Raw genomic sequence first — 72,089 nt, forward strand, 5'->3', positions numbered from 1 at the left:
TCAAGGAGCCCTGGCAAAACTGGAATCAATATATTGGGGCAAACTCTCCAATGGTGAGAGTCATACTTGAAACATAGGAAGATGGTTGTGGTTATTTTACATCAGTCATCGCAGCTCCAGGACATCTCCATAGGAGTTCCTCAGGGTAGTATCTTAGGCCCAACCATCTTCAGCTGCTTCATCAATGACCTGTCCTCCACGATAAAGTCAGAAGTGGGAATGTTTGCCAAGGATTGCACAATGTTCACCACTATTCATGACTCCTCAGGTACTGAAGCTGTCCATGTCCAAATATAACAAGATCTGGAAGAAATTCAGGCTTGGGTTAACAAATGGCAAGTAACATTCATGCCACACAAATTCCAGGCTATAACCATTACCAAAAAGAGACAATCTTACCCCTGCCCCTTGACATTAAATGATGTTGTTAAATGATGATGTTATTATCACTGAATCCCCCACTGTCAATACCATGGGGGTTATCATTGACCAGAAACCAAAATTGACTGACCAGTGGTTATAAGAACAGGTTAGAGGCTAGGAATACTGCGGTGAGTAACACATCTTCTAACCCCCCCCCCCCCCCCCCCCCCCCCTCCCCCTCCAAGCTTGTCCACCATCGTCAGGAGTGTGACAGAATACTCTCCCCTTGCCTGAATGAGTGCAGCCCCAAAAGCACTCAAGAATCTTCACACCATCCAGGGCAAAGCAGCCCGCTGGATTGGTGCCACATCCACAATTACCCACTCTATCCACTACTGATGCTCGGTAGCAGAAATGTGTGCTAACTACAAAATGCCCTGCAGAAATTCAGCAAAGAAAGCACCTGAAAAACCTACAATCACTTCCATCTAGATGGACCAGGACAGCAGATATATGGGAACACCACCAACTTCAAGTTCCACTTCAAGCCACTCACAATCCTGACTTGGAAATATATCGCCATCGGAATTCAAAAATCTGGAATTCCCTCCCTAATGGCATTGTGGGTCAACCCATAGCAGGTGGACTGCAGCGGTTCAAGAAGGCAGCTTCTCAAGGGCAACTAGGGATGGGCAATAAATGCTGGCCTGTCTGTGATGCCAACATCCCACAAATTAATGCATTAAAAAAAAAGTACTATGCTAATCATTATGTCAATATTGGACATGGTAAAATTACCTCGACCTGCCAGAAATGGATCACTTTTACAGGCTCAGATGCCCTCAGATCGGGCTGACAGTGTGCTGTGTGATTCTTGAGGGTCTCCAGCTGAATTCTGGGGAAGTCAAAATGCTGGTGGATTCATCAACAGTTCCAGCAGCAGTGAACTTTGTTTGTCTTCACCTCTGTCTGGGTTGCCAAGTGACAATGTCAATAATATGATGATGACAACAATGTTACAAGATTAATGACGAACAAGCAAGTGGTCCATAGGATGTTTTCAAAATCAGACAATCACATTGCAAATTATATTTTCTCAAATTCTCTACAACAGCAACCGTCTCTGATGCTGAGGCTATTTTTCACCAGAGCCAAGTTCCTGCTATTTCTCCTTACTTATCTTTGTGGTTTTTCATGGCAATGATTTGTGATGCATTGGTATAGTGCTTCCTTTGCAACTTCCCAGCTCAGTATTGATGCAAGGTTTGCAAATTATAATGTTGTTTAAAATACCATTGAATCACTAAATCTCAATGGGTTCCACTCTTTGATTGTAGATAAATATCTAACACTTGCATTTCAAGTAAATTAAAGCAATTGAAATCCATATTAATTCACCTTCCCTACCTAAACAGATACAAGTTCCATTAAATATAAATGTCATGGACAAATTACTATAGCACATTACAGTTTAAAAATTGTAACAGAAATTAGCTTAATTTTCCATTGCTAACCCTTTATTTGGAATGTTCAAAAGTGTGTTTTTACTATTTTATTAAAATTCAACAGGGAGAATTCATTTCTGTGCCACTTCATGTATTCTGTTTCCAACAAAATGACTGACAGATCAACATATCGCGCCCATAGTTGAAAAACACTGCCTGAGCACACACATACTTTTTGGCAGGTGCCTACAGCATTCCTGGGCAGTGAAGGATTGAAAGCATACGGAGCTCTATCTACTCCCATTTCACAGTTAGAATCTCCCCACGCCTAAAGTCCATCTGTTCCTTTGAGAGTTTTGCAGAGAATACTGGCAATTCTTTGCGTCTCATTCAATGCCAATTCCGAGAGTCCTCATTGATGTCAGTGTTTTGAACAAGTCCGGGCATGGATATTTTCAATGGAGAATATCTTGTTTTCTTTGTCAAGTAGTGGTTGTACCAGACGAATAAATGTTTATTGGTGTTCTCTTTATCTGGGTTTCCCAGCATCCATTTCAGAGCTCCAAACAAAGCCAGTTATGGATCTTGTTGCCTCCATTTCTCCTGGCTGTCATTTGTAAATTTTCTGCCAAATGCATTCAGCAATTAAATCCTTTTCATCATTCACACTCTTCCTTTCTGACTCCCACTTTCTTTTCAAGTATTTTAACATCTTTACCCTGTTTATCAGATGGTCACAAAAGAAAAAAAAAATTGGTATTTTGGAGAAAGGGAAGGCAAGTCCTGGAGAAATTGTTTCATTGCACCAGTCCCCAGGATTCGATAGACTTTTCTTTTTGTTTCCTCAGTTCTTCAGTTCTCTGATCTTTCCTGTTGTTTCACACACTTCTTCACAGGACACACAGAGTGACTGGTTCACATACTATAAAGTCTCTGACTTATTTATTAAACAAATGTAAAAAAGATTTTTAAAAAAAGATAGTACATGCGCTCCCCGATTCCCTGGTTATCTTAAGACTAGAAGTCACACGGCATCAGATGATGAAGGAGCAGTGCTCCAAAAGCTTGTGATTGCAAATAAACCTGTTGGACTATAACCTGATGTCATGTGACCTCTGACCTTGTCCACCCCAGTCCAACACCAGCATCTCCATATCATATCCTAAGACTGTCAGCTGAGCAACGTGATGATCTCAAGGATGATCAAGGTCTAATTATGGGAAATATTTTTGAAAAGTTATGTTGCTCGTGCAAATGATCCACCAGATGACCTTTCAAAATGAAGGAGTTTGGAGAGAACTGCAGCACTTTTAGAAAGCAAACTACTGAAATTCGTTGTAACTCATAGTTATACTGCTACTTTTTTTCAAACAGTGGGGGAAGCAGTTTGGGAATGAGTGTCTGCACAATGTGAAATTCAGCTAGCAACAGGTTGCTGACTGATATCATTCTTCTGTTCCATTTCACCTGATGGACACCCAGTTTTGTTTTGCGAGATATATTCGAAGAGAACGTGAGGACTGCAGATGTTGGAGATCAGAGTCAAAGAGTGTGGTGCTGGAAAAGCACAGCCAGTCAGGCAGCATCCGAGGAGCAGGAGAATCGGTGTCTCAGGCATAAGCCCTTCAACAGGAATGTTGGCGGGGGAGGGGCGGAAGGGGACTGAGAGATAAATGGGAGGGTCGGGTTAGGGCTGGGGGAAAGGTAGCTGGGAAGGTGATAGGTTGATGCAAATGGAGGTTGATGGTGATAGGTCGGAGGGGAGGGTGGAGCAGATAGGTGGGAAGGAAGATGGACAGGTAGGTCAGATCAAGAAGGCGGTGCCATGTTGCAAGGTTGAATCAGGGAGGAGGTGGGGGAGGGGAAATGAGGAAACTGGTGAAATTGACATTGATGCCAGGTTGGTGGGTCCCAAGGTTGAAGATGAGGTGTTCTTCTCCAGATGTCGGGTGGCTTGGAATTGGCAGTAGAGGAGGCCGAGGATTTACATATCCTTGGCAGAGTGAGAGGGGAAGTTGAAGTGGTCGTCCACAGGGCGATGGAGTTGTTTGGTGCGTGTGTCCCAGAGATGTTCCCTGAAACGTTCCACAAGTTAGCATTCTGTCTCCCCGATGTAGAGGAGGCTATATTGAGAGCAACGGACACAGTGGATAAGATGTTAGGAAGTGCAGGAAAATTTCTGTTGGATCATAGACTCCCTACAGTGTGGAAACAGGCCATTTGGCCCAACAAGTCCTCACTGACCCTCCAAAGAGTATCCCACTCAGACCCACTCCCCTAACTAATGCATCTAACCCATACATCCCTGAACACTATAGGCACTTTAGCATGGCCAATTCACCCAACCTGCACATTTTTGGACTGTGGGAAGAAATCACAGCACTCAGAGGAAGCCCACACAGACTCAGGAAGAATGTGCAAACTCCACAGTTGCCTGAGGCTGGAATTGATCCCAGATCCCTGGTGCTGTGAGGCACCAGTGCTAACCACTGAGCTACCATGCCATAGAAGGATCCTTTGGGGCCTTGGATAGAGGTCAGGGGGTTGGTGTGGGCACAGGTTTTACACCTCTCGTAGCAGCAAGGGAAGGTGCTGGGAGTGGAGGGTGGATTAGTGGGGAGATCGTGGACCAAACGAGGCAGTCATGGAGGGAATGGTCTCTGCAGAATGCTGATAGAGGCGGGGAGGGAAATATATCTCTGGTGGTGGGGTCTGTTTGTAGGTGATGGAAATGGTGGAGGATAATGCGCAGTATCTGGAGATTAATGGGATGGAAGGTGAGGACCAGGGTGATCTATCCTTGTTGTGGTTGGAGGGATGGGGTTCAAAGGCAGAGGTGCAGGCAGTGGAGGAGATGTGCTGGAGGGCATTGTTGACCACGAGGGAAGGGAAATTACAGTCCTTGAAATAGGAGGCCATCTGGGATGTCCTGGAGCCGAATTGCTCTTCCTGGGTGCAGATACAGTGGAGGCAGAAGAATTGGGAGTAAGGAATAGCGTTTTTACAGGAGGGTGTGGGAGGAGGTATAGTTCAGGTAGCTGTGGGAGTCAGTGGGTTTGAAGTAGATGTCTGTGTTGAGTCAGTTGCTGGAGATGAAGATGAAGAAGTCCAGGAAGAAGAGGGAGGTGTCCAAGATGGTCCAGGTGAACTTGAGGTCTAGATGGAAGGTGTTTGTGAAGTTGATGAACTGTTTAACATCCTCATGGGTTCACAAGGTGGCGCCGATACAGTCATTAATGTAACAGAGGGAAAGGTGGGGATTGGTGCCAGTGTAACTGCAGAAGATGGACTGTTCCACGTATTGGATGTATTAGATATATTCTAAGTCTGTCTCATTTAGCATAGTGGCAGAGCCTCACATAATGATAAAGGGTATTCAGAAATGTGAAGATGGGACTTCAATTCCATAATGACTGTGCAGTAGTCACTCCTAGTAATACTAACACAGATAGCTGTATAGGTAACAGTAGGTTGGTGAAGATAAAGGCAGTTAGGTTTTTCCCACTTGCTGGTTTTCTCAGCACCTGCTGCAGACTCAGTCTGGCAGTTTTGTTCTTTAGGACTAGACTGGCTGGTCTGCAGTGGCGCTGCCAAATCACTCTTGGCAATTAACATTGAAGTCTCTCACCCAGAGTACAATCTCTACCCTTGACACACTCAGCACATACTCCAACTGCTATTCAATATGGTCGAATATAGATTCATCATCCGGTAGGGGAGGAGATGTAGGCGATGGTAATCAGCATGAGCTTACCTTTGCTATGTCTTACCTGATGCCATGAGACGTTTTAGGGTCCAGAGGAAATGTTGAGAACTCCCAGGAGAACTTTCCCCTAAAGGCCTATGTCAGTAGTGCCATCTATGGTGATGTAACTTTCCAATGGGCCAGGATATACTGCAAACCAGTGATAGAACATAGAACATAGAAGAATACAGCGCAGTACAGGCCCTTCAGCCCTCGATGTTGCGCCGATCAAAGCCCACCTAACCTACACTAACCCACTATCCTCCATATACCTATCCAATGCCCGCTTAAATACCCATAAAGAGGGAGAGTCCACTACTGCTACTGGGATGAAAGTGTCTGGGAAGTTTACTGTAAAGTATAATCTTGTGAGATTTAATTGCTTGATTAGTCTGTCGGACAACTCTCACTTGAACTCAGAACGCACTGCTTTTGTTATTAAAGGTTTTGAAATTCAGACAAACATTCATAATGAATATTCCTTGAGGACATATCAACCAAGATATCCATTGACCTTGCTTGAGCAGTTGATACACTAATTTGCTTCACATGCAAAGCACTTCAGAAATTAGTTTTCTTTTTAAAATCACAGACAGCTGAAAATAATTTTGTTTATGATTTAAAAAGTTAAGTATTATTTTTAAAAAGTCATGGATTTAAAAAAGCTTCAGATTGTGACAATTAAAGCAGTATCAACATTTCATCCATAAGTTTGTTCTTTTCATACTATGGGGTAAGGTCCTTGAAAGATCAAACATAGAGTTTACTTGAACACAGCATTAATAAGTTTGTGTCTGTGAACCATGCCCGTTCCCCTTCTTATACTGTCAAAATGAGATCTGTTAGAAATGGAAGTGGCACTTTCATATTCGGGTACTGTCTGCTATAATTGGGGCAGCATGGTGTCTCAGTGGTTAGCAATGCTACCTCACAGTGCCAGGGACCCAGGTTCAATTCCAGCCTTGGGCGCCTGTCTGTGTGGAGTTGCACGTTCTCCCCGTGTCTGCGTGGGTTTCCTCTGGGTGCTCTGGTTTCCTCCCACAGCCCAAAGACGTGCAGATTAGGTGGATTGGCTACACTAAAATGCCCATAGTGTTAGGTGCATTCGTCAGAGGGAAATTGTTCTGGGTGGGTTACTCTTCAGAGGGTTGGTGTGGACTTGTTGGGCTGAAGGGCTGTTTCCACACCGTAGAAAATTTAATTTAATTATGATTCCCACAGAGCCTTCCTGACTGAAAATCCAGCCCAAAGTGTTTGCTTGGGATGGTACAAAGCAGTGACTGTGGCCTCAAATTTGAAAGAGCATCTGTGAAAGTGTTATATAGCAACGTGAATGAGGCACAGCATACTGATAATAATATTCCAAATTATATCAATGAAATAATATTTGAAGTGTAACTCTTGAACAAGAGGGAAACATGGTAACCAACCCGCACACAAGTTCTTACTAATAGTAATGAGGTAATGATCAGATCTCCACTTCTGGTACTAATTCAGAGATAGATAAGATGCATGGCTAACTGTTTTTCCTTCAAATAATTTAATAGAATTAGAATTAGAGGTAGGCTTTATTGTCACATATACCCAAGTACTGGGATACACTGATACAGTGAGCAATCTACTAAGTTGGCAAAAGTGAGGACTGCAGATGCTCACTCTCTCCCCTGCACTGGGTTTGCTCTCCCCTGCAGTGGGCTCACTCTCCCCCGCACTGGGCTCACTCTCCCCTGCACTGGGCTCACTCTCCCCTGTGCTGGGCTTGCTCTCTCCCCCGCACTGGGCTCGATCTCTCTTCTGCGCTGGGCTTGATCTCTCCCTTGTGCTGGACTCATTCTCTCCCCTGCCCTGGGCTCGATCTCTCCCCTGCCCTGGGCTCGACCTCTCCCCTGTGCTGGGCTCAATCTCTCTTCTGCACTGGGCTTGATCTCTCCCCTGTGCTGGGCTCGATCCCTCCCCTGTGTTGGGCTCGATCTCTCTTCTGCACTGGACCCGATCTCTCCCCTGTGCTGAGCTTGATCTCTCCCCTGCCCAGGACTCGATCTCTCCCCTGTGCTGAGCTCGATCTCTCCCCTGCCCAGGACTCGATCTCTCCCCTGTGCTGGGCTCACTCTCCCCCGCACTGGGCTCACTCTCCCCTGCACTGGGCTCACTCTCTCCCGCACTGGGCTCACTCTCCCCCGCACTGGGCTCACTCTCACCCGCACTGGGCTCACATTCCCTTGTGCTGGGCTCGATCTCTCTCCTGTGCTGGGATCAATATCTCCCCGTACTGAGCTTAATCTCTCCCGCACTGGGCTCACTCTCACCCGCACTGGGCCCACATTCCCTTGTGCTGGGCTCGATCTCTCTCCTGTGCTGGGATCAATCAGCCCTGCTCTGGGCTCACTCTCCCTGTGCTGGGCTCAATATCTCCCCGTACTGAGCTTAATCTCTCCCGCACTGGGCTCACTCTCCCCCACACTGGGCTCACTCTCCCCCGCACTGGGCTCACTCTCCACAGCACTGGGCTCGCTTTCCCCTGTGCTGGGCTCAATCTCTCTCCTTCTGCTGAGCTCACTCTCTCCTGTGTTGTACTCACTCTCTCCTGTGTTGTACTCACTCTCCCCCGTGCTGCGCTCACCCTCGCCTGTGCTGGGCTCACTCTCCTTTGTGCTGAATTTGATCTCTCCCCTGCCCTGGGCTCAATCTCTCCCCTGCCCTGGGCTCGGTCTCTCTCCTGTGCTGCGCTCGATCTCTCCCTTGTGCTGGCTCGATCTCCCCACTACCCTGGGCTCGATTTCTCCCCTGTGCTGTGCTCAATCTATCCCCTGCCCTGGGCTCGATCTCTCCCCTATGCTGGGCTCAATCCCTCCCCTGCACTGGGCCCGATCTCTCCCCTGCCCTGGGCTCGATCCCTCCCCTGTGCTGGGCTCGATCTCTCTTCTGCACTGGGCCCAATCTCTCCACTGCCCTGGGCTCGATCTTTCCCCTCCCTGGGCTCGATCTCTCCCCTACCCAGGGCTTGATTTCTCCCCTTTGCTGGGATCAATCCCTCCTCTGTGCTGGGCTCAATCTCTCCCCTGCCCAGGGCTCGATCTCTCCCCTGTGCTGGGCTCGATCCCTCCCCTGTACTGGGCTCAATCTCTCTTCTGCATTGGGCCCGATCTCTCCCTGTGCTGGGCTCGATCCCTCCCCTGCCCAGGGCTCGATCTCTCCCCTGTGCTGGGCTTGATCTCTCTTCTGCACTGAGCTCGATCTCTCCCCTGCCCTGGACCTGATCTCTCCCCTGCCCTGGGCTCGATCCCTCCCCTGCCCTGGGCTCGATCCCTCCCCTGCCCTGGGCTCGATCTCTCCCCTGCCCTGGGCTCGATCTCTCCCCTTCCCTGGGCTCGATCTCTCCCCTGCCCAGGGCTCAATCTCTCCCCTGTGCTGGGCTCAATCCCTCCCCTGTGCTGGGCTTGATCTCTCTTCTGCACTGGGCTCAATCTCTCCCCTGCCCAGGGCTCAATCTCTCCCCTGTGCTGGGCTCGATCCCTCCCCTGTGCTGGGCTCGATCTCTCCCCTGCCCTAGGCTCAATCTCTCCCCTGCCCTGGGCTCGATCTCTCCCCTGTGCTGGGCTTGATCTCTCTTCTGCACTGGGCCCGATTTCTCCCCTGCCCTGGGCTTGATCTCTCCCCTGCCCTGGGCTTGATCTCTCCCCTGCCCTGGGCTCAATCTCTCCCCTGCCCTAGGCTCAATCTCTCCCCTACCCTAGGCTCGATATCTCCCTTGTGTTGGCTCGATCTCTTCTCTGTGCTGGGCTCAATCCCTCCCCTGTGCTGGGCTCAATCCGTCCCCTGTGCTGTGCTTGATCTCTCTTCTGCACTGGGCCCGATCTCTCCCCTGCCCAGGGCTTGATCTCCCCCCTGTGCTGGGCTCGATTTTTCCCCTGCCCTGGGCTCGATCTCCCCCCTGTGCTGGGCTCAATCTCTCCTCTGTGCTGGGCTCGATCTGTCCCCTGTGCTGAGCTCGATCTGTCCCCTGTGCTCGGCTCGATCTGTCCCCTGTGTTGGGCTCGATCTCTCCCCTGCCCTGGGCCCGATCTCTCTCCCTGTGCTGGGCTCGATCTTTCCCCTGCCCAGGGCTCGATCTCTCCCCTGTGCTGGGCTTGATCTCTCCCCTGCCCTGGGCTCGATCTCTCCCCTGCCCTAGGCTCAATCTCTCCCCTATCCTGGGTTCGATCTCTCCCTTGTGCTGGCTCGATCTCTTCTCTGTGATGGGCTCAATCCCTCCCTTGTGCTGGGCTCGATCGCTCCCCTGCCCTGGGCTCAATCTCTCCCCTGTGCTGGGCTTGATCTCTCCCCTGACCTGGGCTCGATCTCTCCCCTACCCTGGGCTCGATCTCTCCCCCGTGCTGGGCTTGATCTCTCCCCTGACCTGGGCTCGATCTCTCCCCTACCCTGGGCTCGATCTCTCCCCCGTGCTGGGCTTGATCTGTCACCTGCCCTGGGCTGGATCTGTCCCCTGCCCTGGGCTCGATCTCTCCCCTGTGCTGGGCTCGATCTCTCTTCTGCACTGGGCCCGATCTCTCCCCAGCCCTGGGCTCGATTCTCCCCTGCCCTGGGCTCGATCTCTCCCCTGTGCTGGGCTCAATCCCTCCCCTGTGCTGGGCTCAATCTCTCCCTTGTGCTGGCTCAATCTCTTCTCTGTGCTGGGCTCAATCCCTCCCCTGTGCTGGGCTCGATCTCTCTTCTGCCCTGGGCCCGATCTCTCCCCTGCCCTGGGCTCGATCTCTCCCTTGTGCTGGCTTGATCTCTCTTCTGCCCTGGGCCCAATCTCTCCCCTGCCCTGGGCTCAATCTCTCCCCTGTGTTGGGCTCAATCTCTCCCCTGTGCTGGGCTCAATCTCTCCCCTGTGCTGGGCTCAATCTCTCCCCTATCCTGGGCTCGATCTCTCCCTTGTGCTGGCTCAATCCATCCCCTGTGCCGGGCTCGATCTTTCTTCTTCACTGGGCCCGATCTCTCCCCTGCCCTGGGCTCGATCCCTCCCCTGTGCTGGGCCCGATCTCTCCCCTGCCCTGGGCTCGTTCTCTCCCCTGCCCTCGGCTCGATCTCTCTCCTGCCCTGGGCTCGATCTCTCCCCTGTGCTGGGCTTGATCTCTACTCTGCACTGGGCCTGATCTCTCCCCCATGCTCGGCTTGATCTGTCCCCTGCCATAGGCTCGATCTCTCCCCTGCCCTGGGCTCGATCTTTCCCTTGTGCTGGGCTCGATCTCTCCCCTGTGCTGGGCTCGATCTCTCTTCTGCACTGGGCCCGATCTCTCCCCTGCCCTGTGCTCGATCTTTCTTCTGCCCTGGGCCCAATCTCTCCCCTGCCCTGGGCTTGATCCCTCCCCTGTGCTGGGCTCGATCTCTCCTCGGCACTGGGCCCGATCTCTCCCCCGTGCTGAGCCCGATCTCTTCCCCGTGCTAAGCTTGATCTGTCCCCTGCCCTGGGCTCAATCTCTCCCTTGTGCTGGCTCGATCTCTCCCCTGTGCTGGGCTCGATCTCTCTTCTGCACTGGGCCCGATCTCTCCCCTGCCCTGGGCTCGATCTCTCCCCCGTGCTGGGCTCAATCTCTCCCACCAGATGGCCTCTTTCTTTAGAGACTGCAATTTCCCTTCCCACGTGGTTAAAAATGCCCTCCAACGCATCTCATCCACATCCTACACCTCCGCCCTCAGACCCCACCCGTCTAACCGTAACAAGGACAGAACGCCCCTGGTGCTCACCTTCCACCCTACAAACCTTCGCATAAACCAAATCATCCGTTGACATTTCTGCCACCTCCAAACAGACCCCACCACCAGGGATATATTTCCCTCCCCACCCCTTTCCGCCTTCCGCAAAGACCGTTCCCTCCGTGACTACCTGGTCAGGTCCACGCACCCCTACGACCCACCCGCCCATCCTGGCACCTTCCCCTGCCACCGCAGGAACTGTAAAACCTGCGCCCACACCTCCTCCCTCACCTCTATCCAAGGCCCTAAAGGAGCCTTTCACATCCATCAAAGTTTTACCTGCACATCCACTAATATCATTTATTGTATCCGTTGCTCCCGATGTCGTCTCCTCTACATTGGGGAGACTGGGCACCTCCTAGCAGAGCGCTTTAGGAAACATCTACGGGACACCCGCACCAAACAACCACACTGCCCCGTGGCCCAACATTTCAACTCCCCCTCCCACTCTGCCGAGGACATGGAGGTCCTGGGCCTCCTTCACCGCCGCTCCCTCACCACCAGACACCTGGAGGAAGAACGCCTCATCTTCCACCTCGGAACACTTCAACCCCAGGGCATCAATGTGGACTTCAACAGTTCCCTCATTTCCCCTTCCCCCACCTCACCCTAGTTCTAAACTTCCAGCTCAGCACTGTCCCCATGACTTGTCCGGACTTGTCCTACCTGCCTATCTCCTTTTCCACCCATCCACTCCACCCTCTCCTCCCTGACCTATCACCTTCATCTCCTCCCCCACTCACCCATTGTACTCTATGCTACTCTCTCCCCACCCCCACCCTCCTCTAGCTTATTTCTCCACGCTTCAGGCTCACTGCCTTTATTCCTGATGAAGGGCTTTTGCCTGAAATGTCGATTTCGAAGCTCCTTGGATGCTGCCTAAACTGCTGTGCTCTTCCAGCACCACTAATCCAGAATCTGGTTTCCAGCATCTGCAGTCATTGTTTTTACCTTTTGATTCCAAGACAAGGATGCTCTTACTGAGCCAAAACTAACAAGAAGCAGGAAATATGAGCAACATTCTCACCTCGTTTGTGTTGTCTTTCAAATGAAACATCACACCAAGGTTCTATTGGCACTCTGGGTGTGAAAGGTCCCTTGGCACTGGTATGAAGCAGATTAGACTGTAGGGGCTGTGATGTGATTGGTTCTTCCTGGCTTCTTGCCTGATATTTAATCCTGTGACTAGTGGAGTACCACAGGGATCATTGTCATGGTCACAATTATTTACAATCTACATTAGTCACTTTGATCAGAAAAGTAAGTGTACTATTGTCAAGTTTCGGGATGACACTAAAATAAGCGGGAAAGCAAACGGTGAGGATGACTCAAAGGCTCTGCAGAGGGACACAGTCGGGTTTAGTAAACATGAAAAACATTGGCAGATAGAACTGAATGTGGGAAAATGTGAGGTTATGGTCTAATGGTTTTGTACTTTGGAAGGAAGAATAGAGGAGTTTTAATATTATTTAAATGGAGAAAGATTAAGAAAGCTGCAGCAAGAATTTGGCAGTGCTTGTGGACATGTTCAGAAGGCAAGGGTGAATGCAAATGGTTAGCTTTTATTGCAAAGGGAGTGGAGCAGAGAAATAGTAAGGTTTTGCTACAGGTTTACAAGGCACTGGTTAGATCACAGCTGGAATACTGTGAGTCATTGTGATTTCCATATCTATAGAAAGACATAATGGCATTGGAGGCAATGCCAGAGAAGGTTCACTAAATTGCTACTCGATTTAGAGGGACTGTCTTAAGAGGAGAGATTGAATAAATTGAGTCTAGATGAATGAGAGGTGACTTTATTAAAATATAATTTATTTAGGGGGTAGAAATGGAAAGGCTGTTTCTATTTTTGGTAAGACCAGAGGACATAATCTCAGAGCATGGGGCTGCATACTTAAAACAGATGGGAGACAGTTTATTGTCTCGAAAGGTATAAATCTGTAGAATTCTCCATCAAGCTGTCAAGGTTGAGTCATCAAGTACAATCAAGGTCAAGATAGATAGATTTTAAATAGACCTACATCCTATGGTCATATAGTTTTAAGTTACAAACACAGATTGCCTTGTTACTTGCACATATTAGATTAGATTAGATTGCTTACAGTGTGGAAACAGGCCCTTCGGCCCAACAAGTCCACACCGACCCGCCGAAAAGCAACCCACCCAGACCCATTCCCCTATATTTACCCCTTCACCTAACACTACGGGCAATTTAACATGGCCAATTCACCTGACCTGCACATTTTTGGACTGTGGGAGGAAACCGGAGCACCCGGAGGTAAACCCACGCAGACACGGGGAGAATGTGCAAACTCCACACAGATAGTTGCCTGAGGCGGGAATTGAACCCGGGTCTCTGGCGCTGTGAGGCAGCAGTGCTAACCACTGTATTAGCTGCAGCATTCTCCACATTTAATAAGTGATGCGAAGTACTTCAAAAATGCTGTATTGGTTTAAAAGTGCAATGGGAAAATCATGAGGTTGCTGAAAAATTGGATATCTTTATCATTAAATAAATCTTTTTTCACGTATTTTAACGGAAAGTCATCCTGGAGGTTTTATTTGATCTCAGTTTGGCTGTAAATTACTAACACATGTAAACATGACCAGAACAGCCACACTATGACACTTGGCTGTTACTGTATGTGCTTCAGAGAACTGGAATGCAATGTCGTGATCTCTGATTGCAGGAGACAGCTATTTCTATACTAGGTGCTATCAACCTCAGCCAGTTGAATAGCATTTGGAATGCATGTGCGTTGACAGATCTTGAGAGATTATTCAGGGTTTTAAAGATGTATGGAGCCTCCGCAAAAGACAAGGACAGTTCCATACTCATCATGCTCTTTCTAACATTGGGGCAGTGCGATGATAAGTTAGAATGATAAGATTAAAAGATCTTTACAGCCAGAAGGAGGCTATTTTTTCCATCTGCTTGTGCCATTTCTTTGAGAGAGCTATCCAATTAGTTTCACTCTATTGTTATTTGCCCAAAGCACTGCTTTCTTTCCTTTTCAAATATATACTGGACCTAGTTTGTCATTGCTAATCATTTTCACATACCTGGAGAAGAAGTCTGTCCTTTTCTTTCTTTTCCAGCTTGCACTCATATTTTCTTTAACTTTTCTTTATTAGTCATCCTTTTCTGGATTCTAAATTTCTTCCAATGCTCAAGCTTTCCACATTTTCTGCCAAACTCCAAAATCACTTCCCTTGATCTAATGTAATCCTTAACCCTTTTTATTCCCAGAGTTCATTCCCCTTTCCTTTATTTTCCTTTGCCTTAGAAAAATTACATTTGCTATAGACCAGATAACACCTCTAATTAATAGCTTTTACCTGCCTTTCAATTTATTTACCCAATCCACAATATCGAATATGTTCTTCATACATTCGTCATTTCCTTTGTTCAAATTTAAGACTCAAGTTTCAGAATTAACTGTATCTTTCAAACTTAATGCAAAATTCTATAATATTATGCTCACTATTTTCCAAAAGTTCCATTATAACAAGGTTATTAATTAGCCCTTTCTCATTACATTGTGTTAAGTCTGAAATGGCCTAATCCTAGTTGTTTCTTCAACATACTGTTTTGGAAACTCACTTGTAAATTCACCAGGCTTTCACAGATCCTTCACAGCATTAATGCTGTTTAGGTATATGCAATTGAAGTCATCCATTATTAAAGTGCTATTTATGTATATTTGCCTCTAATTTCCTTATTATATTGTGCTCAACAATGTCACTTGTGCTCAACTAGCTCTCAAAAATGTTTTGTGCCCCTTGCTGTTTCTTAACTGTGTCCCGACTGGTTTTATATCTTAATCCATCGAGCCAGGGATCTTCTGTCACCAGTGTACTGATCTCAGCCCTTATTAAAAGTGCTCCCCACCACCATATAAAAGATAATGCAAAGTTTTCCACAGTCTTATAAATAGTACATTGGTTCTAAGAGGTGTTGAATTACAAAGTATGACTAGAATACTTTATCAATACATTTGTTCTCAATGTTTACGAAGAAAGACTATCCTGATAAGCCATCAGAGGAAATAAGGTAATGACAACTGATAGGAAAGATGGGCTTGGAAGATTGGTTATGTCACCCAGTTTAGGTCGCTTGCATCCCTGTTTGTCCAAGGAAATGCGAGTAGACATAAATAAAGGGTTTTCATAATTTTCCAATCTTCCATAGATATGGAGGAAGTAGCGTAGGACTGGAGAGTGGAAAATGTGACACACTAATGCAAAAGATGGTGCAAGAATATTCCTAGACATTATAGCCTGGTCATTTTAATATCAGTGCTTGATAGGATTTTGAAACATGCATCTGGGAAAACAATCATCAGGCACTTGAAGGATTGAGTTAATTAAGGACAGCCAGTATGGGTTTGTAAAAGGCAAATTGTCTTTCTAGCAAATAGGGAGGACAATAAAACTCAACTTGAACTACACATACCAGCTGAGTGGAATGGGCAGACAAACAGCCTGTGGAATATAATACCAAGAAATGTGGTTTGATTCATTTATGCAGAAGGGAGAGACAGTATTGATTTCTTAGCACAGTTGTAAAGAGTGGGCAGAGTCAGGAGCCTGGAGGTTCATGAGACCAGATTCCTGAAAGAGAGAGGCCATATTGAAAAAAGTCATTACCAGTGCATTGTATTGACTTGTCATCTAAGAAGAGTTTTATACAGCACTATGACCAGGTGATGAAGGGTGAATCGACTCTATGCTTTTTAAATTCCTGGTTTGGCTGCAGCAAAAGCGTATGTACTTATTAGCACAAGGCTATACCACTCTCTAATAAAAATGTAATTCCTTCAAGTCCAGCTTACTAAGGAGTGTTTTCTTGAGTGAAGGAAGAACAGTTTTACCACCTGCTAACATAAAAAATGTCTTAGGATGAATCATATATGCATATTGGCACAAAATTAAAGATTGTATGGGGTCTAATATGAAAGGAAGATAAAGATAAAGCACTTACGGTGACCCTTGAGCTGTAAGGCTTTAACCTGAGACCACAGTTGCTTTAACTGATGTCTTGTATCCTTAATAGTAGCAAATATTTTAGTAGCAAATACATCATTGAATATTATTAAATAATGTATTTGTTATTAAAATTAATTAATATTAATTAGCTTGGAAATTTCCTCCCTAATTTTCTCCACTACTCCACGTCTCTTGTTTTCTTTAAGTCACACTTTAAAACCTACAACTATGACTGAGCTTTTGGTTACTTTTCTTTATATCTCTTTTCATGATGATTTAGTGTATAATTTGATTTGGTAGCAGTATGGTGAAGCACATTGGGATGTTTCTTACCACATTAAAGATGTGATATAGTGCAAGATTTGCTATTGTTGAATGTTATAATGTGACTCTGTATGCACATGATAAAATTGTTTTGAAATGCATTACACTTTATCATAGCTGTAAACCAAGGAGCGCAAAATAGTTAAATCATTAAATAACTCAAATGATGACGAAAATAAATCTAAACTTTGTCCCTCCTGGGGCAATGTTTGGAGATATTGCACATTATCTGCAGTAAACCTGCACAAAGGGACATTGGTACCAAAGCCACTATGTCCAATTACAAACAATAGAAGACATGCTGATGCCGTGATAAGTGTCAGACAGAACCTTCTACCCTTCACCCTTATCCCAGGTATAAACAAAACCACATGTGATGAAAGTCACAGTGTTCATTAAATAAAATGTTTTGCACTGAATATGGCTATTTTGACAACCAAAATGATAATGGAATTTTACAGATCAAAATTAATTTAAGTGATATGTATGGACTACAATAGGCACATTTAAACAAAACAAAATGACAGGACGATTTCAGTGTTGTGCATGCTCGAGTGATTGAAACTGCAAGGACAATAATGCTTCCTCGTCCACTGTGACCTATACTCACATCACCTTCACTGTTGGTTTTAGTGCTTCATGCTCCATTTTGCAGACACTTTGTCACATGTCATCTGGCTTCCTTCCTTCCCCCAAAGCTTTCTGACATGTTGTACCTCTCCGCCAGCCTGGCGTGGCTGATCAAGCTGTTCAAACAACTGGAAGACATCAGAAGTTAAACACTCATTATTTTAATTTGATGCTAATCATGTGTTAATGAGACTAATCCTTGCAATGATTCAGGTAATTTGCTTAATGGCTGCATGGAGTCTGTTTTACAGTAATCAGTCACGTTTGATAAGACGTCTGTTGCAGCACAAGCTGTCAGGTGAATGAGGTGGGATAATGCTTGTTTCAGCATGGATGGCAGGTGATAGATTCTATACAAGCCATGGGTCTTTGACTTATAACTGAGTCAATAGCTGTTCTATCCTAAAGTCTCTGTTAAGTGAATAATAAACAACAAGACAGCCTCTTTCATCCAGTCATACAGGGCCTATAGTTAACACAGGTCAGAGCATCATGTCTCCATGTTTCATTAGGGTTAGCTTTGTGCTGCCGGCTTCTGGTGACATCCTCCATATAATATAAAACCATCTCAGATGGTCTTTTAGTTATTACCATATTCATTCATCGGCGGTCCCTCACAGACGAAGATAACTCTCTTTCACTCTCAGGGTGAGTCCATGGGTGACTGCACAGACTGATCCAGCTTCCACAGACTCTGTTACGTTTTGGTAGAAGATGGTCATGGGAAGGGGTGGGTGGGGTATTGGTGGGGCAGAGTGCTCCTTTCATTGTTTATACCTAGCTTCTGCTGTTTCCCCACGGCAAGTCTTGAGGTGCTTAACATATTCCAGGATCCTCTTTCTCCATTTTGGGTGGTCTTCGGCCAGTCATTACTATAAAGTAGGCGATAAGTAACTTAAAAGAAATTCTACTTATTCAAGACGACTATCCATTACAGTGAGCTTTTGTTTTCATCTGTTGTTATGGACCAGACCAAACCCCTCGAAATATATTAAGGTGATAGCTCGGATGCTAACTTTTTCTTATTTTAAAGGTAAGTGTAAGTGAGTTGGTCAATGGGCTTGAAACAAAAAACATTTTATTCATACACTAAAATTAAAATGCAGACAAAGTAAAGAAAGAAAAGAATTGGCTTATCTGTCACTATCAAAAATACTGAACAAAATAATATGTATTAATTACTTCTAATTAACTGTTCCATTGCATAAACACACCCTTGGCAAAGGCAAATTTGGTAAATTGTGTTGTCTGACTTGCAATTCTAGAAGAAGGAAGAGAACCCCAGCTTTTAGCCATAACAGAGAGCTTCCACATTCAGCTTCAAGACCCCAACAACAACTACTACTGAAAAACTAAAACTAAAAATCCTGGTTCTGTGAGACCTTGACCTCACCCGTTCATGCTGCTTCTGTTGTTCCAACTTTACAAACAAAACCTCAAGGCCTCAAAACTGTTTACTTTATTGGGTTTGAGCGAACTGTTCTGAGCTTTGGTCTCAATCTTCATAAAAATATCAGGACAATACACCTCTTAAAACCATAGTAGTCACACTATTCAGGAGTTATGGGCATCGCTGGCTGGGCCAGCATTCATTGTCTATTCCTAGCTGCCCTTGAGAGGGTGGTGGTGAGCTGCCTTCTGGAACAACTGCAGTCCACATGCCGTAGGTTGACCTACAATACCTTTAGGGAGGGAATTCCAGGATTTTGACCCAGTGGCACTGAAGGTACAGCAATACTTTCCAAATCAGGATGGTGAGTGACTTGGAAGGGAGTCTGCAAGTTGTGGTGATTCCATGTGTCTGCTGCCCTTGCCTTTTAAGATGAAAGTGGTCATGGGTTTGTGTTCAATCAAGACCTTTTCTAACAACAGGCACAGTTGGATCAAATGATCTGCCTGCCTTAATCTTAATCATGGCCAATCTCAAAATTTAACTATGTGTACGGGGAATTTATAACTGCTCAATTTTATAAGTTGGAATGGATTCTCTTAGCATCGTCAGATGGTGCAATGGAAATGTAAAGGGGTTAGTAAATCAGTGAGCCAGAGCAAATAAACAGCCCTGAGATGCAGCCAGATCCAGTTCATGAGCTGGATTCCTTACAGTGACAGATCAATGCAAGTTGCAGTTTAAAGTGCAGGAGAATTCTGCAACTCCAGTCCTGGCTTCTGGAGGACTAGCAGTTGTCAGTATTCATGGACATGAGATGCATGTGGCCCATGCCCTGGATTATACCCTGAGACATTGTCATTGGCTATTCCAGACGTTGGCTGAAAAGGTGTTGCTGGAAAAGCGCAGAAGGTCAGGCAGCATCCAAGGAGCAGGAGAGTCGACGTTTTGGGCATGAGCCCTCCTTCAGGAAGGATGTTGGCCCAGAGGAAGAAAGAGTGAAACAGGTACCTACTCTGACTTTTACATCGAGAGGTGATGCAATAAGGGAGCTGAATATTAATGTGGCAAAGGTTCGTCGTTAATGAAACTTTCAAGAAGCAATAACCCTCCTGAATAAGCATCTTGCCTCTCTCCTGCAAGACTCATCTTGATGCCTGGAACTCTGAACCTACGACACATGGTCTCAATGTTGGGAAAAGCCTGACCAATGCATCACAGAATAATCCTAGAGTTCTCTCTCTCTCTCTAGCTCATATCATTTAGGCCCCTATAAGATTCTGCCTGAGGTTTTGAATCCTGATTGGGTGGTCTGGGCCAATGTACCTTGACTTGGATTTGACTTTGATCATTTGCCAAATTTTCAATTTTTAAATGTAATTACTGATTGATTAACAAAACGGTGGGAATGTGCAGCTTTGATGCATTGACTCCTAGTTGTTAATGTTGGTGAAATAATAGAGATAATTCATAACACACCTATACTAATGACTCTTTAATGCCTTTTGGGCAGTAAATGAGCCAATCAAGTGATATAAATGTTGCAAGTTTGTTAAACTAGCAATTTTGTGTGCACATCTTCTGCAAAATGACTTGAGGATAACTGAGAAGATCCTGATTTATGTATGAGGCCCTCCAGTGATTCACCCTCTGTCAGTAAATTGGTGATACATCTAACTCTACTCCCTCATTAAATCCACTAACTTCAGGTCTAACATTGAGTAAGAAACTCAAATTTCAATTTGACTGTGAAACGCAGCACATATTCATCATTAATGTAATTAATAACCACAACTTGCATTTATATTGCACTTTTAACTGAGAAAAATGTCCCATGGCACTTCACAGAAGTATGAGGTGCAGTAAGTGAATGGGAGTATTATAAAATGACATATTAAGTGAAACGAACAAATTCGTGTTTAAAGAGATATGGGTTTTCCTGGTAATCTTAAAATACAGTCAGGAATTTCGGAAGAATGTCCCAAGGTTCAGTGCATAGATTACTAAAACCACAAATACAAGTGGTAGAGATGAGAATGTACAAGAGGCCAAAATAATAGAAATAAATTGTTCGGGAATAGAGAGGGTGGTGTGGTCAGTGTGGGGTGGTTTGTAGTTGATTCTAGCAAAAGAGAGGGTGGTTTCATGGAGTGAATTGAATGAATAACTGGCAATTATCAAGGTCAGCTCAATGGCTATGGTATATATAACTACTTAAAAATAAGAATAGACCATTTAACATCTTAAGGAGAAAGTGAGGACTGCAGATGCTGAAGATCAGAGTCAAGAGTGCGGTGCTGGAAAAGCACAGCTGGTCAGGCAGTATAAGCCTGTCCCACCATTCAATAGATAACTGTGACATAGCTCTGTGGGTAGCGTCCTGTCAGGTTCTGAGCATGGTGGGCTATGGTGACTGGTGTGTAGAACAGTTGAGAACCTGTTTGATCAGCCCCATTGTCTAACCTTGCTCCCTGATCTCAGATGGCAAGATTCTCGCTAGGCAGTAGTGAGTTCCTAATTAACCTCACTCTTGCTTGTTAAGCTCATCATGGAAACCAGAGTGAACTATTGGTTTCAATTTGCCACTTGCTCCAAAAGACCTCTATGTTGGACATGGGCTCTCACATCTCAAACATGATCCATGAGCACCAGCCATATGCATTAGAGTTTGGCATCTGACATGTGCCAACCTTTGTGAACCCTCATGACATGTCTGATCCCCTCACAGGTCACTTCTGGACTACAGTGATGCACATTGGGCTGCATCAGCAACTATCAATGTAATGCTGCAGCAAGGACACGAAGTGCTCAGGGGCATGCTCCCAGCCTGAGGACTGAACAGACAACGTTTCTGGGCTCTGATAGTGCTCACGCACTCTGAGCCTATCTGGGTGTTCACAGCATCCCTGCCCTGCACAATGTTGCCTTTTTGTGCATTGTCTCGTCAGCCAGAGTTATATGCTGGTATTATAACAGTGTGACTGTGAGATTTAGTGCAGGTACAAGCCAAGAAGCTTGCCACAGTTATCAGCCGGCCTCTATCCTGTCAAAGGGATAAGCCTTCACTCATGGGATTCCAGTGCAGTAAGTCAAGAGTAGACTCCTATATCAGTCCAAGGCACAGTCAGAGTCCAGATCCTCTGCTGTAAAGGTTTGAGGAGCTGAATAACAGTCAATATACCATCCCTCTTTATTTTTTTTGCCTTATGATGCATTGTTTTGCTCCTGCAATGAGAGAGAAGCACATTTTACTGTAAGTGAAAGTTGGCTGTACAGTTCTCACACGTGGGGAGATTTTCCAGGGTGAGAGAGGAAACAGCACAGAAGGTGAACATGCTTCGCTGTTTTGCAGATTAAGGTGGGAAGAAATGGCATGAATTTGCCAGCATGGTAGAGCATGAGCCTTGATGGCAGGAGAGGCCAGAGATAGAGTGAGTGTAAGGTATCAGAGAAAAGATGGTGGCATTTACACTGGCAAGGGTGAAGAAGAACATTGTCTTTCTTCCTACAGTGCTGGGCATTTCTCCAGATAACTGAGACTGCCCTAAAATGGGTAGCAACCTGGATTAAGCTGGTATTGTCTGGTGTCATGGCCTCCACTGTTGGTCCTGAGGAAAGAGGAAGGCCCACCTGTGCACCACCCTATCCAGCAGAACCACCAGGACCATGGCTGGACATACACCAATATTGCCTGTCTGCCATGTCTAAGGTAAATGTCAAAGTGCAGGGCAGCTCCAGACCGATGCTACTTGTGTAGGTGCTCAATGATTTTTTTTTTAAATGGCACCAGTACCAGGGATTTTGGTCAGTTCTGGGATCTTTCGTGAATGGGTGCTTATCCAAGAATACCGTCTGGTTAGGTGGGGTGGATATCAAATGTGATGCTCGCCTTAAGGGCTGAAACATCAATTACTGTGATTTAAAAGGCATCTGGATGGGTATATGAATAGGAAGGGTTTAGAGGGATATTGGCTGGGTGCTGGTAGGTGGGACTAGATTAGATTGGGATATCTGATCAGCATGGACGTGCTGGACCGAAGGGTCTGTTTCCATGCTGAACATCTCTATGATGCTATGACTCTATGAGCTTGGCAAGATATGGAAAGAAGATTCACTTAGCCTCACGGTGAGAATCATCCCACAGAACCTGCACTTAGCCAGAAAGATATAAGATTCAGCTCCAAATATCTGCCTTGTACTATGCATCGATACCTCTGCCCAACAGAATTCTTATCAATTTTACTTTTAAAGTGAGTATGTGAACCCTGAGAAGAGTTTCTAATTTTCAGAGTTGAAATGAAGAGCTCTAATTTATGGAGACTGTCACCTTGGCTTAGTATTCTTCTGGCTTTAACAATCTATTTCCATTAATAGTCTGAAATTATCTCCAGAGAATGACACCCCAGTTTGCATGATTGCTTATATGCTTATGCTCTAGCCATAAAGGCCAGCCTTTCCTTAGGTTTTTGGTTAGTTTCTGTACCTGTACATGACATTTAATAATCAAGGTACCTGGGCCCATAAATTACTCTGTATCCACAATATTTATTGTATTTTAGTATATAGAGAAAACTTTGATATTGAGTCTATATTGGAGAGTTTGCATGTCTCAGGTAATGAATCTTTGCTAATCAATGGACTGCTTCTTTCTCTGGATGTTACTCAGCGTTTTGAATGCTGTTGGAGGTGCAATCAAGCAGAACGTTGAGGAGTTACCTATCAAACTCATAACCTATTGCATTTTGATTTTGCAAAGGCTTTGGGATGAAAGGAGATGAGCTACTGGCTGCCAAATTCCCAGCTTCTAACTCAGTTATAGCTACAATATCTATCTGGCCTGTATAGCTAGATATTTTAGTCAATGGAAGCCCCTGGGATTTTGACTCTTTGATCATGCCAAAAGGATTTGAAAGCAAGAATAAACTCTTTAAAACTAAGCGTCTTTAACCAGAGCCAATGTAGGGCAGTGAACATGGGTGGTGATAGATAAACAAGAATTACAACATAGAGAACAGTGTTTTGTACAACCCCAAATTTATGGATGGAGGCAGGCCAGAAGTCCTGAATAGTCAAGCCCAAGGTAACAAGGATACAGATGTTGAGTTCACAGAAGAACCTGATTTTACTTCACTGATTCCACTAACTTGGGACAAGGAGCACAGCATGTGGAGAATCATAGATAGAAGCCAGATAAAATAGATCTGGCCTAAACTATCTGCACTTTAGGCCAGCAATAAAATATATATCTGGCTTCAATCAGTTCCATTGAGTGGGAAATCGGGGAAAAATGGATCTGTATTGTACCAGATTCTTGTTGATAAAAATAAGAGTAAAAGAGAGCAACATAGTACACATTTGTGTCAAATTTGAATAAACATTAGTTTCACCTCGAAAGTCATGGTGAACATATTTTGAGCATTTCCCAGTGATTTAACCACCTCCCAACGCTTATTACATGTATTCAAACTCCTTATTCTCCATTAAATCAAGTGTCATGTTTCTATAAGTGTGACATATCATTTCTGGATTCTTTGTAAAATATTTAACAAATATATTTTGCTGGAATAAATATACCTTACTGTGGTTCAGTGGTTAGCATTCCTGATGAAGGGCTTTTGTCCGAAACGTTGATTTTCCTGCTCTTCGGATACTGCCTGCCCTGTTGTGCTTTTTCAGTGCCACACTCTTGACTCTAATCTCCAGCACCTGCAGTACTCACTTTTGCCAGTGGTTAGCATGGCTGCCTCACAGCAGCAGGGACTCAGGCTCGTTTCTTCCCTCGGGTGACTGTCTGTGTGGAGTTGGAATATTCTCCCTGTGTCTGCACGGGTGTCCTCTGGGTGTTACAATGTCCTCCCACAGTCCAAAGATGTGCAGGTTAGTGGATTTGCCATACTAAAATGCCCAACATGTCCAGGAATGTGCAGTCTAGGTGCATTAGCCATGGGGAATGCAGGGGTACAGGGATAGGGTGGGAGAGGTGTCTGGGTGGGCTGCTATTCATAGACTTGGTGTGGACTCGATGGGCCAAATAGCCTTCTTCCACACTGTGGGAATTCTATGATTCCACAGAAACTCTTTGTTTTTCTGTGAGTAGAGGAAAAATAAATTAAATCCAATTGTAATCTTGGCTCTGAGGGGTGTGATTTACTGATGCAAATGATATTGAGGGGTACAAATGATTCAAGTTTCCACAGAATAACTTATTAAATTAACGTGATTCCTAAACCTCAAATCATGTCTGACTATGTTACTATAATCCATGTTTCTATAAAAGCTATGAGCCAGCTAATATATGAACTGAAGGTATTGAACTGACTATGCTTAAGTTAAATTTATTATGTGAAAATAATTAGCAAACAGTTTCAAATCTAGGGAATCCCTGAAAATGGGATGTGACAGATTTCTAGAAAGAACTGCACTAAAGCCAATTAGGTTAATTTGACAGCAACATTGTTGAAATGGCAATTTCTTTACAAATCAATGAACCATAAAGGAAAATGAGTATTGTACAACATCTTGTACATCAAATCTTGCACAGGATTTGCTAAATTCTTCCCACTAGAACTCACAGAAGCAGTTTTCAAAGTTCTGAGTTCAGGAAAGCGTAATAGAGCCTCAGACATTGAGTGTGTGCTGTGTATAATATTTGCAAATGCAGTAAGACATTCTAATTGTTACATTTTCTAAAATAGCAAATAAAGAGTAGTGCATGAATGTTTTAATGTTTTTCAACCGTCAATACACAGTTTTAACAAAACACATATGCTAATTTTTTTTCAAATTTGCTCTTCAGCTTGTAGTTTGTACAGGCTCCAAAGTCTGTAATAAACATTCCATGTGTTACTCATCAGAAGTATCAATCATTCCTTTAGTTTGAAAACACCACCCGCTTTTTTATAAGCAAAATTCTTTGTATTGAGAATTTTTATTCACACAAGGGACTGTTTTTTTGACATCATGCTATGGGCCCTCAGCCTAGTCAGTTAGCTACACTTATCAGAAAAATGTGCAAATTGAGCGACATGTGCCAGAGAGGTCAACTTCCCTAAAAGATGTACTTTTCAATCTGTCTCCGTGGCAAGGCTGACATGAATTCAAATGGCTTTTCCCTTCATCTTTCTCATGCATTTGTATTGTTGGTTTTTGAGGGTTTTAAAGATTTAGAGTGAAAACAATTATTCTAGGGCAGCATTTTACAACCATGTTGTCACTCTTCATGTGCATTCATTATGTACATCTTTGTGAACAGGAGAGCATTGTCCTACAGATATTTTTCTGGTTTGTATACCTGTTCATGATTAAATGATTTGGTTACAGTTACAGCAGGGAAGCTGAGGATTACGTTGCTCAACAGCTGGAACTGAAGTATATCCCTCACACTCAGTTTGTTAATTGATGCTCCCCACAGAAACATGCCTGGTTTTACATTACAGTGAGCTGTGAGTGAAATTATATTGAATTTAGGGGATTTTCTTTAGATTTGCACTCACCTCGTGAGAATGACATTACAGGAGAAGGTTATATTTTATGATTTATTTAACAGTTATGACAGTGACTTACTTCTGTGACTTGCACTTTATACGCTTTGTCTGTAACTGCTTAATTGGCACAAGGTTCAGGCAATGCAATTAAATCATACATTTATTGATAATGAAAGCATCAACCTTTGTACCATAAGACTATTCCGATATTATCTTTTGCACTGTACTTACTTCACTATTATTACTAATAACTGAAGTCACAAATGTCCACTTAGTCAAATCACAAATATTATCATACTCTACAATTCTTCTAGTAACCAAAACAAGCAGTTAGCAACCAATAGACAAAGTGAAAAACAATTATATCTATTATTGAAAAAATAGGTATACTCAGATGTTTATCTAATTTTTATAAAGTGTAACAAGATGTAGAATTAAATGAAACCTAGAATTGCCTAGACGTGATTTATAGTTGCAAAATATATGCAGTAAATCAGAAAAGACGTAAATAATAAAGACTTCTATTTTCCAACTGGTGTTGTTCGCATATTGACCCTTACTTTAGTTCTACACCTGCAATAAACAAAGCACAGAATTTTGTAAAAGCACATTAAGCAACTGCATTGGCATAGCACCAATCGGAAAATCATCTGTCAAACTTTTTGGCCAGTTCTGCTTTCCCTCATTCAAGTGTTCTTCAGCCAGTAAGGCTAATAGGCTACAGGCACAGCTTTGAGTAATTATATCACATCAACGAGACCACTTGAGCTAAGCACAAAAGCAAATTAAAAATAAAAGCCAATTTAACTCCACAGTGATCAAACACAGTGTAAGATTTCACACCTTTACTTCAGCCTTTGTGTCAGATTGTCTTTAATACTACTGTCTGGATTAGTGGTGCGAAGAGCACAGCAGTTCAGGCAGCATCCAATGAGCAGCGAAATCGATGTTTTGGGCAAGAGCCCTTAATACTACTGTCCCAAGTGGGCACAAGAATGTAGCCCTCATGTTGCGCTCTGACAGAGCTAATGCATTTTGTGCAATATTCCTTGTGCTTTGCAGTTCCATACATCATCAAAGATTCTTGTGTAGCCACTTCAACGGAAATTAGTAAAGAAAACCACAACTCTTTTTGAAAATTTAAGTATAACAGTACATTTTACAATAAAGTTAAAAATCGTGCAACACCAGGTTATAGGCCAACAGGTTTATTTGGAAGCACTAGCGTTTGGAGCACTACTTCTTCATCAGATGGTTTTCACAACAAAACATTGTCATGTCTACTATATTGTGAACATTCAGCCAATACTTTTAAAATAGTACAAAAATGAGCAGTAAAGTAACTGCAGCAAATTATGTGAGTTTTGACATTTTGAGAACCTAACAATCGTAAATCTCAAGGAAATGGGGAATTAAATACAAATATTCGCAGTCTCCTGGGGAATTTACATATCCCTTTGTTTAAGTGTGTAACACACCCAAGAACTGTAGAATTCCTATGGATTATGTCTCTTCGAGATAATAGGGAACATTGAAACTCAATATGTGTCATATCAACCTATCATTTTACTACGGTATTTCCCTCATCCAAACTGAGTAAATCTCAAAGTGTCAACTACAAAGGAAGACTGGAATCAACATACAATTTGAACTTGTGAAAGTCTCTAGATGACGGAATTAATTTGTGATCTCTTTCTAAATCAGCTTGGCAATGCTTGCAATGAGAGTTCGGAAAGTCATTGAATATAAACCATTAAAGTTACTGCAAATTATCCAAGCAGTCTAGTTAGAAAACAATAATATCTTGAATGTGGAATACCCTCCTGTAGAAAACTGCAATTGTTCCAACTTCAAGTTCATCTGAAAATCACCCTCCTAGAATTTGACCCATAACCTGCTAAAATGGTTCACTTTACAAGACCCACACTTAAACCTTAAAACATAAACTTCATCTAGGAAGCTTATAGGTCTGCCATGAAAGAGCCTGAGATAATTGTAATCTGCACAAGTAAATTACCTTAATCTGTAACTACCCTTTGTGTGTGAGATGAGTACTTTTGAATTGGGAAAGGTAAATTAACAACAACTTATATTTCTCTAGTGTCTTTAATTTAGTGAAGTATCCCAAGGCTCTTCATAGGAGTGTCAATTCTTCAGTATTCTTACATTTGGTTACTGTTAAGCAAACGCTGTTGAAAGTACATATATGGGAGAGAAAGGTTCTAAATTGGTTGGAATGATTCAAAATTTTCCTATCGTCAAATAATTAATATGTGCTACTGAGTAGAATTCCTGAGTCCCACTCCCTTTGTAGGATGCATTTTTACTAAGAGAGACCTTGTGAAAGTAATGGCCCATTCTCTAAAATTCACCTCTCACCTAGGCTTAGGTGTGAAGGTCTGTCCAGAAGAAACCAAGTGACAGTGGTAGGGAGAACCTTTGTAGGATATACAAATACCTCTGAGTTTACATTTATAATTTTGAAGGTTCCAGAAATATTACAGAGTTTCTTCGTACTCAGCAGTCCAGAAGTTCCAGTTAAGTCCCAAGTGAAATGTTGTTTGTTATTCACTAATGGAAACTGGGAATGTGAGAAATGAAACAGAGTTTATGAAGTAATAAATATGAAACAAATGTGACAACTCCACCAGAGTCAAACATAATTATTCTGCATTCTGTAGCTTAGATCATCTGTGGAAAATATGACTGTGTTTCACTGTGGGCATGCTCAGTGTCTTCATGAGAGAAAGTCTTTGTGCACACTGATTAAAATTAACAATTTGGAAATTTTTGTTAAGTTTTGTGTTTCACTGTGAACAGAGCTCTTCTGTAATCTATTGCTTTTCTTCATTAATATCTGAATTTAACTTGAAATGTTATCAATTCATGAATGTAGCATGCAGATCTAATCATGCAGACCAGTTCAAAACCACCCCACACACCCTGAGAATTCACGCATTCCCTCATCAGTCCACAAGGGATTTCATTTGCATTGACAGGCATCAAGATGAGATATTTTGTTCCATCACAATTGGATTGGTCAGTCTTTTTACGCGGCCAAGAAAAACACTGAACTCTTCTTCCTTCACACAATAGTGCTTCTTGCTCTGTAATATATGAAAACTATTCAACTTTTAAAGCAATGCTATTGCTAAAAACCAATCAACCATGGCTGGTAGTAAACTGCCCCATAAATCGTTACAATGATGGAAAAGATTAGAGTGTACAATTGTTTGCAACAGTAATATGTCTTATAAAACAGCACTATATATAAAAGGAAGGGACCAACCTGAATCCACAGAGGATCATTTTAACTCTGCCAGTTGAGCAGAAAGCCAGACTTGCTCTCTTCCAACAGGCTACAACTTTTACCTATTCTCCTAAGCAAATAAAAAAGACACCCCCCAAAAATAAAAACAGTTCTCTTTAAATGTGTGGATTAAACTATAATGACATCACTAGCTTGACCTGTCATTATGACTAATGACCTGTTTTGACTTTTCTACCTGGTGGATTTAGAAAACAAGGAACCTACAGAAAAGTAAATGCAAAGTAGAAAAGAGAAACAGACATAGGCAAGATATACCGTTCATTCCATGCTATTGTTTAGCTTTAGGTTCAGTTTATTAGTCGTTCAAAATTGTTAAATTGCAGAGGAGTCCATTCGGCCTTAATTATAATTATGCAATTAAGAGTTCTGTGTTTATGGGTCAAAATGTTTTACATTTTACAAATGACTCTGAAATATGACAGATTCCAAATACACTAAAATACTATTTGGGGCATTACAGATCAAGAGCCTAAAATTTTGGTTGACCTATTGTTTTATATAAGCAGCACTTATTCAGTTGGCTACATCCGTTGGAAAGGCAAGATTTGTAGAGTAAATCTCATAGAATTCCTAATATTATTATGATCAACTATGACTCCTCATGTGGAAATGTCTATTCCTATTTCTTTCCCTGTTTCCTTTAGTATATTTCTACAGGATTGTCCATTGAATTCACTTGAAGTCCATAAAGCTATTTGATAAAGATGGTGGATAACATCAAGTTGTAAGCAAGACATCTTGTGGAAAACTATAAAATAATTTTTGAAGCAGCATGTTTCTAATGGTACATGTGGAATATTTGCATGATTTGATGGATTCCACAGTGAAGCTCCACTTATTAGGACCAGCATGTTGGCAATTTGGCTTATGTGCTACCTATCAAAGTGGCCTGTCTATTTTCATAGTTAGATAATCATACAGAATGCTTGCCTCACTCTTAGATAGCAAAACTTCCAAAAGGGATTTAGAATCACCAATGTTTGGATATTTAGAATTTATAAACAAACAATCATTTAGGTTAAATTTCAGGTTTCGTTGAACCCTTTGGGATATATTGCTGCAGAATGGTGAGATGTTTAAAGCTTTATAAAATATTTCCTTCCAGTTCCATTGGTGTTGGAACTTCAGATTGACATGAAAGCTGTTTACTTGAAAATTTACACAAATGCAGTTGCTTTAAAGTTCTGAATGTCAGCCAGAAATTTAGCAGATGGAGTACAGTATGGGTAAATGTAAATTTGACCATTTAAGTCAATTTTTTAAAAAGTATTTGATTTAAATGGAAAGACACTGCAGATGTCTACAGTACAGAGGAATATTGGTACATGGATCACAGCAAGTTATGATGGCATTAAGGCACATGTTTAGAAATGCAAATGGTTGCTGGCATTTATTGCAAATGGAATGGAATGAAAAGAAAATAACATTTACTACAGCTGTACAGTGCCCAGATGAGAACATATCTATAGTACTGTGCAGTTTTGGTCTCCCTATTAGTAAAAAGGTATAATTGCTTCAGAGATGGTTTATTTGACTAATTTCTTGAAGAACTTTATACATGTAAAAAGGTTGAATAGCTTTGGGCTATATCAATTGAAATTTAGAAGAATGAGTGATAATTTTACTGAAGGTACAAATGTAAGAGCTTATTGATATATGTGTAAGACAAGGGCACTGGATTGTTGGATATTTGGAGAATATATCCTCTTGTGGATGAAACTAAAACCAGGAGTATATTTTAAAAAATAGAGATCTCCCTCTTAAGATAGAGATGAGGAGATATTTTTCCTCTCAAAAAATTTTTAGATTGGAGGCTTGGTCTTTCAATTTATTCAAGACCAGGTTATCTAGATTTCCGATGCCAAACAAGTCAGAGTTTGGGATGTACAGATAGAAAAACAAAACAGAGACCACAACCAGATCAGCCAATAAAAACCCAAAAGAACTATGGATGTCGTAAATCAGAAACGAACACAGAAATTGCTGGAAAAGCTCAGCAACCATCCACACAAAAGACCCTGAACTTGCAGTTCCCTGTCACTTCAACACACCACCATGTTTCCTGACCAACATCTCTGTCTCGGGCTTGCTGCAGTGCTTTAGTGGAGCTCAGCACAAGCTGGAAGAACAGTACCACATTTTCCACTGGGGGACCCTATAGCCCTCCGGACTCAATATCGATTTCAATAACTTTAGGGCTTGAGCTCTTCCATGTCCTTACTCCAATCTCACACACCAGCCCTTGTTATCTCATCACCTGCTATTACACACAACCCATTGTTAACCACTAACAGTCTCCGTTAACAGCTATTCACCCTCCTAGCTAGATTGGTGTCCATTCCTTCATCTGTTCAACTGTTCTTCTCTCTCATTGAGCTCTATTCCCATCTATCATTTACTCCTTACCCCCTCCTCCCAACCTATCTTCTGCATATAAATTAACATTTTCCGAACTACCATCAGTTCTGGGGAAGTGTCTTTCGACCTGAAGCTTTAACTTTGATTTCTTTCCACAGATGTTGCCAGGCCTGCTGAACTTTTCCAGCAATCTCTATTTTTGTTTCAGATGAGCTAATATTTTATTGAATGGTGTAGTAGGTTCCAGAAGTGAAATGGGAGAAAGTGAGGACTGCAGATGCTGGAGATCAGAGCTGAAAAATGTGTTGCTGGAAAAGCGCAGCAGGTCAGGCAGCATCCAAGGAGCAGGAGAACCGACGTTTCGGGCATAAACCTTCTTCAGGAATGAGGAGGGTGTGCCAAGCAGGCTACGGTAAATGGTAGGGAGGAGGGACTTGGGGGAGGGGCATTGGGAATGCGATAGGTGGAAGGAGGTTAAGGTGAGGGTGATAGGCTGGAGTGGGGGTGGGGGCGCAGAGGTCGGGAAGAAGATTGCAGGTCAAGAAGGCAGTGCTGAGTCCGAGGGTTGGGACTGAGATAAGGTGGGGGGAGGGGAAATGAAATGAAAGGGGAGTGAATTGGCCTACTCCTGCTCCAATGTTCCTATGATCCCCAGTATTGTGTTGGAAGAAACTGACCTGGCCTAATTTTAACATCACAAATTTTCTAAATTTGCATCACCTGGGTATAATGCAGATGAAGATTTACATCAATACATCAAAACCAAAAAATCCTAGAAACATAGATCCTGATTTTAACCACATTCGACTGTATGTTGAAGATGTCGAGAGTGGGTGCTGGAAAAGCACAACAGGTCAGGCAGTATCTGAGGAGCAGGAAAACTGACATTTTGGGCATAAGCCCTTCATCAGGAATCAATGCATTTGTGACTATGCAAATATAAAAAGATATTTTTTATGAATAAAGTATATTTTTGAAATTTAAAAAAAGTCATTGTTCTAAAGCTGGAGAAGTGCACTCAGCCATGTGACTACAATAGCCATCGCCTAAAGTTATCCCTCAGATCCATTTTAAATCTCTCTCCTCTCAACTTAAACCTATGCCCCTCTAGTTCTGGACTCCTCCACCCTGGAAAAAAGACCTTGGCTATTTATCCTATTCACGCCTCTCATGATTTTATGAAACTCTGTATGTTCACCCCTCAGCCTCCAATGCACCAGGGAAAACAGCTCCAGCGTATTCAGCCTCTTCCTACAGCTCAAACCCTCCAGTCACAGCTGTGCTTTTCCAGCACCACACTCTTGACTCTGATCTCCAGCATCTGCAGTCCTCACTTTCTCCCGATATGTGGAAGTTGTCAACATTTTAAAATCCAGTCTTCAGATTTCCCAGACAACTATGCAAATCAGTTTTCCGAACAGGAGTACAACAGGACCTTGATCAAATGAGTCAATGGGACAAGGAGTGGCAGATGGAGTTTAATTTAGATAAATGTGAGGTATTGTTTTTTCATAAGACAAGTCAGAGTAGGACTTATACATTTAATGATAGGGCCCTGTGGAGTGTCGCCAAACAAAGAGACCTTGGGGTGCAGGTTCATAGTTCCTTGAAAGTCAAGTGGCAAGTAGACAAGGTGGTGAAGAAAGCATTTGGCACACTTGTCTTCGTTAGTCAGAATATTGAATATTGAGATGGCATGTTAATGTTTTACTTGACATTGGTGAGACCATTATTAGAATACTGTGTACAATTCTGGGTCGCCTATCTACAGGATATTGTTAAATCTGAGAGGGTGCAGAAGAGATTTACAAGGATATTGCTGGGGCTGGAGGGTTTGAGCTGTGGGAAGGGGCTGAATATGCTGGGGCTGTTTTCCATCCTGTCCTTTCCCCACAGGGCACTATACGCTGACCACTTCCTGATGGATCTGTGGTTAAAGGTGTTTTTCTTTGCAAATTTCTCCCCAAAGGTGACATGGAATAGTCCAAATACTTGGAACCTTCCATGGCAACAAGATCAGTCCCATCGCTTGCCACATCGGGGACAGGAGAACCTCAGTAGGAAGTGACACTTGGTGTTTGCATACCAAGGGTCCATGCACAGCTTGATGCAGTCAGACTCAAAGGTGACCATCAGGATGAGGGTGTCTTTGGGTACATTCGCTCCCTCGTTATCCAGAGATTTGTACATGGTGTTCCAACGGACACTGTCCATCTTAGCTTTAGAGCAACGATGGCCAATGCAATCAAAGGACTGGCTGCTCCTCCCTGGATCCAAGCAGGAGCCTGGTGTCTGGAAGTCCTCGGACAGCCAGTGGCATGGGGCTTTTCTGCCTGACTCTTCAATGGGACACTCTTAGCCTCTGAGCCACAGGCACATTGGAGTGGACTCTCCCCAGCTGGAATTGTCAGGGTGGTGGGTTGCCTGAGGCAGTCTTGCCAATGCTTCATCAACCAGGGAATTGTCACTGTCGTACCAGTGGTTGGGAATGTGTCTGAGTTTCCACTGATGTGCTATGTGGATCAGTGCAGATGTAACACAGGAAGAGGCAGGGGGCATCACGGTCAGTAGATAGAAGCAGTGTTCCCTATTGCCCTGGGTAATGGCAGCCATGCAAGGGGATGGTGAGTGGTCGTTACTCAGTTGCTGGGACAGGTACATTATTGCATCCCCGCAGAGTATCTGCAACCGCCCCAGCGGCTCAAGATTGCTCCGTCCTGTTATGAGATGTCCTCTCTCCAATAATACAAAGCAAGTGAATGAGTAAGATGCAAGTGGACGGCATGGCTGTTCGTGCTGCTGCATGTATGGGCTATGTGTTGGCAAGTTTGGAGTTAGTGCTAGGGTAGAATGGGGGGGGGGGCACTCAAGTGAGTGAGTGAAGGTGTGTATCCCATGCAACAGATGGGATGCCACAGCATGGGCTTGGATGGGAGGTGGGTACAGCTCAGTCCTCCACCCATTGGAGGTGGCAGTGACTCAGGTAGTGATCTCTGACCAGACTGGCATCATCTGGTGGCACCTGGTGATCCCCTGGGTGCCAAGCGAACATCTCTCTGCTGCAGTTCACCAGGATATCTCGGTCTCTCTTGGGGAAACATGATACCAGCCTCCCTTTCTCCAAAGGAGCAGCCGGCATTCAAAGACGGTGCAGGTGCAAAGAATGTTAGTCTTGGAGCAGACATCCACTGAGTCGCGAGTTCACCCAGGAAAGGCCATGGTAGGCAGCATCCGAGGAGAGGAGGAGACTTCTTCAAGGTAGGCATCCTTGGAAGAGGATTCGCAGTAAGGTTAAAATCAACTAGGCGGAGGTAGGTACTGCAGATTATTGTTCCCCAGTATGGCACATCTGCAGTACCCACCTCCACATCAAAAACTATAAGATTTAACTCTACAACTTGTTAACTACAAGAGACTTTTTTAGTTCGGCCAGGAAGTGGTTCTCCTCTACAATATCAGATCAGGCAGGTCCTATTGTTTCCAACACTTAAGGAGGAAGGTGGTAGCTGGTCATCCTTTATCAGCAGCATCAGCCCATTCAGTGTAATGAACTGGCACATTCTTACAGCAGTGACTTTGGCTTCGCCAATGTCCTGTACAGCTGTAACATGACATCCCAACTCCTATACTCAATGTTTTGACTTTGCAGCAAAAGACTTAAAGTGTGAAATTGTGTCCTTCATTTTTTTCTGCTGGCCCTGAGGGAAGTTCAACTGTTTTTAAATATTATCTATTGAAGGGTCTTTATGGGGATCATAAAAATAATGAGAAAACAAAGGATGGTGATTAATGACACTGAGTTCACTTTTATTTATGGCCCTTATTCATTTTATTGTTCCCCAGAATGTCACATGCTTTCGTTCTTACACAGCACTATGGCTGTAGAGGCTTCAAAGGAAAGAGAAATATATTTTCAGAAAGCATTGAATAGCCGCAAAACGTTGCATGGTTTGAAGACTCCAAATGGGAATGCTTTTACTTCCAAAAGAAATACACAATCTGCACCAGATATTGAGTGCACTCAGATCAATATTATTGTGTCTGCCCATTTATTTTGCTAACCTGACCCTTCATTAACTCCTGTCATTTGTGCATGGGTGAGATCGCTGGAATATGCATGTTTGATTGACAACAATGACCCTTCTCTTTTTTCCCCTATATTGTTTTCTGCTAATTTCTTCAAGGAGAAAGTGAGGACTGGAGATCAGAGCTGAAAATGTGTTGCTGGAAAAGCGTAGCAGGTCAGGCAGCATCCAAGGAACAGGAGAATCGACGTTTTGGGCATCAGCCCTTCTTCAGAAATTCAGGAGTTAGCCCTTCTGCTAATTTCTGCCAAGCTACTTTTCATAATGGTTTGTTTCTTGAAGGTATCCAAGCATGTGAGTTGATTTAAACCGAAAAACTGCTTCCTTTCACTGAGGAATGGTAACTGATCGTTTACTAGTAGTTAAGAGATCACACCAACTGTGTGGATTGAGATTCAGGAGAAGCTGAGCTTCATTTCAATAATCTGAATGAATCACTGACACTGCTGTTTCCTCTAAAAGCAACTTGCCCACTGTGGTGACTCAAATTTCAAAATTCTGCTTCACCAATAGCAACTTCAGATACCTCTAGGGATTTGGGTGGTGGAGTTGGGAGAATGTGGGAGACAAGATGCAACTAGAGAGAGGCAGATATGATAAATCATCCATTGTACGAGCATCCCTACTTCAGATGGTTGACGATTCACTCTTGGATCATTGCCTGGAGAGTGACACAGAATCCTGATCTCATAACAATTTGATAAACCAGATTACAGCTGTTAAAATGTTCAAATCAATTACCTTCAAAAAATGTTTGCTTACAATACTTATTACTCCAATTGTCAACAGTGATATTTAGAAGATAATGTTACATTTAAAATTTGACAATATTTAACTACAAGAAATACATATAATCACAATCTTACAACTTACCTGTAATGGTGTTTTCCCTGAAGTAAGCAGTATGTACTCAATCCCCATATCCCTTTGTCCCTCTTTCCTTTAGCCAGCCTGGATTAAATGTTGACCTGAAACAGCTCTTGATGTACCATTCTCACTTAACTTCAACTCTGCCTCAGGTTCTCAAGACATGAGCTTGAGACATGTCACTGAAAGACTGATAAACTGCTTGTTCAAGTCAACAGATGAAGTCACTATTGGATAAACTATAGTTATGATGTAAGATTAACTACTTATCACTTCAATTAAACTGCTTTGCACATTTTTTCACTCTGTGTTAATTTCTACTATAATGGGATTCTTATTTTGGAGTAGTTACATTTGTAGATGACACCAAAATTGGAGGTGTGGTGGACAGCGAAGAAGGTTACCTCAGATTACAACAGGAGCTGGACCAGATGGGTCAATGGGCTGAGAAGTGGCAGATGGAGTTTAATGCAGATAAATGCGAGGTGCTGCATTTTGGGAAAGCAACTCTTAGCAGGACTTATATACTTAATGGTAAGGTCCTAGGGAGTGTTGCTGAACAAAGAGACCTTGGAGTGCAGGTTCATAGCTCCTTGAAAGTGGAGTCGCAGGTAGATAGGATAGTGAAGAAGGCGTTTGGTATGCTTTCCTTTATTGGTCAGAGTATTGAGTACAGGAGTTGGGAGGTCATGTTGCGGCTGTACCGGACATTGATTAGGCCACTGTTGGAATATTGCATGCAGTTTTGGTCTCCTTCCTATCGGAAAGATGTTGTGAAACCTGAAATGGTTCAGAAAAGATTTACAAGGATGTTACCAGGGTTGGAGGATTTGAGCTATAGGGAGAGGTTGAACAAGCTGGGCTGTTTTCCCTGGAGCGTCGGAGGCTAAGGGGTGATCTTTTGTGGTTTACAAAATTATGAGTGGCATAACCATTTCTGATCCATTTCAAGTTTCACAACATTTTTCCGATAGGAAGGAGACCAAAACTGCATGCAATATTCCAACAGTGGCCTAACCAATATTCTGTACAGCCGCAACATGACCTCCCAACTCCTGTACTCAATACTTTGATGAATAAAGGAAAGCATATTATCCTATCTACTTGTGACTCCACTTTCAAGGAGCTATGAACCTGCACTGCAAGGTTTCTGTCCCTCCAACAACTTGCCCACCACCGAGGTCAGGCTCACTGGTCTGTAGTTCCCTGGCTTGTCCCTACCACCCTTCTTAAACAGTGGCACCACGTTAGCCACCCTCCAGTCTTCTGGCACATCACCTGAGACTATCGATGATACAAATATCTCAGCAAGAGGCCCAGCAATCACTTCCCAGCTTCCCACAGAGTTCTAGGGTACACCTGATCAGGTCCTGATGATTTATCCACCTTTATGCGTTTCAAGATCTCTAGCACTTCCTCCTCTGTAATTTGGACATTTTGCCAGGTGTCACCATCTATTTCCCTACATTCTACAACTTCCATATCCTTTTTCACAGTAAATACTGATGCAAAATACTTGTTTAGTAGCTCCTTCATTTTCTGCGGCTCCACACAAAGGCCACCTTGCTGATTGTCGAGGGATCCTATTCTCTCCCCAGTTACCCTTTTGTCCTTAATAATTTGTAAAAACCCTTTGGATTCTCCTTAATTCTATTTGCAAGAGCTATCTTATGTCCCCTTTTTGCCCTCCTGATTTCCCTCTTAAGTATACTCCTACTGCCTTTATACTCTTCTAAGGATTCACTCGATCTATCCTGTCTATTCCTGACATATGCTTCCTCTATTTCTTAACCAAACCCTCAATTTCTTTAGTCATCCAGCATTCTCTATACCTACCAGCCTTCCCTTTCACCCTAACAGGAATATACTTTCTCTGGATTCTCATTATCTCATTTCTGAAAGCTTCCCATTTTCCAGCCGTCCCTTTACCTGCGAAAATCTGCCCCTAATCAACTTTCAAAAGTTCTTGCCTTATACCGTCAGAATTGGCCTTTCTCCAATTTAGAACTTCAACTTTTAGATCTGGTCTATCCTTTTCCATCACTGTTTTAAATAATAGAATTATGGTCGCTGGTCCCAAAGAGCTCCTCCACTGACACCTCAGTCACCTGCCCTGCCTTATTTTCCAAGAGTGGGTCAAGTTTTGCACCTTTTCTAGTAGGTACATCCACTGCATTGATATACAGAGGGATCTTGGGGTTCAAGTCCACAGACCCCTGAAAGTGGCCATGTTAGTCGATAGGGTGGTAAGGTAAGCATATAGTATGCTTGCCTTTATTGATTGTGGACATCGAGTTCAAGAGTCAGGATGTCATGTTGCAGCTTTATAAGATTTTGGTTAGGCTACACTTGCATTTCAGTTCTATTTGTCACATTACAGGAAAGATGTGGAGGATTTGGAAAGGGTGCAGAAGAGGTTTACCAGGAGGTTTGTAGGGTATGTACTTTTAGGAGAGGCTAGAAAAACTCTGGTTGTTTGCTCTGGAGCAGTGGAGGCTGAAGGGAGTCTTCAGAGAAGTCTATAAAATTATGAGATACATAGCTAGGGTTGATGGTCTGAACCTTTTTCTCAGAGTTGAAATGTCTCATGTGAGGGGGCATGCATTTCAGGGGAGAGGGGGCAAGTTTATAGGCAATTTGAGGGGCAAGCTTTTTACACAGGCAGTGGTAGGAGTCTGGAACACACTGCCAAGAATAGTGGTAGAGACAGATATGTTGGGACATTTAAGGGACTTTTAGATATGTACATGAATATGCAAGGAAAGGAGGGATATGGACCAAGGGCAGGCAGAAGGAATTAGTTAAATTTGGCATCATGTTCAGCACAATATCATGGGCCAAAGGGCATGATCCTGCGCTGTACTGCTCTACATTCTATATTCGATGCACATTCCTGAATCCAGTACCAGCTGAAGTTACCATGAAGGCCCTGCCTTCTCAACCTTGTCCCTCACCTGAGGCATGGTGACCCTTCGATTAAACTCACTACCAGTTGTCTCTATCCAATGACAGGGTAGCCCGATGTGTCTCTGTGAGTAAGGTGACATTGCTTTTATTTACATATTAAAACTGGGGCTTTTAGTGTCAGTGTCATGACTATGTACCAGGTGTTTCCTGAGACTAGTCCCAGAATTAAGAATCTGTATAAGCTCATGTGCTCTTTTCATTATCAAGCTTTTCAGTTTAAAATCTAACCAGCAACACTGCTTCATGTTTCAAACAAGACCAAAGGGCATTTTATTACACAACTGTTGATGAAAAAGTAAGAGGTGAGAAAATTATTAGTTAATATCAGCAACTATTATCTGCTGCAAAGACACTTTGCACTCAGGGAAAGACACCCAGCTGTTCGATTGGGTCAGGATACATCTTAGAGCTGCTGTCTTAGCATTCAGTCACTTAGTGCCACAGCTTCTGACTGCACACTCTTGCATCTGGTCTTTCTAGTCAGCAGCCCTTATTCAAGGGGGAGCAGACATTTTGCTGTATAGCACTATTCTACATCAAACCCACACCCACACCATGTGCCAGCCAGTAAATGCACTGTGTGTGCAGCAAGCAAATGGCCATGTCTCTGGGTCCTCATTGTAATCCATGGAGGCATCCATTGGTCTGGTGCCCCAGGTCAGTCATTCAAGCTCAGGCTCCCAGATCGCTCCATTGGCTTGGCCCACAGTTGGCGTCACTATCTTGGTGGTGATAACTTGCCAAAGTAAAAAGGGACTTGCAGGATTGCAGAATGCCACACCACAGTGTCTACAGCCTTTGGTTGTTATGGCAGTAACAGAGGCCATCAATTTGTATCACGGGGTCAAAATCCTGGGATTCCCTCCCTAAGGGCACAGTGGGTCAACCCACAGCAGGTGGACTGCAGCGGTTCAAGACAGCAGCTCACCCCCACCTTCCGAAGGGTAACTAGGGACAGGCAATAAATGCTGGCCCAGCCAGCGATGCCCGTGTCTCATGAATGAATAAAAAAAGGATAAAAAAGGGAAGTAATTAAGGATAAATGTTAAGTATGAAGATGAAAAATGAGATGAGTCTCTAAATAGTATTGTAGGTCTGGTTTGCTTTAGGATTCTGTTCCTAAGTTTGAAACTTGCAGTTAGCTTCAGCAGCTGTGATGGCTTCTGTAGTTGAACAGCCAGAGTGTATCTTTGTTGGTGTACTCAGTAGGTAGGGCAGCTTCAATTGGAGGTCCTTTTTGCTTATCGATTCTGACAGCATGAGACCTGAAAATTGCCTGAATTTCTTTCCAGCAAAACAGGACGGAGTTCTGGACACCTTTCTCTGCAACTCTCCAATGTCAGAGAGAAAACCCAACTCTCACTGGCTGATTCCAGTTAATTCCGTAGTGCGTAGTGGCTGGAGGTGTCTTCACATGTTCTCCTGACACTTCTGCACAAAACGGCTGTTCACAGATAGACTTTTATATGGTCTAAAACTTTAAAAAATGCAGATATTCCAAACTGTCAAATCATGTTTCCATCCTCGATATTGGTTAACACATGTCGACAGCATACTCCTATCTGTTAGCCAAGAGTATTTGGTTTTTAACAATCTCAAACGTGATCCTGATAACTCACATCCTTCGAGGGTTTTCATGAGAAAGGAAGAGCCAGTCACACCTCCACCTCCAAGGAAGCCATTACATAGGATCTAGAACAACAGAGCACAGGAACTAGCTCTTCGGCCCATCATGCTTTGCTCACTACAATGCCATTCTAAACTAATCCCCTCTGCCTGCACATGGCCTGGATCCCTCTGTTCCCTGCTTGTTCATGTTTCTGTTAAATGCCTCACAAACATTGCCATCGTATCTGCTTCTACCACCTCCCCTGGCAGTGAGTTCCAGGTGTCTGCCACCCTCTGCACAAACATACTTTGCTCACATATCTCTTTTAAACTTTCCCCCCCTCACCTTATAACTATGGCCCCTAGTATTTGACATTTTGACCTTAGGAAAAAGACTCCAACTATCCATCCTATTCATGCCCTCATAATTCTGTATACTTCTGTCAGGTCGCCCCCTCAGCCTCCAACGTCTAGCAAAAACAATCCAAGTTTGTCCAACCTCTCCTTACAGCAAATACACTCCAATCCAGGTAAAATCCTGGTAAACCTCTTTTGCACCCTCTCTCCAAAGTCTCCACATCCTTCTGACAGTGTGGTGACCGGAACTACACACAATACTCCAGATGTGTCCTAACTAAAGTTTTATCCAGCTGCAACATGACATGTCAATATTTATACATAATGCCCAGACCAATGAAGGTAAGCATGCCGTATGCCTTCTTTACCACCTAATCCACATGTGTTGCTACTCTCAGGGAGCAATGCACTTGTGCCCCAAGATCTCTGTACATCAGTGCTCCTAAGAGTGCGGCTATTTACTATAAACTTTCTCTTGCATCACTTCACACTTGTGAATACCAATGTGAAGTACTCATTCAGGACCAAACCCTTGCTCTGACTCCATAAACCCTCGGTCCTTAAGTGGACCTACCCTTTCCTGAGTTACCCTCTTACTTCTAATTGATCTACATAAAATTCCTTGGGATTCTCTTTAATCCTATTTGCCAAGGACATTTTGTGAACCCTTTTAGCTTTCCAAATTCCTTTACCATGTTTTTCCTGCATCATTTATATTATTCAAGAACCTTGTCAGATTTCAGTTTCCTAAATCTTAAATACGCTTCTTTTTTCCTTTTTGACTAGACTTTCAATATCTCTTGTCATCCAGAGTTCCTGAATATTGCCATCCTTGTCTTTCACCTTCACATGAACCTGCCAGTCTTGAACTCTGTTTAATTGGTCTTAAAAAGACTGCCGCATGTCAATCTTACTCAAACAACCGTCCCTACTCTAATATCTCCAGTTCTTGCCTACTATTGTTGTAAGCAACCTTCCCCTAATTTAATACTTTTATCTGAAGACCAGTTCTATCTGTATTCATAGCTATCTTAAAAATTAACGAATTATGATCACTGTTCACAAAATGCTTCCCCACTGACTTCTCCTTAATCAGTAATGAAACTCCCCCTCCCCTTTTACATCCCTCTCTATCACACCTGAAACATCCAAACCCTGGAACATTGAACTGTCAATCCTCCCCTTCTCTCAAACAAGTTTTTGTAAAGGCTATAGCATCATAGTTCCATGTTCTAATCCAGGTTCCAAATTCATCTGTTTTATGTGTTATACTCCTTGCATTAAAGTAAATACATACGTCAGGCTGCTGGTCTCATTCTGCTCATTAACCTGAAACTGGCTGTTCTTTCTATAAGATGTAAACTGGGAACAACTAGCATCTGAGGTGGAAGCCAGCAACATCAGCCAGTATGGGGATTGAACCCAAGACATTGGCATTAATTAACACCACACTCCAACCACCTGAGCTAAGCACCAGTCAAAGCTAACCAACCCTACATTGTCAATGATTTTCTGTTTACTCCCTCTCAAAAGGTTCATCATATTTCAAAAGGTCCCTTGTAACCCATCTTAACATAAACACAGTCTGGAAAAAACTCAGCAGGTCCAGCAACATCAATAGAGAGAGGGAGCAGAGTTAACAAATCCAGTGAATCTTCACAGAACTTTATTTTCTTTTCTGATTCAATCACCATTAAACTAACAAAAAGTCCATTTTAAAGATAGATTAGCTTTCCTTACAAAATAGATAGCATTAAATCTAGATCCTTATGTCTAACAATATGGGATAAGCTGTATAGAACGGTGATGAGGAGGAATTGCTTTACCCAGAGACTGGTGAGCCACTGTTACAGAACACAGTTGAGGCCAAAACACTGAGTGCTTTCAAAAGGAGTTGGATATAGTTCTTAAGGAGAAAGATATTAAAAGGTTTGGGGAGAAAGAGGGAACAGGATACTTGGCTGGATGATCAGCCATGATTAAACTGGATTGCGGTGTAGACTGGAAGGGCTAAATGGATTATTGCTGCTTATATTGTCTATGTTTCTGTTTGTTTCTGAGACCTGGGATCTGTGGAACAGAGTTGAAATGTAATGGTTCTACCAGTTTTTTTTTACTCTCCTGAGCATTGTAAAGTTATTCAGTTGAATGTATTGTCAGTCTCAATTCTCAACGAGAACTGATCTTAAATCATTATAGAAACTTAGTTAAAGGTTACAGATTTGGTCCAAAAACCTGTTGCCCAGGATTATTTTGACAAAACAAAAATGTCTCAGAATAAAATACATTTACTAGTTATATTATGTCAGAGCAAACTCCCTGGGTTAACCATTCTAAGCACATATAATTTCCCAGTTAAGAATTCTCGAGACATTTAGGATCCTGAGATATAAAGTGTAAGTCGACAACTTTTATTATGATTGCTTATTAATATTTTGTTCTAAAACTAAATCCTGTATTATATTATAGTAATGGTTACAGTGTTATAAATTGTAAAATAATTAGTCAATTCATCCAGAAGAAAAGGATGCTGATTAAAATCCACCTGGAAATAAATATTGCCTCTTAAATCCATTTGAAATGAAATGTAGGATATTCAAATGATTAATGTATAAAGATGAAACGCACAATCAAAGTATAGTTCATAGATTTTTCCTTTTGTCAGCTTGAGGTGATTCTATCTAATACCAATTCTCTCTGCTTGGCCAACAAAGGCAAGGTCTAAGCTTAATGCTTATCTAGAGGCCAGATTAAAACATTGTGGTTTGGGTAAACTTCACTATTGTTTCTATCCTTAGAAATATTTATGATCAATAGTGTCCTTGTGATTTCCAGCACTCTGGGATTTTGGTTTGCAGCAAGCAATTTCAAAGCCTTCTCGACCTTCCTGCACTTTGCACAATGTTCTTTGTCATTTGCTTTCATTGCTCTTGGCAAAAATTGAAATTCAGCATTGTTTGGGTTAAACTTTTGACAGACGTACACCAAGTGTTACTTTGTTTCCTATTGTTCTTGATCCCATTTGTTTTGCATGATAGGTACTTTGCGTTGTTTGAGCACATCCTGTTTGCTTCTCTCTCCACAAGATATACCAAAAGCCTGAATTTCCAGACCAATACCATTTTGCGCATCTCACAGCAGGAAGAAAAAGAGAAAATCATTCACTTATTTTAGAATAACATGAGCCGTTTCTAAACAGAAATCCTAACTCAGTTGAAATTTCACAAGAGATTTTCATTGATTTTCCCATATTTAGTGAAAGAATACAATAAATCTATTACGAATTTCTCTATGGATCAAACAGAGGGTTATGAACCAGGACAGTAGCTAGTTACTAATTGCTTGTCTTAACCTTTTTGACAAACATTACAGATACATATTTTCAACTTCAATCTCTGATAGTAATAATTATATGTGAACGAATATCTTAACACCTAGATGTCCTGCTGTTTGCAGGTCATGGAAGTAACTCATTATTCTATGAGGAATACAGCTCACTAATCTCAACAGCCTATATTTAATTAAAATCTTGGCTGCTGAGTAATTGATATTAGAGCCCATCAAGCATGTAAGCCATTTTATTTCTTTTGCTCTGCATTTCCACTCTTAATATCTCATTGTGTGGATTAAATACATATCTTTTGTGGTCTATTTGTAGTTCTAATCAACTAATAATGGTCACTTATTTTTGACTTTAAATATTTATTATAATACTATTACATGGATGATTTTTTTTGTGTATATCTATTCTATTTTGTCTAATCCTGCAGATGTCGGGAAAAGACATCTACAACTAAATTTTTGGCAACTAGTGTAAGATTAATTGAGAAAACTGAAATTGTGCAAGCATGAAGAGTCAATTAATACACTGAGTCATGGAGTCATAGAGATATACAGTACTGAAACAGACCCTTCGGTCCAACTCATCCATACCGATCAGATATCTTAAATTAATCTAGTCCAATTTTCCAACATTTAGCCCAGATCCCTCAAAACTCTTCCTATTCATATACCAATCCAGATGCCTTTTAAATATTGCAATTATACCAGTCTTCACCACCTCCTTTGGCAGCTCATTCCATACATGCACCACTGATTGCATGAAAACGTTGCCACTTAGGTCCCTTTGATATCTTTCCCCTCTCACCCTAAACCTATGCCCTCAAGCTCTGGACTCCCCCACACTAGGGAAAAGACTTTGTCTATTCACCCTATCTATGCCCCTCATGATTTTATAAGCTTCTATAAGGTCACCCCTCAGCCACCGATGATCCAATCTATTCAGCCTGTCTCTATAGCTCAAATCCTCGAACCATAAAGTTGGATGACAGTGTAAAATGGGCTGCTGCAAAGGGACTGCCTGTTCTACACTGGCCCAAATGTTTTTTTACATATTTAAGTCAATGGAAAAGAAAACCTATAACTGGACTGATGGTTCACTATCTTCCCTCTCTGCAATTCTGAAAAAGACCAGTTTCGCTCCTGATACCTTTGCTCAGTTAGAGCTAGTGAAGTCAGCCTCTCCTTAACTACCACATTAAAATCTTTCATAATTTTTGAACTTTACTAACCTCCTTAGTGAAGAAAATGTTAAGGGAGGTTAGTTTAGTCCATGAGTCATAGTCATGGAGCCATAGAGATCCATGTCACAAAAAGGCCTTTTGGCTCTTTGTGTCCATGTTGGCCAAAGACAACTATCTGATTATTCTAATCCCAACTGGCCCATAGTCTTGTATGCCTTGGCATCACAAGTGCACATCTAAATGATTCCTCAATGTGATGAGGGTTTCTGCCTCTACCACCCTTATAGGCAGTCAGTCCCAGATTCCCACCACACTCTGGGTGAAAAGAAATTCCTCTAACTCTCTTGGCCCTTACCTTAAATCCATGCCCCCAGGTCATTGATCCCTCTATCAATGGGAATATTTCTTCTTATTGACCCTATATATGCCCCTCATACTTGTATACTTCAGAATCACATCACCTCTCAATCTCCTCTGCTCTAATGCCAACAATGTAATCTGTCCCTCTCTTCATAACTGAAACTCTCCAGCCCAGGCAACATCCAGGCAAATCTCCTCTGCACCGTCTCCAATGCTATCACATCCCTCTTATCTTGTGGATTCCAGAGCTGAACACAATGTTCTAGCTGTGGTCTAGCATTTCCAACATAACTGGGGTGTGTGCCCTTGAGCAGACAGTGTCCTTGCTGCATCATTCAATGATAATTGCCAGTGCAGACCCAGGGGCAGAAGCTTCCTGTAGTTAGATCAAGCATATGCTTTAAGGGTTCTTTGAGACTGACGCACATCAGGTACCAATTTCTGTGGCTTTATGCTACATGTGGCCAGTGCCCATTAAGCATGCTCACGGTATTGGTGTCCTGGGTCCAACAAGCAGGTCTTTTGGATTAAGCAGTGAGTTGAACCCACAAAGAATCCAGTCTGGTTTCTATGTTGAATTTTTCTGATGCCTAGTTTGGGAGGATTGTGCCCAACTGGGTTGTCAACAAAGTCTGTAACAAGCAATGATTAAACAAAGGTCAGTTGAGAACTTGCTGCTACCTAGTAAGAACAGAAAATGCTGGAAATAACAGCAGGTCAGGCAGCATCCAATGGAGAGTGAGCAAGCTAGTATTTCAAATCTAGATGATGCTTCATCGTAGGAGAATGAGAATTGGTCACACTGCTTGAGAGAAGCAAACAAGATGCAATGAGGTTATCTTGACACCAAGACTGTTCTCACTGAGCATCTCAACTGATTTTTCTCATGCATCTCGCCATAGCCCGTGTCACTCACAGTCGGATAAGATTCTGCCTTTCTGTTTGTTTTTGTAATCATATTTTACATTTATTCATCAGCGCTTACTGCTTTCTGTCCCACAGCCAAGTTTATATCCAAGTCTCCACTGTCCCGCTAATTCGGTGGGCTTGGATCTTTCTGGGAAGTGTGTAACATGGCATTTAATTGTGAAATGTTTTTTTGGAAGTCTGCAGAGACACCATTAGCTGGAAGAATCTTTTGGAAGAACTCAATTAAGTTTTTGTTTTACATTGATTTACTTTTAACAAATTCATCACTGGCTCTATTTGACAACAACGGTTCCAATGAAAGAAAAAAACAAGATTTTGCAATTCTTTTATGCCCTAAATGTGCCAAAGCACTTCACAGCCAATGAAGTGCTTTGGAAATGTAGTCAATGTTTTCACATAAAATAATGTGGCAACAATGCCTCAGTGAAGCTTTCAACAATAAAGCTAGCCAATTCTTCTCAATCACTGAGGTAAGAAATGCAAGACAGTTTATTTCTACTTTAAAAGCTCAAGTACTTGAAGGAGGTCGAACTAGTTGCAGTGTAAATGCTTGTCATTCTCTGCTTAAAATTAAGATGAGCATTGGTAAATAATTTGCTTAAAGTACTTAGTCTAGTGATCACCACAGGTTACACTTTAATGAACACATAGTTGTGACTAAAGACTGTCACAGTAACCAAAGTGCTGTCAGGAAGAACAAAGTTCCAGTGCCTTCCTGACCCTAGGTTATTTTTTGTGGTCTTCTCACACACATCACATCTGAGTTTGGGATGGTCACTGTCAACTTAAAAGAAAATTTCAATGTCTCCCCTCTGCTAATTTCATGTCCTTTCGCAAATTTTGGAGGGTCCAAATAAAACTGCCTCAATGGAGAGTTCATGAGCACTGTGGGCATCTTGTTGAGGGGTGAGAAACATTCTGACAGCTAGGTGTCAAATGTTTTGACAGTTCCAACTGTCACTGTTCCATGCTGAGTTGTAATAAGGATGCATTTTAACAGCAAGGATTCAACATAGGGCTCAGATTTACAAAGGTAATTTACTCTTTATATTAGCTAGCATTGGTTAAGTGTCAAAATATATTGGAATACTTTTTCAAATGCAGAAAGTGAAATAATTCTTCAAAACTGTAAAAATATGTGATAGAAAGCTCTGTTCATGTGTTGGACTATAACATAAATTTCAGGAGATATTTAACTGTGAAAAAAAATTGGCTGTTGTTTAAACTCACATTAAAAAAATTTAGCCACCTGTTCTACTCTGTTGACTAATAGGCAAATTGCATTTGAATGAAAATGAAACATTAGCTGAATCTTCAGGTTTAATTATCTGCGAATTAACATGGTTTGTTCTGATTACTGTTGCTATTATTAATGTTTGACTGAGTATCAAAATCTATAGGAATATTTATCTCAGCATGGAGCTTTGATTGACAGTTTTAAAATGCTGTTAAATAATTATCTAACTTTGATCTGGAAAGTGAATAAGTGTTCATTTTATGAAGGGGGATTTACATTTTTGTATGGCTTGAAGGAATGAGTCTTTTTCTGTATGAAGTGTGCTTGAATTACATCGCTTTAGATTGTTAGAGGTTTGGTTTTTAATGTACATTCAAAAGACATTCTAAAGACAATCACAGCAGATATTTCTTCGGTGGCTATGGAAGATACAAAGGGACATGAAGGAACATAGCGTGCATAAGGAGTATAACATTGCGTAAAAGAGCTCATAGAGAATATGAGGCAGCAGGGGGAGTATAAGGGAGCATTGATGGAACATTTTGACTATGAAGGTGAAATGAGGAAGATGAAGAGACATGGAGAGTGTGGCCAGGTGAGGTTTATATGCTATAAAGACAATGTTCAGAGGTGAATTGCTGTTTCAAACAACCAAGGCCTACCTTTTAACTTGTAGCCACATTCTTTCTGTATTCCTCCCATCCTGCATTGCAGCTCACCAAACCAAAGCCATCCAGGCCCACTTCGCCTAGACATGCAATTATGACCAGAATAGGATTCAGAGGCAGGTTGAGGCTTTGGAATTTGGGATTGGGCCTGAGTCACATTTCGCTGATTCATGGTGTAAAGCTGGTTTAGGTCTTTTACTAACATCATTAAGGGGTCAATTAAGGGGTCAATAATATGAAGGATTGACCAGCGATTCAGGAAGCTGAAACAGGTCCACACCACTTATTTTGTACCAAGAAACAGAATGGTGGATTTACTATAATTTGCCAGGTTCTACTTTTCTCTGTCGAACTATATTAATTTTACATCAGTTTACAATATAAATTACAATAATGATATAGAACTTCTAATAACAACAGCATTAAAAACAAAGAAATAGCTAATTCAAGTTGTATCAGGCCATATATGTTACAATTTATTAAACCCAATGTATTTACATTTGACCAGTAGAGGGCAAGAGCAGCAAATGACAAATATTATCACAACCATTGAGGGGGCCTTATAAGGGCTACTGCTAAACCTAGAGAGCAGACACACACACAAGGGTTTATTACTGCTTCAAATAATATGCTTTAAGCAACTTATTCAGAGAAATGGTATAGCATACTGGCTCTGATCCTGGGTTAGTAATAGAGACACCTAGACAAAATGCTGTGGAGCTAAAAATGTGTTGCTGGAAAAGCGCAGCAGGTCAGGCAGCATCTAAGGAGCAAGAGAATCGACATTTCGGGCATGAGCCCTTCTTCAAACATTTCCTTCAAACGTTTCCTGAAGAAGGGCTCATGCCCAAAACGTCGATTCTCCTGCTCCTTGGCTGCTGCCTGACCTGCTGCGCTTTTCCAGCAACACATTTTCAGCTCTGCTCTCCAGCATCTGCAGTCCTCACTTTCTCCTAAAATGCTGTGGAGATCTGTATTCAGATTCCACCATGATAGGAGGTGGAAGTTAAAATCGATAAACGAATCTGGATGATAAAGCTAGTCTGTTTAGGGTGACCATGGTAACTATCATTGCTGTAAAAACCCATCTGTTTCATGAGTGCCCTTTATGACAGGAAACCAGCCATCCTTTCCTGGTATGCCCTATGTATGACTCCAGAGCCATAGCAATGTTGTTAACATTTAACTGCGCTTGGAATTGCCATGGAGTAGTGGTAATGTCAGTGGACTAGTGTATCATTTCCTCTGCTCTGAAGCTCTTCAACCATGTTGTGAACCTCATTTCCCCTTCCCCCACCTCATCCTAGTTTCAAACTTCCAGCTCAGTAACTGTCTCCTTGACTTGTCCGGACTTGTCCGACCTGCCTATCTTCTTTTCCACCTATCCACTCCACCCTCTCGTCCTTGACCTATCACCTTCATCTCCTCCCCCACTCACCCATTGTACTCTATGCTACTCTCTCCCCACCCCCACCCTCCTCTAGCTTATCTCTCCACGCTTCAGGCTCACTGCCTTTATTCCTGATGAAGGGCTTTTGCCCGAAACGTCGATTTTGCTGCTTGTTGGATGCTGCCTGAACTGCTGTGCTCTTCCAGCACCACTAATCCAGAAATCCGAAACCTCAGGCCAGTGTTCTAAGGAAATGGGTGTGAATTCCACCATGGTAGATGGTGAAATTTGAATTCAATAAAAACCTAGAATTAAAAGCTACTTTAATGGTGACCATATAACCACGGTCTTCTGTCATAAAGAAACATCTGGTTCACTAAAGTCCTTCAGGACAGAAAATTTGTTATCCTTAACTGGTCTGGCCTATATGTGACTTCAGGACCACCGCATCACTGTCAGTTGAAGAGCTGGAGATGGGAGGTTCAAGATTTCTTGGGATAAACCAGGGAAACAGTATGTCCCTAAGTCTGATCTTCGAGGCGCAAGATGGCAAAGTGGGAATGCCGAAAATGCTGTCCCAAACTAGTTAAGGGATAACACTGATGTTGGGTCTTCATCATTTCACTCAGTCTGCAAAATCAGATTAGGACAGCCAATCCCTGTGAAAGGAGAGACATCGAACTGATACTACTAATTGCACATTAACAAATGTGTAGTATGCACACTGCCTCTAATGCACAGGATACATTTGTATTCCAGATCAGGTCTTTTCCAATCAATTCCTGGAAGCTCATGTTTATTTGATTGCTAAACCTCATCTAACCTGCAGAAGATTAATTAATACCAAAAATATGAGTTAGACTTTAGATTATATTCACACATCGAACAAACCTGATAGTATTTTGCGTTCCGAACCAAATACTTTTGCGTAGAAAACCTGTTGCTAATAAATCATTTGTTTATGCTCATGCTCTGAATTACGGTCTTCTCTGCTGGTGAATACACCAGGTGGCGCTGCAGTACACACTGGGAGAATTTGGATCCGAATAACCTTGGATATTTTTGAATTGTGAATATTATTACCTCAGCAAGGTACAAACCACGTTAAAATCAAACATAATTATTTATTGTATAATGTAACATAATAGATAGAAAAAGGAGTACAATATTACTCTGAAACTACAGTTAAATCAGTCATGAGCAATCTTTGATACACCATCAAATTTAGTTTATTTTTCAATAGCATCTTGGTCATTATTTTAGTGGTTTAACGGAAAATATTTTCTGTTGATCAAAAACATTCACTGCCATGACTTTCCAGGGAGTTGCTAAGGGCAAAGCCTCTATGGGACAGAATATAAATAGGTTTGATGAGGAAGGGCCCTGGGATTTTGCTGTAAGACATGTTTCTGTTGAGTATGACAATGACCAGCTATTGTGTGACAGCTCTCCCAGCTTTGGCCCAACTTCCCAGATGTTAGTGAAAGGGACCTTTGAAGGGCAAATCGGCAGATCTAGTCTTTGTCATTTTGGTACCTAAACTGATGACAAGAGATTTGTCCAGTTGACTTCTTATTCAAAATTTGCAGCAGTAGTTTGATAAAACTGCTGGCTTGCTTGGTCTTTTCAGAGGCCTATTAAAACAAAAGAGTGCTACGGATCTAGAATCACTTGTGGACTTGACCAGGTAAGGAGAACAGACCTCCTCCCATACATGCCCTAATGGAGTTTTACAGCAACCCAGTAGCTTCATGATCATTTGATGGTAATCTTTTATTCTAAAGTGTTCATTTATTTTTAACCTGTGCGCAGTTTTATTTATACGGCTGGAATGGGTTTATCACAAAAAAGATGCTTTCAATAAAAGCTCCTGTGGTAATGTCCCTAGCTCTGAGGAGAGAGGCCTGAGTTTAGGTTCTGCCTGCTCCAGAGGTGAATAATGACATCTCTGAGGTTATTTAGAAAAACATCTAAACTCTTCCGGTGAGTCTCAGTCCTTCGACCTATGTGCAGCTTGATTTTAGAAAACATAATATGCCCTTGCAAGCTATACAAAGCAGTTTACTAGTAACATAGGTTAACAGTAGTCCTTCATCTAGAAGAACAACTTTATTTTATGAACTTCTTCCCAAGTCCACAAGCGGACTCACTTTGTGAAAATCACGATGATTAATTCCCCATCAGGTACAACGAGATCTGTAGGAGGGACACACCTTTAATGCCACAACTAGAAGAAAAGGTAAATAAAAATACAAATGAGATTGGAACAGGCAGAGCACAACAACTGTCTGGAAGCTCAAGGAAAGGGACTGAGATACGCAGCTTAAGAATCCTGAGTGAAAGTGAGGAAAGCAGAGAATGAAGCCATGGGCTACCTCAAGAATTCGTGAGAGACTTTAAAAAAATATCGCAAAGCAGATCTTCGTGTTCAGGCATAGTTGGTCATGGAGGTGCAGGCTAACCAGATGTACAATAAGTTGACTGCACAATTATTTTTGCAGTTAGTTCATTCACACAATTACTCAAAACATCCTGGAAAGCTGTGTGCTAGGAATTGTCCTAATTAGGGAACTGCCTCATGTAGTATGGGTAAAGTTTAAAAGGCAAAAACCTCTTGGAGGCTTTGGAAAGACACAAAAGGCATTTCAGTTCATTGGCAGACAGCCAAGATGAAAGAGAAGAGGTGCCATGAACATATTAAGTGAGGAAAACAATTGTGAAAAAGAAAATGCAATATACTTTGAGCAACCGACAAGGTGCCTGGCGATATGGTCTCTTATACCATAATTGACAACATGAGCATGATGATGGCATGTGTATAAGAGGAGGGCAGTTGTATTCTACAGAGAGCATACTGTTCCACAGTATGCTCTCTGTAGAATGGCAAATTTCAAAATTTGGTGGAGCATGAAGCATTATCGTTAAGAGCTAAATGTAACCTTTGGAGTTATTGGAGTGCTGTGCTTGTGGTGCAGTTTATGTACAGGTGTTACTGCCCTTTGACGAATCAGAATTCTTGCATACTGACGTCCCGACACAAGCACAGTTTTGGGCATTTCTGTGATTTTTTTTGTGGGCATGAGAATGTGCCCTATTCTCCTCATGTTGCGGTCTCACTTTGAACATTGTTCTCAAAAACAGAAATATCTGGAAAACCTCAGCAGGTCTGGTAGCATCTACACTGAGAAATCGGAGTTAACATTTTGGGGTCAAGTGACCCTTTTTTCAGAACTGTTCTCAAGAAGGGTCACTGGACCCGAAACGTTAACTCTGATTTCTCTCCACAGACCTGCTCAGTTTTCATTGTCATTTCCATTTCTGCTTTTGTTTCTGATTTCCAGCGTCTGCAGGTCTTTCCGTTTTTTTGAGCATTCTTCTGTTGCTCCTCCTCTTGGTCTTCCACATTACAATGACATTTTATAGACAATACCATTATCAGTATTTCCAGGACCTTAAAAACTATTATTTAATTGCTTCAAATTCTTTATATCAACATTTTCAAATCCAGCAGCTAGCGATGGTTTTGGATGCCAATTTACATACATAATTTATTAGTGATGCAGATCTGGCTTAAACGCAAGGAAATAGGAGTGAAATTGCTAGTGATATGATATAAATCCCTCTTCTGGTGGGAGCTTCCTCAGCATTTCACATTACCCACTAAAATATTTCATATATAATATTGTCAAATCTACCTAGATTTGTGCTCTCCCATATCCCACATGTGTCTGCTTATGGACAGAGAACAAAATCACAGCTTATTGGTCTGTCGGAAGTTTAACCTTATTTAGTAGCTGTAATTAAGCACTGAGTATCTAATTGACCAATGTAATTAGAATGTTGGATGGGTACTTTAAGTGTTCTGTTTGAAGATGTTAATTACTTGTTTTATATACTGAGCAGTAACTCATGAATTCTACTTATTGTCAAAATATATGTCATGTCGAAAGCCGGCTATTTTGCAGGAGCAGAGATTAGTTGTACTTTGGAAGAAAGCATTGAGCTAGTAGCTGAGTAACAAAAACTTGTAACAAATTTTAATATTGTAAAATGCATATTAAAATAAGACAAACTCTGGCAGTACCTTAGGAAAGCTGTGCATAAGGACAGCTGGTAGCTTAAAGGATGGTACATCTATGTTTAAGCTTTTTATTCAAACATATATCATACAATGGAGATTACATCACTTGGCTTGAAATCTACATTTACTTTTAAATTTAAAGTTGGCATCTATCCAGATTAGCCTCTGTTCAACTCACCACATGCCTCCATCACTCACCTACCTACAATCTCTATCAATCACAACTTAAACCTGATATTCACAGCTTTATATCAGCCTCACCTTAGCACTGTTACAGGGCACATCTCCACATCTCACAGATGGTACACACTTTCAATAATTCAACTATGACAACACAACTCAAACACATGGGATGATCTTCATTGACACATACTATGCCTCTTGCAGGGCATAGTGGTGTACAACCAGAGGTAACTGGAGTCACTAATGGGTGACTGATAGGATACTATTGCCACCTTTGGAGTGACCTTGACTAAGATTACGGCCAGTGGCAGGACTCCAAAAATCAAAGCTGACAAGATTGGCAGCTCCAGAGGAAAACATTTCTGAACAGGCTTCATTTTTCATTTGAGGTTGCTATTCCCTTATTTTACTCAGATTAATGCTGTATATTTCATTTGGCAATTGTATTAATGTTTTTTACAAACTGTTCAATTCCCCTGTATAATCTGTAAACATTCAAAATGAAATTATTATTAGCTACAGATACTAAAAGAAATACCTGGCATTTAGACATTCAGTCTACTTATATATAATCACACAGTGTTGAAACAGGCCCTTCAGCCCAACAAGTCCACATAGGCCCTCCAAACAGTATCCCACCCAAACCCATTTCCTTACATTTACTCCTGACTAATATGCCTAACCTACACATCCCTGAATGCTATGGACAATTTAGCTTGGCCAATTCACTTAACCTGCACACCTTTGGATTGTGGGAGGAAGCCAGAGCATCTGGAGGAACCCCACGCAGACACTCGGAGAATGTGTAAACTCCACACAGGCAGTTGCCCAAGGCTGGCATTGAACCTGGGTCCCTGGCACTGTGAGGTAGCAGTGCTAACCACTGAACCACCCTACCATCCCATAGAGACCTAAAAGAGCATTTAAGCTAGTGGAGCTGAGGAGAACAGTATAGACTGACATTTGATTTAGTTTTTAAATCTGTTACATCTTGAAGAAGATGGAATAGTAGATTTAAGATCATTCAGGATACAGTTGCTGGGGAGCATTTCCCCATTTTAAACTCATTCAATCAAAAAGCATTTCCTATTTGTGCTCCAAACATTCCTGATCAAGGGCTTATGTCTAAAACATCAATTCTCCTGCTCCTCGATGCTACCTGACCTGCTGTGCTTTTCCAGCACCACACTCTTGACTCTGAGCAAGACTGCCCATACAATTAGTGTAAGGTGTCATCTGTTTGCTATATTCATCAAATTCATAAACACACCCATCCAGACTGTTCTTATAAGTTTATGATTTTGCTAGTAGTTATTATGAAAGAAGGAATCATCCTGCAATGTACAATGCTGTAATCACATAATGCCCAAAGGATACCTCCTTTTAGGGTGTCATGTAATCCCAAATTGTATATAGTTTGGAAGTGTGAACTCAAGCCTATTAGGAATTATACTGAAGTGGCCCAAATTGCATCACACTTAGATCCTAATGCCAAATCCACATGACTGCGATCAGAAATGCAACACCAAACTCTGAGCATGGAGCTGCCAGTACTGTCATGGTGGATTAGAATTGCATCATGTACAGTTGTTAACTCTGTGGCTCCTTGATTAGTTCACCCTGAGAGTACTGAAGTCAAAATTTTTCAATAGTTTAATTTTAGACACGTTAAATCCTAATATTCTGTACATAATTGCTTAGGAAAATAAAGAGTACAGGTTTAAGTCTGAAACCAAGGCAGAAAATATTACAAAGCTAATCAAATAGATACATAACAAAGACAGCAAAGAAAAATGTGTAATGACCGGTGAAATGTGTCTTTAGTTGATCCTGTCAGATGCATGTATAGGGACACAAGAATGATAAAAGATCAAGGTCCATCTCGTTTCTCTTCTATCATGTGGATAATCTCACAACACATTTGGCAGAGTTTTCTCATTTTCAGTTAAAGTGGTTTGTTAAGTAAAATTTGCGATATTCAAATGCCAGGGCTCAGAGCAACTTCTCTTCCACAGTCTTCCTCTCTGCACCCCTTTAGTTAAGTACCCGGGATTCTGGGTGACTTTCTCCAGGAACTGAGCAGTGGGAAGTGCTCCCCATTGTTGGGCCATTCCAGTGCGATACTTAAAGCCTGGCTGCTCCCCAATTCAGACACAGCAAACCAACAACTCACCCTCACACTGTGATGCTTGACCACTATCAGTGGGAACATGGCCTAGTGAAAAGGAAAGCTCATGCTCTGTTTCATAAATAAAGACCTAGAGGTGCTGGTGAATGGGATGATGGAGAGAAGTCCCCTAACCTGTGTTATGCCAAAGCTAGCCTCATCCAGGACATCAGGCCAGCCTGGGAACAAATTGCAGCCCGGGTCAGTGCATTGTTCCAGGTGAATTGGGGTATTCAGCAGCACAGGAAGGTGGACAACAATCTTTGCACTCTGCAAGACTGAGTGCCAGCTCTCTGCTACCTCCCAGGGCCACTACTCACTAAATCTGCTGTTACACATGCTTCCCATCAAGGCTGATGGACTATAACTCTCACTATTGCATGGATCGTGTCCATTCAAGGACTCTCACCCACCTCATCTTCCCAAACTATTCATCCTACCTGTCTTCTGAGCTTCCTAGTCATTCAGTGGGGACACCTCACCAATTTTCCTGTTCATATGTCACCACTAATTGCTCTCCAAGCACTTCCATCAACAGAATCCCTTTTATTGATCCATTGCAGAGTTCATTGCAGAAACAGGTTGGCTGACAGACAGTCTGAGGGCATCTGAGACCAGTGTGGGAGGTGTGGAGGACATTGAGCTCCTTATTTCTTATGGGGAGTAAATATCTCCAACAAAGGGGAGCCAGTGATAGAGACCTTCAGCTCCACCTCCACCTCCACCTCCACCTCTACCTCCACCTCCACCTCCACCTCCACCTCCACCTCTGAGGAGGGGGCCACTTCAGCCTCAGGGACAAGGCTGTTGCCTACTCCCTCCAGCACCTCAGTCAGTACTCTATCTAAAGTCAGGAGCACAGTCTAGTGAGCATTGCAGTCACGTGTCTGCAGTTGGTTGAAAAAGGAACTGGTCTCTGACACTCACAAAACTGTCAGAGATCAGTCACCCCCCCACCCCAGTCTCTGACGCTCCAGGGAAAATAGCCCCAGCCTATTCAACCTCTCCCTATAGCTCAAATCCTCCAATCCTGGCAGCATCCTTGTAAACCTTTTCTGAATCCTTATGATTAAGTGTATACGTCCTGCTCTGATTTGCTTTTCCAAAATGCAGCACCTCACATTTATCTAAATTAAACTCCATCGAAAGTATAACAGTGATGTGTATACCCCCTGTATTACATTACTGTTACTTTGTAGGTGTTTTTACACTGATTATTTGGATTTCTTGATTATCTGGAATCTTTGATCAGTTGGCACATTCCTGGTCCCTTAGGCACCGGATAATAAAACATTTACTGTAGTATTCACTGTCTTCTTCCATGTTGTCTTCATAGTTGCACGAACATCATAGATTTCCAGTAGTGGTGATGTCCATATGTGGGAAGATAATCTGTGAGACAGTCAAAAAGATCATGTAATTTTATTAAAGGAGCTCCTGAACCCTCACATCCATCACAAAGAAACCTCATATTATGGCTTTGTACATGGCAGCAAGGAGGTCAATATCATGCCTCCATAACTAGCTCTCAGGTGTGTAACCTTATCCAAATGTACATTACACAATCAAAGTGTTCTTGTTCCATTGAGGGGGTAGAATTCTGCCAGTAAGCGACTGTGATAGCTCCGTCACCTCCAAAGAAAGGTTTCCCTTCCACATCTCCTCACATACCTTCCAGTTTACGGTGTGCCATGACCCATCGGAAAAGTGCAGTGACACTCAAGCTCCTTTACTCCCATTGACATCACAGACATTAAATATTTAATCAAAATCCCCAATTTTCCTTTCTAATGGGCTTAGGTTAGCAGAAAACACTGATCAGGTTTCTGTCCCACTGTAATAAAACAAATAACTGAAGGTGCTGGAAATCTGAAACAAAAACACAAAATGTTGGAGAAACTCATCAGGTCTGGTATAATCTGTGAAGAGAAAAATTGAGTTACCCTTTTGAATACTTCGGGAGTTGAAACATTGGCTCTGTTTCTCTCTCCACAGATGCTGCCAAACCTGCTGAGTTTCACCAGCAATTTCTGTTTTTTGTTTCTGTGTAACTGTTCTGTGCACCTATTTATTACAAATACATCAATTCTAACCACAGACAAGTAAAATGATTTGCCAATTTATAACTCTACCACCTTAAACTGCAGTCCTTTTTGTTTAAAACCATGCATGCAGACAGATAAACAAAGAAACATAGATGTTATGGATAAGAAAAAAGATTAAGGAAATACAATTCAGTAGCACCAATCCACAGATTCGATGAGGTGTCTTTTTTGCTTCTTCCAAGTCCTGATCTCTGATTTTCTTATTCTTCCTCAGTTATTTCAGTTCTTTACTGCAGACACATGGATACTCTAATTGTTCGGTCTCTTAGTCATTGGTTGGAGGCAACAGCTTATTGTACATGGTGGGAAAGAATAACTGAGATTAGGAGAAACCAATTCTCTCAGAGGGATGTGAATCCGTAGAATTCACTGCCCCAGAGTGTGGTAGAGGCAGAATCCATCACCAGACTGAAGAAAGAAATAGACATGTTTTTGGTGAAGAACGGGATAAAGGGCTATGTGGCACCGGTAGGACAGTGGATTTGGCACCAGGATAAGATCAGCCATGATTATCTTAATTGGTGGAGCGCACTCAGAGGATTGAGTTATCTACACCCGCTCCTAATTCCTATGCTTCGAAAGCACGTTATCTTTCAGTTCTTGGTTACTTTACTGCAGACAAAGCGATGCTGTCTTTTGCATGGTCTGGAAGGTTTCTGCCCCTATATTGTTCACATACAAGGCTGTCCTCCTACCCAGCAACCAACCAGAACGTTGTTGTCACGTTGATGATTCCTGGCCTACTCAACTGGTCCTGATTGAAATAACAATCATTCTGTCCCTGAGCAAAACTTTCCTTGAACACATACCCATTGTGTCACTGAGTCTCAAACATCTTCTCCTAGTGCTTGAACAAAGGAACAGTGCAAACAAAACTCCCTGTTTTTTCAAATGCAACATCACCTTCCCAAGTCATTGGTTTAAAGTTGCTTCGTGGGCGGCACGGTGGCACAGTAGTTAGCACTGCTGCCTCACAGCGCCAGAGACCCGGGTTCAATTCCCGCCTCAGGTGACTGACTGTGTGGAGTTTGCACGTTCTCCCCGTGTCTGCGTGGGTTTCCTCCGGGTGCTCCGGTTTCCTCCCACAATCCAAAAATGTGCAGGTTAGGTGAATTGGCCATGCTAAATTGCCCGTAGTGTTAGGTGAAGGGATAAATGTAGGGGAATGGGTCTGGGTGGGTACGCTTCGGTGGGTTGGTGTGGACTTGTTGGGCCGAAGGGCCTGTTTTCACGCTGTAAGTAATCTAAAACAAAAAGTCATTATGTTCCAACATTAAAGAACAATAAAAAATATCTTTACATGCGTACATATCTAGAGTCTGTGTTGTGCTGTCTTCCAGCGCTCATTATGTTTTGTATTTGAGAAGTGGAATCTTTGGATGCTGCTTTTAAATCCCTTGTCCACACAAAGCAATAATCATGACTGCTTGATGCTCTAATGCATAATGTGCATTCTTGGACACTGCATGACTTGCTAATGAAGTTCAAAAGCCCACCCGCCAGGCTTGAGTTTCCTGTTTTCCCAGGACTCCATTAACTGCACCGAATAAGCTCTTAATTGTTAGTGACCAAATCTCCAGGACTCTAAGCTGGTCAGCCCTCATTGAGGACCCTCAGGATTGATATTTCAACAGCACCCTGACTGACCTTCTTCTGCAGGGCTAATTGTTCCTGTCAATTCAAGGGCACAGATTTCCAGAATCTGAAAGGACCAAGCACGTGACTGACCATGATCAACTCCCTGAACTGGAATTGGACAAGCCCCTTCACCCAACGAAGGACTTGCACACCCACCCACTTTCACTTTCACACATGACCATCTGCTTGAAAAACACACTTTGTGTTTTCTGCACAAACTACCCACAAATGCCATAGGCCTGATGTTGTTGTAGTATGTGTAACGCAGACTGACCCATTCCCTTGACAACTTTTTTTTAATTTCAAAAATATACTTTATTCATAAAATACTTTAATGGTCTGTACAGTTGGACATGCCATACATATGTAAACATTCCATTTGTTTGCATACCAAAACAGAGTAATCATTCCTATTTACAGGTCGGTACGATTACATTTTTAGCGGAGGCATCAGCAGAGCCCAAATGACTGCGTGGGCCCCCTGTTCCTCTTTAGGCAGGCAGATATTACATGGTGGTCTTTCCCTCAACGCGTCCCTCAACACGTAGTCCTGGACCTTGGAATGTGCCAGTCTGCAACACTCAGTCAGGGTCACCTCCTTCAGCTGAAAGATCAACATATTTCGGACCCCGCCCAGAGAGCGTCCTTCACCGAGTTGATGATCCTCCAGGCACAGTTGATGTTCGTCTCAGTGTGAGTCCCGGGGAACAGGCCGTAGAGCACGGAGTCCCGCGTCATGGCGCTGCTCGGGACGAACCTCGACAAACACCACTACATTCCTCTCCAGACTTCTTCTGCGTAGGCACATTCCAGAAGGAGGTGTGTGACAGTCTCCTCCCCCCCCCCCAGCCGCTTCAAGGGCAGCGTGCGGTGCGGCTGAGAGTCCGTGCGTGCATAAAGGATCTCACAGGAAGAGCCCTTCTCACCAACATCCAAGCCATGTCTTGGTGCTTGTTGGAAAGTTCTGGCAATGAGGCATTCTGCCAAATGACTTTGACAGTCTGCTCAGGGAACTGCTCGATAGGATCCGCCCTCTCCTTTTCCCGAAGGGTCTCAAGGACACTACGTGCTGACCAGTTCCTGATGGACTTGTGGTCAAAGGTGTTTTTCTTCATAAACTTCTCCACGAAGGACAGGTGATATGGAACCGTCCAACTACTCGGAGCGTTCCGCGGCAGCGAGGCCAGGCCCATCCTTCACAACACCGGGGATAGGTAGAACCTCAGTACGTAGTGACACTTGGTGTTTGTGTACCAGGGATCCACGCACAGCTTGATGCAGCCACACACAAAGGTGGCCATCAGGGTGAGGGTGGCATTGGGTGTATTTTTGCCCCCGTTGCCCAGATCTTTGTATAGCGAGTCCCTTCGGACCCGGTCTATCTTTGACCTCCATATAAACTGGAAGATGGCCCGGGTGACTGCAGCGGCACAGGTTCTGGGAATAGGCCAGACCTGTGCCATGTATAATAGCAATGACAGTGCCTCACACCTGATGACCAGGTTTTTTTCCCGCGATGGAGAGCGACCGTAGCTTCCATCTGCCCAGTTTCTGCCTCACTTTGCTGATACGCTCCTCCCAAGACTTGGCACACGCCCCAGCCCCCCCGAACCAAATACCCAGCACCTTCAGGTGGTTGGTCCTGACAGTGAAGGGGATTGAGGATTGGTCGGCCCAGTTCCCGAAGAGCATGGCCTCACTCTTGCCTCGGTTTACCTTGGCCCCCGAGGCCCGTTCGAACTGGTCACATATGCATACGAGTCTGTGCATGGACAGCAGATCCGAGCAGAAAACGACGACGTCATCCATGTACAGGGAGGCCTTAACCTGCAGGCCCCCGCTGCCAGAATAGTCACCCTCTCAGGCTCGCTTCCGTCCTGATGGACTCGGCAAATGGCTCTATGCAGCACACAAACAAGGCGGGAGAGAGAGGGCAGCCCTGCCTGACTCCAGATCTGACTGGGAAGCTATCTGATTCCCACCCATTGATTGAGACTGCACTGACAATGTTGGTGTAGAGCAGTCTGATCCAATTGCAGATTCCCTCCGCAAAGCCCATTTTGGAGAGAACATCTCTAATATACCTGTGTAATATCCTGTCAAAGGCTTTCTCCTGGTCCAGGCTGAGCAGGCAGGTGTCCAACCCTCTGTCCTGCATGTAGGCGATCGTATCCCTGAGGAGTGCGAGACTCTCAGCGATCTTCCTGCCCGGTACAGCACAGGTTTGGTCGGGGTGAATCACCGACCCCAGAGCAGACCTGACCCGGTTGGCGATTACCTTTGACAGAATTTTGTAATCCGCATTCAGCAGTGAGATTGGTCTCCAATTTTTGAGTTCCTCCCTCTCCCTCTTCCGCTTGTAGATGAGAATGATGATGCCTTTTCTCATGGATTCACTCATGGTACCTGCCCGAAGCATACTGACATACACCTCCAGCAGGTCCTGGCCGATCAAGTCCCACAGAGCGGAATAGAGCTCGAACGGTAAGCCGTTGCTTCCGGGAGTTTTATTCTTTTCGAAGGACTCGAGGGCCTTGGTCAGCTCGTCCAGAGATAGCGGCTGGTCCAGCCTCTCACGTGTTCTGTCGTCTAAGACCTCCGTGATAGAGGACAGGAACGACTGGGAGGCTGCCCTGTTGGTCGGCTTTGCGTCATACAAACTGGCATAGAAGGATTTACTGATCCTCATGACATCAGCCTGAGATGACGTTACCGAGCCATCTTCTTTCTTCAGGCTGCTGAGCACGGAGCTCTCTTTGTGCACCTTCTGGAAGAAGAAACGTGAGTACATCTCGTCCTGCTCCACCGAGCGGACCCTGGACCGGAAGATTATCTTGGAGGCCTCCGAGGCAAAGAGTGAGGCTTGCTGGCCCTTCATCTCCTTGAGGTCCTCCGTGACATCGATCCCCATCGTCTGCAGCAGAAGCAGGTTCTGCATACTTTCCTGGAGCTGGGACAGTTTTCCCCACCTCTCTCTCGCCTCCTGAACACTTTTGAGGATGAAGAACCTCTTGATGTTCCCTTTTACTGTTTCACACTAGTCTGCTGGGGACTCAAGAGGGCTTCACAGTTCTCCAACCTGCGTAGTCCCTCTTGAGCTCCTCAATGTTTCCCGGGGTCAATAGCTTTGTGTTCAGCTTTCACATTCCCTTACCAGCCCGCTGCTCGTCCTGTAGGTGACAGTCGGCCAGCAGGAGGCAGTGGTCAGAGAAGAACACCGCTTGACATCGGTGGATCTGACCGAGAGCGTTCAGGACGCAAACAGTTCATCTATCCTTGAACAGATAGACCCGTCTGCCCATGACCAGGTGTATCTACGCTGCGCTCCGTCTGCAGGGGTGCTGAAGATGTCGTGCAGCTTGGCATCTTTTACAGCATCCATCAGGGCTCTGGACATGGCGTCCGGTTTACTGTCCCCCCTGCCAGATCGTCCATCTGCATCAATGATACAGTTGAAGTCTCCAGCCAGAATGACCGGCCTGGACATAGCCAGCAACAGTGGAAGCTGCTGCAGGACGGCCAACCGTTCACTCTTACCCACTGGGGCGTACACATTAATCAGTCTCAGGGGAACATTCCTGTACATGACGTTGGTGACGAGGAGGCGCCCGCCCACCACCTCCTTAACCTCGGAGATGGTGAAGTTACCTCCTCACAACAGGATACCCAGGCCGGAGGCTCGGCTATCGTTGCCACTCGACCAAACTGACGGCCCATGGGCCCACAAGCTCAACCATCTCCTGTAGCTGCAGAAGTGCAGTATCCCACACTCCTGCAGAAACAGGACGTCGGCTTTAACGTTGGCCAGGAAGGCCATCGTAGAAACACATCGTGTAGCCGGTTTGATGCTACGCACATTGATGCTGGCAATTTTTAACCCCATTTTAACAGTTTACAAGGTTAACACTGTCCATTTGCTGCTGGTCTTGCCCCTCTGGGGTAGCTGTGTGCATCTCCGTGGTGACGGTAAACTGCTGGACCCTCCCAGGGCTGAGGTAGCTGTCCGGCTCCGCACTGGAGCCATTTCCCCACTCTGGTGTCTTCGGGTCGGGCCCAAGGTCCGCATAGTCCAGTTCTCCATCTGACAGCGGGACTGTCACAGGACCGCTGCTCCCAGTTACCTGGAGCTGGTGGGTACCTCTTGGTTCTCACCAGGTCGGGGGAGGCCTTTACCCACCCCCTCAGAGGGATCACAACTTTGAATTATGACAACCTCCTGCCTCTTCATCTGCACTAAGACAGCAATGTGAGCCCCACAGAGGCTAGTAACCCTTAGTCAGTGCTGTCTTCAGTGAGTGTGAACTGAGAAAGCAGTATTAAGCATTAGGTGTCTGACAGCCTCCAAGTCAGAGCAAAGTGAGTAAGCCCTAAGAAAGTAAGCTAAGAGTCGTAAGACATATCCTGTGCCTGAGATGTGTGTGTCCTTGTGCACAAAGTGATCTGACAAAAATACGCAAGAAATAGTGTTTGTGAGCTCCAATGTCAAGTGCTGAAGCCTCGAGGTGGTGTGCAGTTGGTCTGAATAAGGTGTGATGATGTGGAAGGCTGGTGGTTCATTGATATCGACTTGTGTGAACGCAGGGTTGAGGAAGGTGGTGGCCATGGAGCATGCAACGATGTCATGGTGAAGAAGCAGTTGGATGATGGTGGAACAAGCATTGGATGAGCTACAAATGCCAGGTACTCACTCAAGTCAGGAGGTGTGTCATTCAGTTTCTCAAGGAGTTCAGAAAAATTAAACATTGTCTACAAGTGAGGTGAGTTCAGGCTTTAATGTGCTAAGATCCCAGCTGATAGCAATCCTGGACAAACCAGATCCCAGAATGAATCCTGCTTTGTTAGATTATATGTTTAATTTTTGCAGTAGGTTATCATGGTGGTTAGTCACTGAAACATATTCAGGTGGGACTGCACATGTCTTTTAATGATGGGACATATGTTTGTTATACATCAGGAGTAATAAAACAAAGTTATATATAAAAAGGCATTTAGAAAGAACTTAATACAAACATCAAAGTGACGTTTCAAACAATTTCCCAACACAACCTGTTACAATGACTCAATCCCAGAGGTATATTCACTGCCAGTTCAGCTTTATAAATCGTTACTTAATTGACTCTTCCCAGTTTATTTACCTTGGAGTATGTGTCTTTTATGTGATTGCTTTCCAAGTCTGCTGGCATAAAACATTTACAATTCCGTTGGCCTAAACTTCTTCAGTTCTTATAACTTGAAGATCTCCATACAAGCTCTTCTGGACAGGCAACTCCACAGACTAGAAACTGTTCCTGCTGAAGCGAATGTCCCCAAATGGACTTGATTCTTTTGCTCTGATGTCAAATCAAAACTGATGCCCTGATTTGTTTACACTACCTTTCATAAATCTAGCAATATAAACATTGCATCCATTAGGTGTCTGCAAGGCAGTTAGCTGAATGCTGTCCAAAAGATAGTCAGCTGACACTTCCCAGCCCCCGAAAGATGTGAGCAATTACAATTCAGTTAGAAAAAAATAGTGAGGTTGGAAAAAGGATGCTGTAAATGTTGAGCAAAAAGCTCAATTATCCACCCAAATGTTTGAAGATTGTGAAGAGAATCGCACTAGTGAGTGGAAAGAGGCCAATCTGCATGAATTTACATCTCATTACTAACAAACACTTTGATGTGTGATTTCCTATTCTCTCTTTCCTATTCTTGAAAGGCAGGAAAATCTGAGTGGGTACCTGGCAACCTCAGCTCGCAGTTTTCCACTCCAGGCTTCTATAGGCCAACAATTCCTTACATCTCAGGGCACATTCCATGGGTCGTGCCCATCTGCACTGCCTCCTCCATGGAGCATGGCATCAGAACTGCAGCAGCTTCATCACATAATGTGTTTAGATTAGATTAGATTACTTACAGTGTGGAAACAGGCCCTTTGGCCCAACAAGTCCACACCGACCCACCGAAGAGCAACCCACCCAGACCCATTCCACTACATTTACCTTTTCACCTAACACTATGGGCAATTTAGCATGGCCAATTCACCTGACCTGCACATTTTTGGACTGTGGGAGGAAACCAGAGCACCCGGAGGAAACCCATGCAAACACTGGGAGAATGTGCAAACTCCACACAGATAGTTGCCTGAGGCGGGATTTGAACCTGGGTTTCTGGCGCTGTGAGGCAGCAATGCTAACCACTGTGCCACCGTGCCACCCTGTAATATCTCTGACTCACTGATAATACAGTTCTCCTTTTCAATACTGACCTTTGGAGCACAGTCGCCCCTTACTGCCAGGCATTTCTGCACACAGTGATACTCTTCAATCCCATGGATTGAGGAGTGTGCATCTCAGAGCTTTAGCTTGCTCTCTTATCTCTCACTCACTTTGCAACCATATTGGGTGCTCATAACATTTCTACCTAGTCTTGCCTTTTTGCCCCATGATTCAGAATTTAAATATCATAGTACTTCTGTCTGGCTTTAGCTTTTAGCACAAAGACAGGCAGCCTGCCAACATCAAACAGTCAAGGGGAGTGGGCATGTTGCTGTATGTCACCATGCTGCATTAATGTAGCACATGTCAGCAGCTGACATGTCAAACTGAATGTGCTTCAACCAAATGGCCAGGTCTCAAAGTCTAAGGGGAGTGGTCCTCAACTCAACATGTAAGTGTGAGATGGAAGGGCAAGGGCTACTGCAGGAGGGGTGTCATTGATGGTCACCCACTACTCCGGCTTCAGAGACATAGTCCTGTGTTTGGCATGACTAAGCCGTATGCCCCTAGGCTTAGATATCAAGTGGACAGATGAGCAATTGGTGGGGAAGATGAAAGCTGATGGAAGGCCAAAGCAGAAAGGAACATGCAAGGTTAGAGAGGCCACTTTTGTGGAGAGATTGAGCATGTGACTCACTGTGTGAAGCACTATCTATGTTGCCTTCAATCCTCATCCAGATCAGAACTACACCATTGAAATAGAAAATGGCTGCCACCCATACTCAGAGTGGAGAGTGTTCAAAAACATTGTTTTTCTCAGGGGGAGGGTCTCAACTAAAGTACGATATGAGGCCCTTTAAAAGGCAATAGCATTAACAGACACTCCGAGTACAAGTTAATGAAATCTGGTATCACATTTTCAATATGTGAACCTCATGCATTGACCTATGGCTTCAACTAAAATCCTGGCCACATCATCCAACATTACCAATTAATCCTATTGACGTGACTGTGAAGCACATGTCAGGTGAGCTGTAAAATTAAATCTTCGTTGTCAAAGTAGCCACAGTTGTCATTACATTCCAAAATTCCACAGCCCACACAAGGCGAGGAGCTGCTTATTTCACACCTTGGACTATAACCGTCTACACCATTACCTGTATTCTGCCTTTCTTGGGTAATGAGAGGGTTGGGGGAGGGGGAAGCTGTTGTCATAATTGCGGCTGCAGGTAATTTCTGCTCTGGTACTGTGCACCAAAATATTTTAGCAGCAGACGTCTGAATCAGAGTAATATTGTGAGAAACTAAACAAAACAATATAAACAACTGTGGATGCTGGAAATCAGAAACAAAAACAGAACTTGCTGGAAAGAACTCACAGGTTTGGCATCATCTGTGGAGAGAAAGCAGAGTCAACAGTTTTCTATCTGCTGAGTTTTTTCAGCAATTTCTGTTTTTGTTGGTGATGATGTGAAAGTTCTTTGCAGAGGGATCTCACTCATCTTCTTGTAGTAGGCTTCCATGTTCTATTAAAACATTCTTAGTGTGTGCTGTGGCTGTTGAATGATCATTTTAATGAGGAGCTGCTTTGTTTCTGATTTTGCCCAAAAAGGCACTTTGGAACTGTCCCCAGTAGATCTAAGTACAGAAGCTATGGTCGTCCCTGTGTCTGATGTACTAAGGGCCATTGCATGAATGGACGAGGTGTGGAAATAATGCACTCCACTCCCTGCAGCGCCCACCTCTCCCTGTCCATTTCTCTTATACTGTGTAAGTGCCTGATGAATGCAATTGCCTCTCAAAGAAACTCCCATCATTAGCAATTAGGGCCAAAATGTTCAATCAGAAAAAAACACTTATTCTGCCCACTCTTGCTGTGGTCACAGCCGTTTTCTATTTACATTATACATCTATAATTCACATGATGCACATAGAAGACATCACAGAACACTCTTGACAGAGTAAGTCACAGTCTCAGTCTGGTAATTGTGGATCTTCTGAACCTCCATGTTCTTTTCTTCCTTGCACTCCCTGTTGGGTCTATCTCTACTGAGCTTCCACAAATCTCTTTGAACAACTAGTTCTTCTCTGAATATTAACTCCTGAGCCCCGGCCCCACAGCTTAGTCGTGACAACCATTGTGTTGCTATAATTCCTGTAAAAAGCAGCATGATTGTCACCATCGATAATTTCCACCCCTGCAGTAACCCATATCCTCCAAAGCACTTTATTTGTTGAGTTGCCTGCCATCACAATTATCATCCCCTCTGCACCCCAGCATGCTGTTTCCGATCCCCACAATTGACTTCCAAAATTTCCCCACAGCAGTGTCCCCTGATAAACACCTTTGACTTGTATTGTACTGATGCCCAGAACTGACTGTGGTCCAATTCCATGACTGACTGGAAGGACAGCCCTGACTGAGAGCTGACTGGTCTTCTGACTGATCTCCTGGGCTAGTTGCACTGGGCATGCAGGACTGGCTGTTCCACACTCTCCAGGCTGTGGGATTGCACTCTGACTGCCTCAAGTTGCAGAGTGACCCTGTCCAAAGCTCTGACCGATAGCAGGATACATCCTTGCCTTATGATGAAAAGTCACCAGACTCGAAACATTATCTCTGTTTTCCACCCACATTTGCTGCCAGATCTGTTGCGTTTCTCCAGCTTTTGTTTTGGTTCTGCCCTTGTCTCACTGTACTGGGAGCTGCTGACTGAATGCTGTGGCTGTTGTCTTGATCGAGGATTACTGCCCTTAGACTTTGAGACATCTCGTTTGTTGAAGCACATGCAGTGTGTTTGCCAAATACACGTGGTACATTATTTACAACACATAAGAAGGACTTGGATGAGGAAAGTGAATGGACCATAGACAAGTTTGCAGATGCCACAAAAATAAGTGGGAAGGCAAGTAATGAGCATAACATAAAAGGTCTGTGGAGGACATAGACAGGTTAAAGTGAGTGGGCAAAGTAAATATAATGTGGAGAAATCTTAGATCATGCATTTTGACAGGAAGATTAGAGGAACTGAATAATATTCAAATGGAGAAAGACTGCAAAACACTATAGTACAGAAGGATTTGGGAATTCTCATCCATGAATCACAAAAATCTAGCATCCAAGTTCAATCAGTAATAGGGAAGGCAAATGGAACATTGGCCTTTATTTCAAAGGAAATGAAATATAAATGTATTTGGATTTTGGGAAAACCGTACAAAGCACTATGCAGATCACAGCTGGAATACTGTGGAGTGTTTTGGCCCTTTTATCAAAGGAAAGATATATTGCTATTGAAAACAGTCCAGAGAAGGTTCACTAAGCTGATACCATGTATGGAGGGACTGTTTTATGAGGAAAGTTGAGGAGATTAGGCCTGTACTCATTTGTAATCGAGAAGAATGAGAGGTGTCCTGTAGGTGAAACATACAAGTTTCTTCGAGGACTTGACAGCGTAGATGCGGAAAAGGTTTTTTCCCCCAGAGGGGTAGCATTGGACCAGAGGGCATAATCTCAGAATAAGGGGTCACACATTTAAGAACAGAGATGAGGAGGAATTTCTTTTCTCAGAGTGTTGTGAATCTGTGGAATTCTTTAGTATTGAGGGCTTTTGAGACTAGGTCATTAAGTATATTCAAAGCTGAGAGAAACAGGTTTTTAAGCAGTAAGGCAATCAAAGGTTTTGAAGATAAGGCAGGAAAATTGTGTTGAGAATGATCAGATCACATTGAATGAAGGAGCAAAGTTGATTGGCTGAATGGCTTACTTCTGTCTAATTGCATTATTATCTAACCAGAAAACGACACAATGGCAGCCTTAGTGATGGTGTAGTTTGAGAATCAGAGGTCAAAGAGTCACTTTTATCAGAATATTGCTGACACTGGGCTGACTCTTTACAAACTCTCAAGCAGATCTTATTCTCATGCTTCTTTCAACCGTTCCACACTTTTAAACCTCAATTTGAAGTCTGTACCTTGCACACCTCACTGTCTGAACACACTATGATCTGTATGTCCTTGTATGCGGTGATTTGCCTGTATTGCTTGCAAAGCAAAACCTTTCACTGTACTTAGGTACACGTGACAACATTAAATCAAATCAAATCACGTGAATGTTATTGGACATTCTACAGGATAATGGAGCTTTTTAGATTAGATTCTCTACAGTGTGGAAACAGGCCCTTCGGCTCAACAAGTCCACACCACCCCTACTCGTTACTTACCCCGGACTAACACTGTGGGCAATTTAGCATGGCCAATTCACCTGACCTGCATGTCCTTGGATTGTGAGAGGAAACCGGAGCATCCGGAGGAAACCCACGCAGACACGGGAAGAATGTGCAAACTCCACACAGACAGGCAGGAATTGAACCCAGGACCCTAGTGCTGTGAGGTAGCAGTGCTAACCACTGAGCCACCATGCCGCCCATTGTTCCGTTGACGTACCACTCACTCACTGAAATATTCTTAATGTAGACTAGTTTATAATTATGCCCCTCCAAATGAAGGCTATGTTCTCTGTCCTAAACGTGGTGGATCAGTTAGCTGTTGTCTACATTACTTGGACCTTTTAGAATCCTAAAAATAGCAATCAAAATAGCTCTCAATGTTTTCCTTTCCAGTGAGAATGTGTAAACTTTACAAATCACTCCTTATAACGTAATCTTTGCACCTTCTTAATAATTCTTGTTATTTTGTTCTGTTTCCTTTCTATAGCTGCATTATCCTTCATGCACTGTGGCAACCAGAAGCACACACATTAATTTAAGCGCAGTTGCACAATTGATTTATAAAGTAGCAGGATTACATCACTATTTCAGCTCAATATCAAGCTTTTACTACATCTCTGTGGCTGATTTGTTTTATTGTTCATCTAGTCCTCCAAATCACTTTCATTTTCCATGCACATTATTTTCTTTCCATTTAAG

Source organism: Chiloscyllium punctatum, chromosome 1, assembly GCF_047496795.1.
Source record: "Chiloscyllium punctatum isolate Juve2018m chromosome 1, sChiPun1.3, whole genome shotgun sequence".
NCBI lineage: Eukaryota > Metazoa > Chordata > Chondrichthyes > Orectolobiformes > Hemiscylliidae > Chiloscyllium > Chiloscyllium punctatum.